Source organism: Zingiber officinale, chromosome 3B (assembly GCF_018446385.1).
Source record: "Zingiber officinale cultivar Zhangliang chromosome 3B, Zo_v1.1, whole genome shotgun sequence".
NCBI lineage: Eukaryota > Viridiplantae > Streptophyta > Magnoliopsida > Zingiberales > Zingiberaceae > Zingiber > Zingiber officinale.
The window spans coordinates 79017105-79089193 of NC_055991.1; the positions used below are offsets into that span (position 1 = coordinate 79017105).

At 38.7% G+C, this 72089-nt stretch overlaps 1 protein-coding gene across 1 annotated transcript; it reads left to right on the forward strand.

Annotated features, from left to right (window-relative positions):
• The first annotated feature begins 6035 nt into the window (after nt 1–6035).
• Nucleotides 6036–32807, forward strand: LOC122054959 (pentatricopeptide repeat-containing protein At3g25210, mitochondrial-like). Its single transcript, XM_042616368.1, has 3 exons — nt 6036–6143; nt 7817–8431; nt 32709–32807. The coding sequence occupies exons 1-3, from the start codon at nt 6036–6038 to the stop codon at nt 32805–32807; spliced, it is 822 nt and encodes a 273-aa protein (XP_042472302.1).
• Nucleotides 32808–72089: the final 39282 nt, after the last annotated feature.

Sequence of the window (72089 nt, forward strand, 5' to 3'; positions counted from 1 at the left end):
AAAAGTTTTAGTTATTATCCTACTTCTTATTTAGTTGTAATGAATTTTTATAATATAATTTAAATTTTAAATGATGGTAGCACTAATGATTTTTTATATTGTAGTATGTTAGCAATGAAAGTAAAATAAGAAAAATATTTTTATTACCATCTTAACATTTATTTAGTTTCATTTACTTAAATTAGATATTTTACATGAAAGGTTAGTTATATATTATGATGATTTAATATCATTTAAAGATTCTTTTTTTTCCCTAATTTGGCTTTTATTTTACAAAATATTAAACATAATTTATATGGTATTTTCAAAATTATATTTTAAAATATAAATTAGAAAGTAATGGGTATGGATAAAACACCGAGTATTAGTCACAAAAGCACAACTTCTATTATGAGAATGGACAAGATGTCCATGAGTTTCTAAATTTTAGATAAAAATTTAATGATTATTTTATAATTTCCTTAGATTTCAGTAAAATAGATAGTGAGTAAGGTTTTGATATTCTATGATAGTGATCATATAAGATCCAAAGTTATCTCATTATCTCTATTATAGCATAGAAGATTTCATCCTGTTTAGTGTCAACCATTTTAAAATAAAAATTTAGTCCTAGGGATAATATCTTAGATGAAGGATAATTTGAAAGAAATTTTTTTCTCCTAACTGCATGAATTCTAGGAGCAAAAGGAATTCATACAGAGAAAACATGGATTTAGTTACATCGAAAACATAGTATAATAACATGAAGCATAAAACTTGATTGAAGAGTTATCATTGTCTTTAGCGTTGTCCCAGCAATCCAAAAATCCTTAAGGAAGAAGAAGTAGTGAAAGCAAAGAGAAAACATCTTCCAAGAGAATTAAGGAGTGACGGTGCCGCAAAACTTTTTGTTGATAGGGAATAAGAAGTTAAGTCAAGATACCACCCTTGGGAACCTATCCTATATATAGTGTGTTGGGCGCTACTTGGAATATCATTCTGTTTCCCCTGAAAAAAATTTATACAAGCACAGAACTTTTCCTACCAACCCATGTACTCTTCAGAAGTTAAACTTGGATTGGAAACAAAACTTAACATTTTTACTCCAAGTTCAACCCTTGTGTTCTTCAGAAGTTAAACCATATTACAGAAGTTGATTAAATATTTATTTCAAAAATTGGCTTCCAGGTCGTTGGTGAGAAACTAGGCCTTCTTGGTTATGAGATCATCCACCACTTTCTAGACAAAGCATTTCAAAGAAATTGAATATTAAACTTCTCACAGTAACCTTAGGTTTAACTACAGAGACCTCAATCAAAGCATAAGATCGAAACTCAAAATCAAAGGACAAAAATGAAAACACGAAATCGCTAGCCTCTTGTGTTGGTATTTCAGGATCCATACAAAGAAAACAAAACTAGTTGTGCTGCGGAATAAATAACTAGTTATACCTTTCTTTGTAGATAAAGACCTCTTGATCTTCTGCCGTATTCCTCTTCTCTTCTATGACGTCGTGTGGGCGACGATCTACCAAGACAAAAACACATGAACCCTTTTTGTTTCCAAGCCGCCTACCACCAAAGGATGCAAAGAAAGGAACGCCTCCTCCTTCTTCTTCTCCTCTAAACTGTCGGCCATCAAGGTGTTTCGTCTCTTCGTTTTCTTTTCCTCCAAGCTCCGGCCACCAAGAAAAGAAGTGGGGTGATGACCCTAGAGGAAATAAAAGAAAGAATGGGCGCCAACCTTAAGGGAAAGGAGAGGGTTTTTGGTTGTAGAGAAAAACTTATCAATTTTTAATTGATTGATTTTTGTGGCATAACCTCCTTTCCTTTTATAACCCTTTGCCCCAGATAAAAAAGGAGAAAAAATAATAGATTTTTGTTTAGAAAAAATCTCTAGAAAAGAATTAACATAATTCTTTTTAGAAAAATTTCTTAAGAAAGAATTAGTATAATTCTTTTTAGAAAATTTCTAAGAAAGAATCAACATAATTCTTTTTAGAAAAATCTCTAGGAAAGAATTAACATAATTCTTTTTAGAAAAATTTCTTAGGAAAGAATTAATATAATTTTTTTTAGAAAATTTATAAGAAAGAATCAACGTAATTCTTTTTAGAAAAATCTCTAATTCTGTTGAGAAAAAAATCTCCTCCTTTTTTTTTCTTTTTCTTTCCTTTTCTTTTGGTTTAGCCGACCCCTTGCTTGGGCACCAAGCAAGGCTTGGCCAGCCCCTTTCTTGGGTAGGAAGCAAGGCTTGGTCGGCCCCTTGCTTGGGCACCAAGCAAGGATGTGGCTGACCCCTTTCTTGGGCAGGAAGCAAAATCAAAACGGATGAATGCGAGGCTTTATAGAGGCTATAACAGGGACTGAGAGAAGAAATTGGTTTTGGTCTCCTGATGGACTTGAGCTTCCTGTGTTCAACCTGAACACCTAACTCAAGTTCATCAATAATAACTCATACTACTAAAGAGTTATTATTGAACTACCACACCAATCTCATATTACAATATGAGCTCCTTCTTATCATGAGTGCGTTAGTCTCCCTGTGTTTAAGATATCGTATGTCCGTTAATTAAATGAGTTACTGACATCTCACTTTAATTAACATCTAGCTCTAAGAGGAGTACCACTCAACGTTATTATCATGTCGGACTAAGTCCACCTGCAAGGTTTACATGATAATCCTTATGAGCTCCTCAAGGGGACATCATCAACCTAGATTACTAGGACACAATTTCCTTTTATAATCAACAACACACCATATAAATAATATTATTTCTCAACTTATTGGAGTCTATTGATTTAACTGAATAAATCTCACCATTTGATAAATTAAAAAATAAATATTAAGTATATGTGTCTGTTATTATATTGGGATTAAGAGTACGCACATCCAAAATAACAGAGGTTTTATTCTTTTATGTAGTTAGTATAAAAAGAAACAACCTCAAATGGTCCTACTCAATACACACATAGTGTACTAGTATAATTTTATAGTCAAGATAAACTATTACCAAATTTCACTACAACCATTCCAATGGTTTATCCCTATCCATCTCGGTCGTGAGCTACTATTTATAACTCATAAGGAACTGATAACATGATCTTCTGTGTAACACCACACACCATGTTATCTACAATATAAATTAAATTGACAACTGTATTTAACTAAATGCAAACATTTGACAATGCGATTCTCATTTCAAAATAAATGTTCATACAAAAAGCTAGATTTTTAGTATACATTCTAATAATCTCCCACTTATACTAAAAAACTATGCTGTCATACATCTAATTCTCATCCCCTCAACATGCCCATCAAAAGCTCTCGCCGGAAGAACCTTAGTGAAAGGATCTGACAGGTTATCTGCTGATGTAATCTTGGCGACAACAACTTCTCCTCACTTTACGATATCTCGTATCTGGTGGTACTTGTGCTCAATGTGTTTACTTGTCTTATGAGCTCGTGGTTCATTCAAGTTTGGTACTGCACCACTATTATCACAATAAATTGTGATAATTTTGAGCAAACTAGAAATCACATCTAAGTCCATCAAGAAGTTTCTGAGTCATACTGCTTCTTTGGCTGCCTCAGAGGCTGTCACATACTCAGCTTTCATGGTGGAGTCTGAAACGCATTTCTGCTTAATACTCCTCCATGCTATGGCTCCACCTCTCAAAGTAAACACATACCCCGAGGTTGATTTACTGTTGTCCCTATTTGATTAGAAGTTCGAATCCGTGTAACCTACAGGGAGCAAATCATATGCTTGGTAAACCATCATATAATCTCTAGTTCTTCTCAAGTACTTTAATATATGCTTTAAGGCAGTCCAATGTTCCTGTCCTGAGTTACTTTGATATATACTAACCATTCCCATGGCAAAATAGATATTTGATCTTGTACATAGCATTACATACATTAAGCTTCCTACAGCCAAAGTATAAGGAGTTGCCTTCATCTCCTCTATCTCCTTTGATATTTTAGGACACATCTCTTTAGATAAAGGTACTCCATGCTGAAAAGGTAAAAAACCTTTCTTGGAGTTTTGCATGCTAAAATGAGCTTGAATAGTATCGATGTATGAAGCTTGGGATAAGTACAACATCGCCTTGATATACGACGAGAAGTAAAAATTAATCAACCCCGTACCATGAAAGCTGCCTTATCCTTTGCATGACTACAAGAAGAGAAGATCAATGAGGAAGGAAGAAGAAATAACAAGGTAATTCATGAAAACCCATCACATTATTCGACACCCCGTAGATTGACAAAAGAAGAGATCAAGGAAAGGATGGCAAAGGGATTATGTTGGCATTGCGATGAAAAGTGACATTGTGGTCATCAATGCTAGCAAAAGAAGATATTGATTATTGAACCAATAGAGAACTTTAAGGAAGAAGATGATTTTGATGAAGGTGAAACACAAGATAATATCAACGAAGTACAAGATGACTCTATGACAATATCAATACATTATACATGCCTTAGAAGGACTATAAACTCTGCAAACAATGAAGGTAAAAGGATTCATTAAAAAGCAACCAGTAATGATACTTATAGATTCAGGAAGCATCAACAATTTTCTAGACTCAACCTTAGCAAGGAGGCTTAAACAAAAAATAGAGCGAGCATCTACATTTAATGTTAAGATAGCGGATGGAAGATCACTTGCAAGTCTAGGAAAATGCGATAGTATTAAAATTTTCTTATCAAATTATGAATTAATCACAGATCTCTTTCTTTTACCCCCTAGATGGATATGATGTTGTACTTAGAGCACAATGGTTGAGAACATTAGGAGACACAATATGGAATTTCTCTAAACTAACAATGTGCTTCCAAGATCAAGGAAAAGAAGTTTGTATCAGAGGTAAGAGACAAAATACTATCACATCAATCAGTAGTCATCAGACAGAGTAATTATTAAAGAAAGATTACTCCATTTTTCTCATGCAACTCTCCACCAAAAAAGATCCTAAAGCAAATGTTAGGACTTATCGCTACCCTTACATACAGGAGGAAATTGAGAAGAGTGTACAAGAGATGCTTCAGACTGGTATCGTTTGCCTAAATGTAATTCCATATTCTTCTTCAATACTATTTGTACGAAAGAAAGATGGAAATTGGCGAATGTGTGTAGATTACCGGACACTCAATAAAATTACAATGAAAGATAAGTACCCCATCCCTATCATTGATGAATTAGGAGGTTCCTCATTCTTCTCAAAGTTAGATCTTCGCTCAGACTTCCATCATATAAGAATCCATCAGCCAGATATTCCAAGAACAACCTTTCAGACTCATGATGGTCCTTATGAATTTTTAATCATGTCTTTCGATTTAACTAATGCACATTCTACATTCCAAAGTTTGATGAATGATATCTTCAGGCCTTACCTCTGTAAGTTTGTTTTGAATTTCTTTGATGACATCCTTGTTTATAGTTCATCGTTCATCGTTCATCGTTCGAAGATCATGTGCATCACCTTTATAAAGTACTTACTCTTTTGCATGAGCATTCTCTTTCTGTGAAAAGAGCTAAGTACAGCTTTGGGGCAACTAAGGTGGAATATCTTGGTCATATTATAAGCCAAAAAGGAGTAGCTACTGATCCCTCAAAAGTTCTAGTTATGATGGAGTGGTCCACCCCAAAGAGTATTGATGTACGTACATATTATGATCGTTAATTTATGCATATTTTAATGCACATTCACTTGCTTTATTTGCATATATTTTTTAATAATCATCTCTCTTATTTTTAATCTGCATTAATTACTCTTTTGTCAGAGATATGCTCTTTGTTTGGTTTTGTGTTGACAGGAATAACTTTTGGAGTGAAAACGAAGATTGTCGATGCACCAGAGTAAAGCAGGGAGCCACTTGACATCGGTCGTGCAACCCTGCACAACCATGTGGCCATTCCCGAGAGAGAGCATCACACGACCGTGCAACCTCGCACGACCGTGCCTCACGACCAGTAGCCAAGAAGCACATGGTCGTGTGAGCCTCACACGACCATGCAATGTAGACCCGAGCTGAAGGAAGACACGGATATGCGGATCTCGCAAGGTCGTGCCACTCAACCCGAAGGGAAGAGGAAGTTGGCCATGCAGATCTCGCATGACCATGCCACTCTACCCGAAGAGAGGGAGGAGCTTCCCGTGCGGATCTCGCACGGCCGTGGCATGGGTCGTGCGCACGCCCGCGCCCTAGCCTATAAAAAGGGCCTTTAACCCTTCTTCAGGGGGGGGTGAGTCATCAGAGAGAGATATACCTTGGTGTCGATCCACGCCGTCCCGGACCTCTGTTCGACGATCCAAGATCACCTCCATCATCACATCAACTCCAGAAGTAAAGGATTGGATCCGAAGATCACTGGACGACATTGAATAAGCATCTCTTTTCCCTCTCTCTTCTTATTTGGGGATTGTATGTTTAATTATACTATGTCTTCGTATTTTTCTCCTATATCTATGGAGTAGATTCCTTGTTCTAGGATCAGGGAGTTGCTGTGGATAGGTATTGATGTAAGACTCATGTTTATGCCTTTTTCTCATTGAATGATTTCGCTTGTCTTGTTTCTATTTGATATGCATGAAACTTGCTTCAGATTACCATGTCGTATTAATTAATTGTGTAGGAATTGTTAATTTTGTAAAGAGAGGATCTTAGATCGTATACCCGAGGGGCCCTAGTGACAGGGGTAACCCGTTCACGGACATCTAAGATACTATCTTGAAAGGAGAGACAATTCTTAATAAGGAAGTAGGAAACTAAACCAAACCCCTATCTCTATCTTTAATGATACCGATCAGATTCGCATTCTTGTGATCTACCGAGGCGCCCTAGTGACAGGGGTTAATCGTAACAGGATTTCACAAGAATCTTCTCCGTTTAGTGCTTAAGGGTAGTAACTTGAACTTCCGATTAGTACATGTTGATTGACAATTAGGAAAGGATAGAACATAATACATCAACTACCACCACAACAAATCGAACTCCTAGATCTCTTCCCAAGCCAAGTAAAACTCTCTCTCTCTCTCACTCTCACTAGTTCTCATATCTACTTCCCAAGTTCTTTTCTTCTTGAGAAATAGTTCACCTACAACCATCAGTAGTTTAGCTAATTCTACGTGAACAATCGCTAGTGCTTATAACCAATCCTCATGAGATCGATAATCTTTTATTACTGACGACGTATCCGTGCACTTGCAGAAGCGTAACAAGTATCAAGGCATTACGTGATTTTCTAAGTCTCACAGATGCATTTAGATGATGCCTTGAAGCAAAAAAGGTATTCCAAAATTTAAAGGAAGTTATGATGACAACACTAGTTCTTGCACTACCTAATAAGCAATTTGTCAATGTATCCGAAGATAGAATCGGAGCAATACTTATGAATTATATGATGTCATTCAAGAAAATGTTCCAGAGTTTATTGCTAAACAACTTGGGGACAAGGTTGTTTCGAAGGGCGGTGGAATGATAGATCCTTTAATGAATCTATTCAAATAAATCCTCTAACTTATTTTCTTTTCTAAGATAAGTTTTAGACCTTTTCCTTTTATAAGACAAGTTTTAGATAAAACATTTTCTCTTGAAAATATATTTTTATTTTATTTTTATTTTTGTTTTAGACCTCTCATTTGAAAAGGTCATTTAGGTGTCTATTTAAAGAGACGTTATGTAATTTTGGAAGACAAGTAATTTTCCTTTTAATTAATCAATTTTATTTGATTATTAGAGGTCGATCCCCTCAAAGTGATCATCCTATCCTCCTTCTCATTTTTCCCTTTTGATTTTTCCACGTGATAGGCCCCGGGGTTCCTATTAGTGTTGCTCCCGCCGCCCCCTTTTCTCCCGCCGCCCCCTTTTCTCCCGCGCCTTCGATCTATACAAGCAGATGCAGCAGCGCCGGGGTAGCAGCAACACCCAGGTGTGTCGGCCATCCATAGAGACCTATTTGATGCTCCTGGCTGTAGTGCTCCGTCGGATCAGCAAGCCACCGGTCTCATACGTGTATCTCCACTCCGTTCGCTTGCTGGTGCGGCAGATGAAGTCTTCGGCCATGATCTCGGACACCTTCGCGCTCAACCTCATCATCAAGGCCTATGCACGGTGCTTGGAGATGGAGGAGGCCATCCAAGTGTTCAGGGAGATGGGGATCTACGGGTGCGAGCCCAACGAGTACTCCTACAGTTACATCGTGCAAGGGCTTTGCCAGAAGGGCTGGTTGGAGAAGGCAATGAACTACTTCAAGGAGATGAGGTCGAAGGCACTAGTGCCCACGACGACTATATACGTGGCGATGATCTACAGCCTGTCATTGGAGCGGCTGTTAGAGGCGACGGTCGAGGTGGTATACGATATGTTGGAGAACTGCAAGGCACCGGACATTTTGACCTACCGGACCTTGCTGGAGGAGATGTACAGGGAGGGGCGATTGGAGGTGGCATATGTAACACCCCACCCTCCTCACTACTGGACTGTGAGGGCGGAGCGCTACTGGACTACTAACTTTACTTAACTATCCTTGTTCACATGTTGAGATTAATACATAAACTCTAAAAAAAACTCAAAACATACAATTAACTAGCAGCGAAAGACTAAATAACTCATCTAATACATTCTACTCAACTCTTTGTTAATAAAGTCTTATGTTAAATCCCCAGGCTTCTATAGTCCAGGCATCACACATCCATCCGCACCTCCTTGTCGCCTTCCTTTGCTATAACTTTTCCTTTCCTTTATCTGTAGTAAGAGGAAATGCAACTATAAGCAAAATTGCTTAGTAAGCGCTATCTAACTCACAAAACTCGAATATGCATATAACTGGAAGAAATCTAAAACTGAATGCTCAGAAAGAAATACTACTCATGCTCATCTAATAACAACAGAAACATACTGAAAAGAAAATCTATACAATCATGCTAGCATAAAGAACTAACTTGCTGAATTTTTAAACTTATGTGAAGCTTATTTCACTTGTTTAAAAACTTATACTTTAATACTTCAAAATCATAATCAACTTTCTTCTTGGGCCCAGGCGTAGTACCATCTTATGCGCGTTCCCTAATAGGTTGGGGTAGTGAGCCACCAATCCTAAAAGAGCAGACCTCGGTCTACCAGGGCCAAGACCTCGGAATTGGACACCTGGATTTGTTTAACGACAACCTCGGAAGTCGGGTACTAGCCTCTTAAATAAAGTAAAATACTTGTTATCTTTTATTACTTCTAATATATAATGCCTCGGCATTTTCTTTAAGCACCTTGTGTACCAAAATCCCTAAAGTCTTGACTTTGGGATCTACTTAAGGCCTTGGCCTTTTTCTTTCTTTTCTTTATCTTGCTTATACTTGTTAATACCTCTATTAAAAAGGTGTCTCATACAAAACTGCACTAAATGCTTATTAACTCTTTACTGAAATGTTTAACAGAATTGCATGAAAATATTTAATAGAACTGTACTGAAATGTTTATTGAAACTGCACTAAAACTAAATCTGCATACAAGCGTAATCAAATCTGCCTACAAACTTAATCAAAATTTTGCACTATAAGCTTAATCAAAATTCTGCACTATAAGCTTAATCAAATCTGCCTACAAACTTAATCAAAATTCTGTACTATAAACTTAATCAAAATTCTGCACTATAAGCTTAATCAAAATTCTGCACTATAAGCTTAATTAAATCTGCACTATAAGCTTAATTAAAATCTGCACTATAGGCTTAATTAAAATCTGCACTATAAATTCCACCAAAAATCTGAAAGTAAAGTTTCCATCCTTAATTTACGTCATCAACATTTGATCATCATCTTTTCTGAATCTAATATTCCCTTAAATTTATGCATTCTCTTCCCATAAATTAGTCAATATGATATCTGTCTCATGCTCACTGCATAACAAAACAATTTATTCCTTTCCAAATCTAAATGAACTAAATTTAGTTTTATGGTAGCAGCACCAATCAAACAATAAGGAATAAACTAAACCACATATTCAAATTAATTAAAACCTCTTCTCATCTTCTTTATGAAACTCACGGCAGGAAATCTTCAAAATCATTAATCTTTGCGGCATGCGTCGGAAATCAAGAACACATGAATCCGAAACTACTCTACTGCAGGTGAGGAAGCACTTACCTTGCTTCTTGGACTCACAACCGAACAAGAAGGGCTTCTAGGACCTTGGCCGGCCGCCGGAGACGATGCCCTAACTCTCTTTTGTTTTCTGCCCGAGCTCCACCGTCGCACGCTGAAGAGAAGGAGAGAATGGTTTAGGTCACGGGAATAAAACCCTCTCCTAACTTATCCCTATTATAACCTAGTATTTCTGTTAACTCCTTAAATAAATTTTTCTTTTTTTTCTAAACAGAACCGCCACTTGGATTCTTGGTCAGCCAAATCTTTGACTGGGTCAGAGGTCGCATGTTCGATCCCTCAGCCGAACCCTTTTTCTCCTATTTATTTCCTATTTATTAACTACTGCTTAAATAAATTTGTTCCTTCTTTTAATCAGCAACGCTTGCTGGAACACTTGGTCAGTCGCGCTTTGCTAAATCTTGAGGTCGCGGGTTTGATTCCTCAACCGTCCCTTTATTCCCATTTATTTTCCGTTTCCTATTAACTAATACTTAAATAAATTTCATTACCCTTTTTAATTAGCAACATTCGCTGGGACACTTGATCAGCCGCGCTTTGCTAAATCTTGAGGTCGCGGGATCGATTCCTCAGTCGTCCCTTTATTCCCGTTTATTTTCCGTTTCCTATTACTTAAATAAATTTCATTACCCTTTTTAATCAGCAACGTTCGCTGGGACACTTGGTCAGCCGCGCTTTGCTAAATCTTGAGGTCGCGGGTTCGATTCCTAAGCCGCCCCTTTTTTTCGTATTTATTTTCTGTTTCCTATTAACTATTAGTTAAATATATTTCAATCCCCTTTTTAACAACGATCGCTGGGACACTTGGTTAGCCACGTTTTGCTTAAGGCTTGGCTCGTGGGTTCAAATCTCGGCTGCAACCCTTTTCTTCCTATTATTTCCTGTTATTAACTTCTACTACTTAAATACATTTCATGCTTCTTTTAATCAGAAACGCCTGCTTGGGCTCTTGGTCAACCGGATTCGCTTAAGAATTGACTCGGCCGGAGGTCTCCGGTTCGAATCTCGGCTTGGACATTATTTTTGTAGAAACTTCTTTCATTTAGTAAAAATACCAAACGACCTCCAAAAATTACATAAAAATACTCTAAAAATTTCTAAAAATCTTTAGAATATTTCTAAATATTTTTAACCACTATTAGGACTCTTAATGAGGAATTTTGAGTTGTTACAGCATATGATCTGCTGGAAGAGCTCTGGCAGAGGAAGGGCGCCATGAAAGGAAGGATGCAATCCGACTTGTTGGCTAGCTTGCACTGGGTCTACCAGCCACGACATTGATTGCTTACTCTTGTTTGAAGTAAAGTTTGGCCCTTTCTGAGCATGAACCGTTCCAAAATCATTGAAAAATGTTTTTTTTTTCATTTTAATTATGCAAATGGGGAGAGATCACACACTGCATTCGATCGGCAATAACAGTTCTTTAGAATGCACACTAAAGATTATGGAAATGATTATCTTATAGCCAGTTTATTACAATCACAATTTTCAATCATTTGGAGAGATATTATTTTGATGCTTTCAAGTTGATCATCATATGGATAGAAAGGTATAAAAATATCTTTCGAGTTGCAAGAGAATATATATATATATATATAAGTTGAAGCTCTCAGGGCCTACAAAAAGTAAAACAATAGTTTTCAGGACTTGTAGCAACAAGGAACTATCAGAAATTCCAAGAATGATAGCTCGGCCTCTAGTGTTGAATAAGGTTCATCGTCGGATCCAACAACAGCTTGTGCAGAAGACTGGGAATCATTATCAAAGAATTGTGCTATAAAGTCCGTTATCTCTTTGTCGAATAGAGCGTCGCAAGACAATGATGTGTTTCCTGAAGCCAACTCCTCAACTTTATTCGTAGATAAACTTTAGTCCCAACACTTTCAGGATAGATGAATTTTCGAAAGGTGATGCAGTTGGAGCTAATATTATTACATAAGCATGGTGAAGGAGTGTCTTGTGAATCAAAATGAGGTGCCCTCCCGAAAGAATCCTGTGTTTCCGTCTTATTGGAGATTGATGATGTTGCAAAAGGGGGACCCTATTCGTAAAAGTTGGAGAAAGTGGTTCTAGAATCATCCTTAATAACATCATTAATATGACTTTTAGAATTACTTCGATCTTCCAAAACTGAGTACTGAGCATTAAAGTAAGGCGATTCTAATATAATATCAGGTTACTCACTAAGTAGCTTCAAATGAGGATCACAGTCGATCAATTGCTTAAAATTCTTGCTCAACAAGGCCTGGGGACATTGAAGTAGATGCCTCCTGCAACATCCATTTGGTGAAAGTTATAATATAGACACAATCGAACACGTAAAATTCTGATTTATCTATGTTTCGTAAAATTTGAGATAGGCAACAAACATATATATCTTCAGGCAAAATTTGTTTTATCACATCAAGCTTAGTTTAAATAGGTTTAATCAAATAATAATATGGCATTTGAAGCACAAACCGAAAGAGTCAAGGAAGGCAACATGCCATAAAGGATATGCTTTACATTGTAGATCATCATATAAAACTTAATATTAATAATATTCATTAAAAAGGTATAGTTTAACTAATTTAATCAAATTTAAACAATTGACAAGGAAGCAACTACAATATTCAAAAGGGAAAGGCTTACAATAGACTCCAAAAAAATATATACTGAAGATAAAACCTGATTATATTTTACTGAAGTACCAATAACAAGAACCACAGATTAAATGATAATATAACTACCAAAGCTTAGATTTTGCGCCAACTTGCAACAAAAAAGGTGAATTTTAGTATATGAGGGAAAAATATAATTTACATCTACCTGTGTATGTATTCTTGGCCATTGGTAAAATCTCGAGTTGCTTGCCACAGTGTATGCTTCCTTGGTTGAGGATTAGTCGCTCGGAAGAAAAGAGGTGGTCTTGCCAACTAATAAATAATTACCAACACGTTACCCGTAAGAAATGACCAATATATACCAACACAAATTGAGAAAAAATAAATCCTATCACAATATCCAAAGTCCCATGGTCACCTTCAAAAAATACTGCCTTAATTGCAGTAAAGTTGGACCAGTTGAACTCAACGTTGCTCTTCAAGCCACCTTCGAGAACCTCCCATACAAGTTTACGTTTGGCGAAGTAACATTTTACCACTAAATCACCTTCATATCTAGACACTCACTATTTGCCAATAAAACATAGTGAACTTCTCCACAAACTTAACCAATCTGGTAAAGGAGATTACTTGACAAAAACATATGAGAATTAGAATGCACTAGATCACCCATAAAGAATTCATGAAATCCACCTTCAAGGAGAAAAGACAGTGACTGGAAATAAACTATGTTCCAATTGTTGGTGCAATATTCCCTAGGTCAAGGTTGACCTGGTTAACCAAGCCTGAGTCTTGATTTGAGTTTCGACGTTTGACAATATATTGGGTTTAGATGATATGGACAATGCAGGTGCAGTTGTTCATTTGGGGAGATTGTTGATACAATTCCCGTTTGGTCAAAGTTGACCAGTTAAGATTGTGAAGGAAAGTCAAGTAGGTCAAGGTTGACTGGATACTTGACTGAAAGTCCTGGTGAGTGAAGCTAGGCAGAAGGAAGTCATGGTGAGTGAAGCTAGGCAGAAGGAAGTCCTAGTGAGTGAAGCTAGGCAGGAGGAAAATCCTGGTGAGTGAAGCCAGGTGAAAGACCTAGTGAGTGAAGCTAGGCAATTGGGAAGTCCTAGTGAGTGAAGCTAGGCAGGAGGAAAATCCTGGTGAGTGAAGCCAGGTGAAAGACCTAGTGAGTGAAGCTAGGCAATTGGGAAAGTCCTGGTGAGTGAAGCCAGGCAGGAGAAATCCAGATGGGTCAAGGTTGACCAGACATCTAGTGAGAGTCCAAGTAGGTCAAAGGGATTGACCGGATACTTGGCACGAGGAAGAAAAGTCCAAGTAGGTCAGAGGGATTGACCGGATACTTGGCAAGAAGAGAAAAATCCAAGTGGGTCAAAGGGATTGACCAGACACTTGGTGAGAGAGTCCTAGCTGGTCAAGGGTGACCGGATGCTAGGTCTTATGTACCAACAAGTCATGGTTGACTAGATGTTGGTTTAGGGGGCTTTGGACTTGGTTTTGGGCAAAAACCAAGATCTGGATTGATCAGCCTATTGATCCAGCAGATCTGGATCGATCAGTGGATCGATCCAGAAGATTTGGATCGATCACCCGATCGATCCGGTGAGTCCCCGCGAACAGAACCCCTCTGGATCGATCGGCCGATCGATCCAGAGATCCCAATCGATCAGTGGATCGATTGGGAGTTGCTGTTTATGCGCGATAAACCCTGGATCGATCCACCGATCGATCCAGGCTATTCCAGAGAGCACAGAGGCGCTCTGGATCGATCGGTTGATCGATCCAAAGCCTCCCCGATCGATTGAGAGCAATCCAATCGATCGGGATCCGACCGTTAGCGTTGATTTAAGCCGCAGGCGTTCGTTTCCTTCGGTATTGCTTGCACTGTTCACTCCCGATACTCTCCAGCACCTCCATAGCTCTCTCCAAGCTCCAAATCGCCAGTTCTTGAAGATTCTTGGAGGCTCTTCCAAGTCAAGAGGCGGATCAAAAACAAGAAGAAGAAGTTAGGGTTAGGGTTTTTATTGTACATCTTGTAAGCTTTTGCTTATCTTGTATTTCCCTTTCTTCTTCTTGTATTGAGAGTGTTGTAGGGCTTCTCTGCCTTTGGTAGTTACCATAAAGGAGTGTTATTCATAGTGGAGGGTGCGTGAGTAGGTGTGGATCCTTGGACTAGTCACCTCTTGTGAGGTGGATACCAAGTAAACCATCCTTGTTAGCGTTGTGTGAGTTTGTTTCTTGTATATTTCCGCTGCACATCTTTGAAGAAACAAGCAACGCCGACCACGAGCACGCGACGAGCTATTCAACCCCCCCCCCTCTAGCTACTTTTCGATCCCAACACCAATGATAGCTCCTTCGTTGATAATTGTAAGTGAAACTCAGCAATAAAGGCAAGTAAAATTGTTCATCATTTTCTTTTTGGTGGACCGTATCACAGAAAGTTACAAACACAAATAGGAGAAAAAGAATGAGCAGAACAATTCTGCGCAAAATAGAAAGATTGAATAGATTGCAAATACAAGAATAGAATACCAGAATAATGCATAGACAAAAACTTCTACAAGAACATACAAATAATAACAGGAAGGAGAGATGTATCATTTACGTAAACCACCAAATTTTTCCTTATAAAATCCTCACCTCCCATGTCCCAATCCTCAATAATGACGCAAGAAAATTTGAAGTTTTGATCTTGCTCAGTGAGCTCGAAGAAGCTGAGAAGTCTGATTATTCACTAATTTCCGAGCGCTTCGAGCTAGTGAAGCATAAAGTTTTACCTGTCTTTGCTTGAGAAAGCATCATCTGAATCATATTAGCTAGAGACGGACTCTTCCTGGGGCTCAATGAGACAAACATAATGAGAAGAGAAAGTGAGGGATCTACCTGCTCACACAAAGTGCTCACGTCCCTGGCCCTCTTGTGGAGACGTACACGCTTCTCGTCCAAGGGTTCCTCCACTTCTAACTTCACCGTCGGAGGAGGCGGAGTCGAGTGCGGGGTGGAATTAGCTCAGCGCTTGCCAGAATCTGAAGACCAAACCATTCCGCCAGAAGATATCCAAAGTAGGAACCCTAGAACGCCCAATTTTGCCCACGTGGCAATCCATTCATCAGAGTATCCCATGGGACATTTGGGAGAGATATATTTCTAAATATTTTCTACTTTTAAATATCCCGGGTGAAATGAGATATTTTTTAAAAATATTTCCTATTATCAAATATTCTTTTTGGAAGATGATACTTTCCTAAATATTTTTCAAATTTAAATATCCCTGTTGAAATGAAAATATTATAGAGGAGATTTGAACGTATCTCTGGTTTTAAAAAATAAAAAATAAAAAACTTTATATTTATATGAAATTTGGGATATTTAATAGGTGGTTATGTCAATATTTAATTTATGGAATATTTAATTATAAAATTTAAGATATTTAAAAAATGAGATATTTAATTAATAATGCAAATGTAGTTACCATAAATAAAATGTTATTATCCTACGACGTGTAAAATTAGTGTTATTATCCTACAATATGTAAAACCTAATATCTAACTTATATAATATATTATCACCTGTGATTTTAACCTAATTAAATAATATTTTAACTGACATGCTATATGACATTTATTATATTTGAAATGAATAAAATCATGCGCGTATAAATTAGTATATAGCTTTTAATTACAATTTGTAGAAAATAGTGGATAGTAGAAGCTAAAGGGTAACTTTTATAATAGAATTAATATGATTTTTTTTCTAAGAAAAACATACGTTCATATGATGTCTCCTAATTTGAAATGCTCTTTTGATTTATATATTAAAAAAAAATACTTTGAGTTCGATCAAATAATAAAAAGAGCACTTAATACTTGTCTATATACTATAATTTTATCCATGACACATAATTCATCCAAAATTGAACTTTGATTTAATATTATTTTTAAAATATCGATACGTGCATTAATTTATGATTAAAAAATAATAATAATCTCAGTTAATGTACTATCTCTGGGATGATCGACTCGATTCTATAGAAGTTTTACATCGACTATCAAGGTAAATTTAAAAACACAAGCAGCGACCAACTCAGAATCCCAATATTCTTTAGTTGTGCCCCCCATTTAGAAAAAATTCCTATTAATACGTCATAGCTAGAAATTGAACCACGAGTACCTAGATAATAATTTGGATGTCCTGCCTAGGGATGGCAACGGGTCAGGGTCAATTAAAATGTAAAATACCAGAAAAGGGCGAATAATAATAAGAGAATTTTTCGAGATTTTTAGAAATTTTTCGGGAATTTTTCGGAGATTGTATGGACGAGTTTATGGGAATAAAACTAGGTCCTAGGAAAGCCTGTTTGGTTACCCCATTTAAGCGAGGAAAAGTTTGATTTCTTTTCCTTTTTGTTTTAGTTTTTTTTCTTTTTCTTTCTTTTATTTTTCCCCGCCGTTTCCTTCTCCCCTCACGCGTGCCCTAACCGGCGGCGGTTACCTTCCACTCCTTCTATTTCACCCTTGTTGGTTGCTACTCGGAAAACCTAGAGGTTCCACTGTATAAAATTTTGTACAAAGGTCTGAACCTTTTCCTAGCTACCATGTGTTCTTTTAAATTAAATTTTGGATCGCCTGCGGAACTTAACATGTTTGATCCAAAACTTAATCTATTTGTTCTTTTAGGTTTTGACTTGGATCTCCTGCGGAACTTAACACGTTCGACCCAAGTCACCTTAAGTTATTAATTTCATTAAATATTAATTTCCATAATTGGTTCCCAGTACTGACGTGGCGAGGCACATGGCCTTCTTGGATATGCGAGCAACCACCGCCGACTAGACAAAACCTTTTATAGAAAGCTAATATTTAATTTCCTAAAATAACTTTAGGTTAACCGAAAGGAACAATCAAATCACAAGGAAAAGAAAAAACAAAAGAACACAACATCGAAAAACATATTCGAAATTCTAGAATCGTAAGCCTCTTGTATTTGGTATTATTTCCATAAATAACTAGTATGATGCGGAAAAGAAAAATTACTAGTTATACCTTCTAGAAAAACCTCTTGATCTTCTACCGTATTCCTCTTCTAACCTCGGACGTTGTGTGGGCAACGATCTTCCAAGATGAGAAACCACCAATCACCTTCTTCTCCTCCTAGCTAGATTCGTCCAAAACAAAAGAACTTCACCAAAGAAGAAGAAAAACACCAACCAAGCTCCAAGGGATGCAAGCTTTCTCTCCTTCTTCTTCTTCTTCTCCAAGTAGTATCCGGTCAACACAAGAACTCCAAGCAAGAGGGAAGTTTCGGCCACCACAAAGAGGAAGAGAGGGAGAGGATGTTGGCCGGCCACACCAAGGAATAGGAGAGGGAGAATAATAGAGGTTGTCTCCCATGAAGGCATCCCTACCCCTTCTTTTATATTCCTTGGCTTTAGCAAATAAGGAAATTTATTTATAATAAAATTTCCTTAACTTTCTTTGACAATAATTAATTAAGAAAATTTTAATAAAATTTCTTAATCAACTAATCATGGCCGGCCACCTCAAATAGAAAAATTAGGAGAGTTTCAATCAACAATTAAAACTTCCTTATTTGTCTTTGGAAATTTTAAAAAATAAAATTTCCTTTTAAAATCCCTTCATGGTTGATAAAAAGAACTTTCTATAATTTTAATTTTCTACATGTGAATAATTTTCAAAGAGAAAAAATAAAATATCTTTCCAATATACAAATAAGGAAAGAAATCTAATATCTTTCTTTTAATCTTTTGTAGATCTTTTTAAAGAAAGATATTTTAATTTTAATTCTCTGTAATAAATTATATCTTCCACATAATAAAAATTAAAATTAAAATTCTTTTTTAATTTAATGTGGCCGGCCCCCTCTATCTTGGGTTCAAGCTAGGGCCGGCCACCCTAAACCAAGCTTAGGCCGGCCCTAGCTTGGTTCCCAAGCTAGCTTGGCCGACCCCTTTAGGTGGGTATAGGTGGGTATAATACTCTATAAATAAGAGACTATGATAGGGACCGAGAGGAGGAATTGGTTTTGGTCTCCCGATAAAATTAAGCATCCCGTGTTCGCCCCGAACACACAACTTAATTTTATCAATAATAATTCATTCCACTAGAGAACTATTATTGAACTACCGCACCAATCCCAAATTACATTTTTGGGCTCCTTCTTATTATGAGTGTGTTAGTCTCCCTGTGTTTAAGATGTCGAATGCCCACTAATTGAGTGAGTTACTGACAACTCATTTAATTAATATCTTAATCCAAGAGTAGTACCACTCAACCTTATCATCATGTCGAACTAAGTCCACCTGCAGGGTTTAATATGACAATCCTTATGAGCTCCTCTTGGGGACATTATCAACCTAGTATCTCTAGGACACAGTTTCCTTCTATAATCAACAACACACACTATAAGTGATATCATTTCCCAATTTATCGGGCTTATTGATTCATCGAACTAAATCTCACCCATTGATAAATTAAAGAAATAAATATCAAATATATGTGCTTGTTATTATATTAGGATTAAGAGCACACACTTCCATAATAACTGAGGTCTTTGTTTCTTTATAAAGTCAGTATAAAAGAAACGACCTCTAATGGTCCTACTCAATACACTCTAAGTGTACTAGTGTAATTATATAGTTAAGATAAATTAATTCCTAATTACACTACGACCTTACAATGGTTTGTTCCTTTCCATTTTGGTCGTGAGCTACTGTTTATAATTTATAAGGTACTGATAACATGATCCTTTGTGTGTGACACCACACACCATGTTATCTACAATATAAATTAATTGAACAACTACATTTATCATAAATGTAGACATTTGACCAATGTACTTCTTTTTTCTAGATAAATGTTTATACCAAAAGCTAGACTTTTAGTATACATCCTAACAACCCTTTCCTCCTGAACCCTCACTTCTTCTAGTCGCCGCCGCCGATGTCCTTCTCCCCTCTGTGCTGCCATCGACCCCCCACAGCCGACGCCTACCCTCTGCCCTAGCGTCGGCCGCCGTCGCCTATACCCTAGCACCGCCGGGTGTCGCACCTCAGACCTAGTTCTCCGGCCGACTCCTCTGTGCGCCGCTCACCACCGCTGTTTCCTCCTCGCCGGCACTTGAGCGCCGACACCTGAGTCCTTCCCTTGTGCCACTGTGCCCTAGTTCTCTTTTCTGACGGCTCTGATCAATCATGTGATGACAAAGTCGTGCCCTAACAGTGGTCCTTAAGGTAGGTGTTTTATCAAGCTGTGGATTTGAGTTCTTGGTCTCTATGTTTATCTGATCAATGATCCTCCTGCTTGCTATCATTTGGTGTCGTTTGGTGAAGGATTTCCAACAGAAAGGTTACACTGCTAGATCCATCTGATTTGGATCACTATTAGCTATTGAAGAAGAGGAGGTAAGAGGAATAGGGAGGACGTGTTGTTGGGTTTTATTGGATCCGGCAGTCAATCTTTCCAGAACCAGCACGACTGTGAGTTGAGGTAAGGGATAGAGGACTTGTTTCAATTGTAGTAGCGTACACAGGAATTTGATATGTTTTGTAGTTGGATGATCATGTGTATGTTGATTAGGTTTATGTGTTTTTGAAATTAGGGTTTTGCCCTAATTTAGGGTTAAAGAATTTATTTAGCTATTTATAGGAATTTAGCTAAATAATCGTATATCTATTGGATACAGGACTTTGACGTGAGACGAGTATCTCAATGTCGGATTTGGACATGCCTATTGGAGGCGGGTACTTCTGACTTTATGTCGTTTGATATACATAGTAGTGAATTTAACAAATTGTAATAATTATGTTTATTATCTGTTTCGGTTAGTCACTACCCGATACTTGTTACATGCTTGGTTGATACTTGTTTTGCATCTCATGTTATTTCTTACCTGCTTATACATGCTTATAGGGGGTAGTGATATACCATGCTTCACCATGTTCAGGACCTAGGTTTTATACCTTATCTTATCTGTGTACCTTTGATTTGATTCATTGACCTAAGGTGCACCTTCTATATATATATATGTTTTAGCTCAGGATATTTACATGGTTAGTGCCATGCACCATTCGCATGATTGCATGTTGTGCGATAGTCCGCTCCATTATTGTTGAGCACATCGCCAGTTACATGGATCTACACACACCACAACTCATGGGTTAGTGGTCAATTCAGGCAGAGTGTGTTGCAGCAGAGACTTTGTTTGGCTTCGTTGGTCCGCTCATGGGTAGTGTGACGCAGCGTGGTAGCCAACAGAGATTCCTCCCCGTCATCGTGTACCGGGAGATGAGAGCATTGCGCTCCCCCATTTATGATTTGGGGTAGGAGGATAGGTGTACTCCGACAGCATCCCGTCCACTCAGTCACTCATCAGGAGCAATGACGACAGAGTGCACGGTTGTCATAACCCTACCCACTCGGTCTCACCATTGTGTGTGAGATGGTTGACTGGCGTCAGGGGTGACCAGAACGCATCATTGACATCATACGCATTGATGCATTTATTTCTTGTGATTGTGTTTGCTACATTTATTTGCTGCATATTGGTTGGATGTCATGCTTGACATATATACAGGATTTCTATACCTCTCGGATTGTTTATCCTTGTACCAGGCCCTGGTTAGTACAATATTCTCCTGTTTACTTCAGTTTGCATTTACCTTTATTATGTCAGGAGATTGTACGCATGATTAGTGCTAGATGTTATTTCCTTACTATGTATATCAGTTGTTACCCGCTGAGGAGTTGACTCACCCCGTGGATATTTACTATTTTTAGGTTGATACTGTTAGGAGAGAGTTCCAGTTGCTAGTCCCCTGCAGTCCACGAGGACGAGCGTTGATCTTGTGGTTTTCTTTATTTGACTGTATTTAGACTTGTTACGTTATGATACTTAGATCATGTGTATGGATTTGTATTTACTTATCGATGGGTTTGGATTTGGATTTATTTTACTACATGCCTGCCTAGACGGCAAAAGAGGTAAGTGGATTTTATCGTCGGATTTGAGCTTTATGAGTGTAGTGGAGTAGGATATCGGTTTTGAGCTTTATGAGTGTAGTTGAGTAGGGTGGATTTTGAGTCTTATTATCATTGCTTATTAAACTGCGTTGATGTCTATATGTTATGGTTCGTTTATTATTGTTATTTATTTCAGCCGCATGTGGTTGAGGTATATGGTGATGTAGTAAAGTTTCAGATTGTCCGCTGTACAGGGGAGATGCTGCCGAAATTTCTTCGGACAAGGACTCCTCTGGGGCATGACATAAAAATTAATTATCAATTTTTATTCAATTAATAATTAATAAAAAAATATTATATGGGGTGGGTCTGGGGTAGGTCTGATTAACCCATGACCCGTCCCAGATCCACCTTGAGACCCGTTTAGACGGGTTTAAACTTGCCCCACCGAGGTAGATTTATTATTGTTGGTGCAATATCCCTAGGTCAAGGTTGACCAGGTTGTGTCTCCCCTTCTTGGGATTAATACCTTGGTTCTCCTTAGGTCTACCATTTCTTGAGTTATCATGAATGAGTTTCCTAGGGTTATGATCCACATTTACCCTACTCCTATCATGATATTTAAAATCAAAGTTATGAATGCGTAAATAATAATAGTTATTTCTAGCATGCATGGAGGAGTTTAAATTTGAATTAAACTTCAAGTTAGGATATACCACCCTTACCCTTAAAGCTCCCCCTTGATTTGAGCTCCTCTTCTTCTTCTCCCACTTCTTTAAACACGCAAGCTTCTTGATCTCCCTCTTCTTGGTGCATTTTGTGTGGTAGTGCCCCTTCTCCCCACATGTGAAGCATACGATGCGCATTCTCCTTCTACGGGTTTCTTCATTCCTACAACCCTTCTTAATGTTTAAATTAACTTGAATGAGTTTAGGATTTACCTCTTTCTTACTCAATGAACATCTACTCTTGTAGTGTCCCTTCTCATTACATCCGAAATATATTATGTGGTCCCGTGACTTCACTTCGGTAGAGATGCTCACAAAGTTGGTTTCCAAGACTTCTTCTTCTTCACTTGTCTTGGATTCTTCTTCAATTCTTGAGGATGTAGATGATGTCTCATCTTCCTTCTCCCCCTCGGATGTTAAGCATGTTGGCGCTACTCAGAATTCTGTTCTGTTTTCCCTGTACAAAAATTTGTACAAGTACAAAATTTTTCCTAGCAACCCATGTGCTTTTCAGAAGTTAAACTTGGATTGCAAACGAAACTTAACATTATTAATCCAGGTTCAACCCATGTGTTCATCAGAAGTTAAACCATATTACAGAAGTTGATTAAATATCTATTTCAAGGATTGACTTCCAGGTCGTTGGCGAGGCACTCGACCTTCTTGGGTATGGGATCTCCACCACTTCCTAGTCAAAGCCTTTCAAAGAAATTAAATATTTAAACTCCTTACAGTAAACCCTAGGTTAAACTACAGATACCTCAATCAAAGCACAAGATTGCTAGCCTCTTGTGTTGATATTTCAGGATTCATACAAAGGAAAAATAAACTAGTACACAGCGGAACAATTAACTAGTTATACCAATCTTTGTAGCTTAAAGACCTCTTGATCTTCTGCTGTATTCCTCTCCTCCTCTTGGACGTTGTGTGAGCGATGATCTACCAAGACGCAAAAACCACCCACGTCTTTCTTTCTTCCAAGACTTTCAGCCGCCAAGGGATCAAAGCTAGGAACACTACCTCTTGTTCTTCTTTCTTTCTTGCAACCCGCAGGTGACAAGATGGTTGAAGCCTCTTGATGCCGCTGGCCTTAGATGAGAAAGCAAGGGGAGAATAAGAATATGAGGGGGCCAACCACAAGGAGAATAGAAGAGGAATAAAAATTATGTAGATGATTATGTCCTCTAAGGCAACATCTATCCTCTTTTATAATCCTTGGTAATGGCTAAAAAGGAAATATTTTAATAACAATTAAATTCTCTCTTTTAAATTTCCTTTTGTAGATGGCTACAAAAGGAAAGATTTTTAAAATTAAAACCTCTCTTTTAAATCATGGTTACAAAAAAGGAAAGTTTTAACAAAAATAAAAATTTTCTTTTAAACCATTGTAGATGGTTACAAAAGGAAAGATTTTTTAAATTTAAAACTCTCTTTTAAAACCATGTAGATGACTTTTAAAAAGGAAAATTTTTAAAATTTAAAATCTCTCTTTTAAAACATTGTAGATGAATAAAAAAGAAAGATTTAAAAAAATTAAAAACCCACTTTTAAACCCTTCTTGGCCGGCCCCTTGCTTGGCACCAAGCAAGGGGTGGGCGACCCCTTGCTTGGGTACCAAGCAAAGATGTGGTCGGCCATAAGGATGACTTGAGTGGATGCGAGACTTTATACATAGAGGCTACAACAGGGACCTAGAGGAGGAATTGGTTTTGGCCTCCTGATGAGCTTGAGCTTCCTGTGTTCGACCTGAACACCCAATTCAAGTTCATCAATAATAACTCATACCACAAAGAGTTATTATTGAACTACCGCACTAATCCCATATTACATTATGGGTTCCTTCTTATCATGAGTGCGTTAATCTCCCTGTGTTTAAGATATCGAATGTCCATTAATTAAATGAGTTACTGATAACTCACTTAATTAACATCTAGCTCCAAGAGTAGTACCACTCAACTTCATTGTCATGTCGGAACTAAGTCCACCTGCAGGGTTTACATGACAATCTTTATGAGCTCCTTAAGGGGACATTATCATCCTAATAAATAGGACATAGTTTTCTTATATAATAAAAAATACACCATATAAATAATATTATTTTTTCAATTTATCGGGCCTATTGATTTAACGAATAAATCTCACCCTTTGATAAATTTAAGAAATAAATACTAAGTGCATGTGCTTGTTATTATATCGGGATTAAGAGTACGTACATCTATAATAACAGAAGTTTTGTTCTTTTATGCAGTCATTATGAAAGGAACAACCTCAAATGGTCATGCTCTATATACACATAGTGTACTAGTGTAATTTTATAGTCAAGATAAATTAATACCAAATTACACTACAATCATTCCAATGGTTTGTCCCAATCCATCTTGGTTGTGAGCTTCTATTTATAATTTATAAGGAACTGATAACATGATCTTCTGTGTGACACCACACACCATGTTATCTACAATATAAATTAAATGGACAACTGCATTTAACTAAATGTAGACATTTAACCAATGTGATTCTGATTTCAAAATAAATGTTTATACAAAAAGCTTGGTTTTAGTATACATTCTAACAATCTTCCACTTATACTAAAAGATTATGTTGTCATATTTCTTGTCATACATCTGATCCCCATCCCCTCAACATGCCCATAAAAAGCTCTCGTCGGAAGTGTTGGTGCAACCTTAGGTCAAGGTTGACCTGGTTGACCCGACTCGAGGTGATTTGACTCGAGTTGTATTTTGATGTTTGACTTGGGAAGATTGTCGGTGCAACCTTAGGTCAAGGTTGACCTAGTTGATTTGCATGTTGATGTTTGACACTCGTGAGAGAGTTCTATTCTTGATGTGAGACAAGAATAGATGGTTGGGAGTTTATTGGTCCAACCCTAGGTCAAGGATTGACCTGGTTGACCTGAAAAGTCCAAGTATGGAGACTTGACACTGGGAAAGTCCAAGCAGGGAGCTTGGCACGCAAAAAGTCCAAGTATGGAGACTTGGCACTGGAAAAGTCCAAGCAGGGAGCTTAGCACGGGAAAAGTCCAAGCAGGGAGCTTGGCAAGTGGAAAAGTCCTAACTGGGATGTTAGGCAGTGTGGAAAGTCCTGGTGAGTGAAGCCAGGCAGTGGGAAAGTCCTGGTGAGTGAAGCCAGGCAGTTAGAAAGTCCTGATGAGTGAAGCCAGGCAGTTGGAAAGTCCTGGTGAGTGTAGCCGGGCAGATTAGAAATCCTGGTGAGTGAAGCCAGGTAAAAATCCTAGTGAGTGAAGCTAGGTGAAAGTCCTGGTGAGTGAAGCCGGGCAAGGAAAAATCCAGATGAATCAAGGGTGATCGGACATCTAGTGTTGAGAAGGTCAAGTAGGTCAAGGGAGTGACCGGATACTTGACACGAAGAGAAAAGTCCAAGTGGGTCAAAGGGATTGACCGGATATTGATTTGGAAGACTTGGAACTTGGTTTGGGCAAAACCCAAGCTCTGGATCGATCAGTAGATCGATCCAGCGATACGCTGGGTATCTGATCGGTCTGGTGACCGATCAGATAACGATCAGTGGCTTACTGAGGTTCTTCTGATCGGTCTGCAGACCGATCAGAAAGCGAATAGAAGGCAAAGAGAAAAGGAGGGGATCGGTCTGTGGACCGATCCACATGCACCCTGATCGGTCCACAGACCGATCAGGAGACGATCAGAGAACTTGGCCGAGTTCTCTGTGAAGAGTGCTGATCGGTCTGGGGACCGATCAGAGAGGATCTGGACCGATCAGGCTTCAGCCTGATCGGTCCACGCACTAGCCGTTGCGTAGCAACGGCTAGTTCTCTGCTCTTCTTCTTCGCAGGTTTAAAAGAGGGCTACAGGACTTCGGTGATCTTCTCTGCTTTAGCTACTTCTTCTTCCTTCTGGAAGTCCTCTCCTGCCTGAAGTTTCTGCTTCTTCTTCTTGCTGAGCTTTGTTGAGCTCGTTGGGTACTGAAGCTTCGCGTGAGCTTCTCCCTGTTGCTGGTTTTCTAGCTAGGCTTGGATCCGAGAAGCTGCTGCTTCACCAGGGTTCCTGCTGACTTCATGAAGGCAAGCAAGTGTTGTTTACATTTCTGTTCTTGTTTTCTTGTTCCTATTTGTACTCCTATTGCTGTTGCAAAGATTGTGGTGAGGTTTCTCCACCCACAAGGAGTATCTATTAGCCGGGTTTCCGGGGACTCATCCACCGACGGATTGGTAGGCTTCGTCCACCTTACGGACACGCCGAGGAGTAGGAGTTCATCTCCGAACCTCGTTATATGGTTTGTCTTTCTTCTCCTGTTTTCTTTCTACGTTGTATTTCCGCTGCACTAACCTAATCGTAGGAAGAAACGCGAAAGATTGGGGTCGGCTATTCACACCCCCCCTCTCTAGCCGTACGAAGGATCCTAACAAGTGGTATCAGAGCCAGGTCGCTCTTCATCGGATCAACACCCGTGGGAGCAAAGCTAGAGATGGATCAACTCGGAGAAGACATCACCATTCCACCCTTCTACGATCGCGACGATTTCGCGTATTGGAAGGTAAGGATGAAGTATTTCCTTATGACTAACATTGAAAATTGGACTTGTGTACAATTAGGTTTCACTCTTCCGATGGATAAAGAAGGAAAACCTCTTGAGAAGAAGAAGTGGACGAAGGAGCAAATCCACCAATCCACAATCAACGACGAGGTAATGAAAATATTTGAATTCTCATTACCTAACGATATATTGTGTAGGATAGATGGATACAACAATGCCAAGGAGTTGTGGAACAACTTGGCTAAGTTCCATGAGGGGAACTCCACTTCAAGCCATGAAGAGGAGTCAAGTGAGCCAAGTAGCTCACATCATGGAGAAGAGGAATTAGAAGTTGAGGGCTACTCAACATCTAAGGAAGAAGAGGAGGAGAGTTCTTCTTCAAGAATGGAGCAAGAGGAAGAAGCTTCTATCTCCGGAAGGGATGAAGAAGAAAGCATACATCCCACCTCAACCTTAGGTAACTCAAGCATTTCAATTTCAAATAAATTACACATAATGTGCTTTGAGTGTAGGGAGTATGGACATTACAAGAGTAAATGTCCAAAGAGGGTTAGAAAGACTCCACCGGCACCAAAGGTCAAGGAAGCCGGAGTCCCAACACGCAAGGGCAAGGAGCACGTGGTGTGCTAGCGAAGGGGACATTATCGGAGCCAATGTCCGAGAGGGAGGCAATCTCACAAGGACAAGAGATCGAGCACATGTATAGGGGGAGCTAGGGCAAACCCTAAGGTAATCTCTAAGGCACATTCTTGCAATTCTAGTAGGATGCATGCTAGTAGCCTTATTGCTATTGTCAAGAATGATAAGCATGTTAATTATAGAAATCAATACACATGCTTAGGTGCCAAACATGTGAGCCTAGATAAGGATAACACTAGGAAAGCCAACCCTAGAATTAACTCATCTAAGGCTAAGGAAAATCTAGGTAGAAATCCCAAATCATCTAGACATATGCCTAGGAATACCTCAAAGAAAAATGACAAATTAACACTTGAGGTATTAGAGAGGGAAAATCAAGTCTTGAGGTCAAGACTTGATAATTTAGAAAAGGCTCTTAAAAACATGGAGAAGTCATCTCTAGGGTTTAAGAGTCAAAAACCCAAGTCCAAGGACAAGAAAGGTTTGGGTCACAAACCTAAGTCCCAAGTGGTCAAGCCCACTTATCATAGTGTTCCATTCGATTATGGAACAAAACCTAGGGCTAGGAAGACCACCACCAAGGTCACAAGGGGAGTCACCCCTAGAGTTGATCTTGATGAGTCCCAAATGACCAAGGCTTCAAAGCCTAGGAGGGTCATTAGGAGGGTTGCTAGGGAAGTCATCCCTAGTGAATATTTAGTGAACCCAATGAGCTCACATAGATATTGGGTTCCTAGGAGTATCTTCTCTATCCCATAAATGGGTTAGAGAGTGTCAACTCCAATTAGAAGGGTAGTTAACCCAACTTTGAGGAAATTGACACTCAAGGAGCATTTTCAAGGTTTTGATAACCTTTGAAAATGAAAAAGAATTATTATTTACTCCTTGAAGAGTAAATTGTGCCATATTTGAAAAATATCGATTTTAATCTTATTTGGCACAATTTAAGAAAACCTAGAGAAATATCATAATTGGGATTTTGGTTTTTCTCTTAGGGATATATGGGCAATCTAGGGTTAGATTTTAAGTTAGCTAAGGCTAAGGATACTTAGATAGGGAATTTAGGTATTTTATTTGTGCTAACTTGCCATGATTGGTTGCCATATGCCATGCCATGACATCATATTCATTTTATTATCATTTGAAATGTCATGATAATGCTTAGGCTAGTTTATATGTCATGCTTTATTTAAGTTTTCAAACTTTATGCCATGACATCATGACATTGGCACATATTTTTACTTATGATATCATTATATGTCATGTCATCATCTCTTGCATTATAATCAATGAAATTGATTTAAGGACAAACATATAATTTGATATTGAGATCAAATTGGTGTTTAGAAAATGCATGAGAACTTAGCCTAAGTTGACATTAACCCATATCTCACATCAAATTGACTTGAATGTGGTTTGATACACCTTAGATGTGTGTGAGATATTAGGATCATGAGTTAGGATCAAGGTGCATTGTCCTTGTACCTAGATGACCCTAATTCAAGAAATTAAGGATCATAGGGAAAGCTTGTGTACAAGTCATGTACATCTAGCCCTAAGATTATGGTCCTAAATTCAAATGGTTTTAAAAGCATTTTAAAATTGATTTGAAAAACCTTGATGAAGCTTTCCTAGTGATAGCATTCATCATTGAACATTGTGATACAAAGTTGAGTTAAACTTGAACTATTTCAAAGTTTTTGAACTTTGTATCAAGATTGAAAAATGGAAGTTATTTTCATAGAAAACTATTTTTCCATGATAGTGTATGATATGAGGAATGTATCCTCAAAGTTTCGTAATTTTTGGAATTTTCTTGAATTTATTAGGAGTTTCTGATTTTCCGGAAGGGGAAATCAGAAGTTCTGATTTCAGTGGCTGGATCGGTCCGGGGACCGATCCAGGGAAGATCTGATCGGTCTGCGGACCGATCCAGAGTATTGTGGATCGGTCTGCAGACCGATCCAGTGAGTTCCAGTAGCACGAGTGCGATCTGGTGAAGGGCTGATCGGTCTAGGGAGTGCCGAATTTCTGATTTTTCAGCTGTTTTCTGAAATTTCAGTTATGGAAGTGGTGTTTTTGGATTTCTAAAGGTTTGGAACTCTCAAAGACATTGTTGGTGCAATGGTCAAAGGGGGAGTTGACCTTTAGGGGGAGTTTTACCTAATTGTCAAGGGGGAGTTGACTTTTAGGGGGAGTTTTTACTCCTTAAGACTTTTGAGGATTAGTGATATGGGATTATCACTAAGTTGATTGTTGAGTTTAGTATCAAGGGGGAAATTAAGAGTTTCAATGAAAGGTATGAGACTTTCATTAGGAAGAAACTTTTGACCTTGATACCCTCCTTTTTCTTTTTGATGTGTGTCAAAAAGGGGAGAGTGTTCGTTGGAGAGTTATTGGAGAACCCAAGTTAGGTTATCGGGTTAACCTAATCTAGGGGAAGAATGTCAAGGAATGTTCGAGGAAGAACATTGGAATTCTTTTTGATGTGTGTCAAAAAGGGGGAGAATTATTGGAGAACCTAAGTTAGGTTATCGGGTTAACCTAAGGGGAGAATGTCCAGAGAATGTTCAAGGAAAGAACATTGGACATTGGAAGATGAGTGGAAAACCTAAGTTAGGTTATCGGGTTAACCTAACTTGATTATGGGTTTTGTCAAACATCAAGGGGGAGATTGTTGGACAACCTTAGGTCAAGGTTGACCTGGTTGACCCGACTCGAGGTGACTTGACTCGAGTTGTATTTTGATGTTTGACTTGGGAAGATTGTCGGTGCAACCTTAGGTCAAGGTTGACCTAGTTGAGTTGCATGTTGATGTTTGACACTCGTGAGAGAGTTCTATTCTTGATGTGAGACAAGAATAGATGGTTGGGAGTTTATTGGTCCAACCCTAGGTCAAGGATTGACCTGGTTGACCTGAAAAGTCCAAGTATGGAGACTTGGCACTGGGAAAGTCCAAGCAGGGAGCTTGGCACGCAAAAAGTCCAAGTATGGAGACTTGGCACTGGAAAAGTCCAAGCAGGGAGCTTGGCACGGGAAAAGTCCAAGCAGGGAGCTTGGCAAGTGGGAAAGTCCTAACTGGGATGTTAGGCAGTGTGGAAAGTCCTGGTGAGTGAAGCCAGGCAGTGGGAAAGTCCTGGTGAGTGAAGCCAGGCAGTTGGAAAGTCCTGATGAGTGAAGCCAGGCAGTTGGAAAGTCCTGGTGAGTGAAGCCGAGCAGCTGGTGAGTGAAGCCGGTAAAATCCTAGTGAGTGAAGCTAGGTGAAAGTCCCGGTGAGTGAAGTCGGGCAAGGAAAATCCAGATGGATCAAGGGTGATCGGACATCTGGTGTTGAGAAGGTCAAGTAGGTCAAGGGAGTGACCGGATACTTGACACGAAGAGAAAAGTCCAAGTGGGTCAAAGGATTGACGGATATTGGTTTGGAAGACTTGGAACTTGGTTTGGGCAAACCCAAGCTCGGATCGATCGAGATCGATCCGCGATCTGTTGGTATCGATCGGTCGGTGACCGATCGATAACGATCGATGGCTTATCGAGGTTCTTCGATCGGTGCGGACCGATCGAGCAACGAAGGCAAAAGAAAGGAGGATCGGTCCATGGACCGATCACACCTCTGATCGGTCCACAGGACCGATCAGAGACTTCTGGACCGATCAGGAGATGTTCTGATCGGTCCAGCCCGAGCCGTTGACTCACAACGGCTAGTCTTCTGACTTCTGATCTTCGCAGATGAGTGCAGGTTATAGGAGTTCAAGGGCTACAGTGGCAGTTCTCTCTTCTTCTTCTTGGTATACTCTGTGACTTCGGTGAGACTCTCTCTGAAGCTACTTCTTCTTCCTTCTGGAAGTTCTCTCCTGCCTGAAGCTTCTGCTTCTTCTCCCTGCTGAGCTTTGTTGAGCTCGTTGGGTGCTAAAGCTTCGCGTGAGCTTCTTCCTGTTGCTGGTTTTCTAGCTAGGCTTGGATCCGAGAAGCTGCTGCTTCACCAGGGTTCCCGCTGACTTCAAGAAGGCAAGCAAGTGTTGTTTACATTTCTGTTCTTGTTTTCTTGTTCCTATTTGTACTCCTATTGCTGTTGCAAAGATTGTGGTGAGGTTTCTCCACCCACAAGGAGTATCTATTAGCCGGGTTTCTGGGGACTCATCCACCGACGGATTGGTAGGCTTCGTCCACCTTACGGACACGCCGAGTAGTAGGAGTTCATCTCCGAACCTCGTTATATGGTTTGTCTTTCTTCTCCTGTTTTCTTTCTACGTTGTATTTCCGCTGCACTAACCTAATCGTAGGAAGAAACGCGAAAGATTGGGGTCGGCTATTCACACCCCCCCCTCTCTAGCCGTACGAAGGATCCTAACAGGAAGGGCCTTAGTGAAAGGATCTGTCAGGTTATCTTCTGATGCAATCTTGGCGACAATAACTTCTCCTCGCTTTACGATGTCTCATATCAGGTGGTACTTGTACTCCATGTGTTTACTTGCCTTATGGGCTCGTGGTTCCTTCGAGTTTGCTACTGCACCACTATTATCACAATAAATTGTGATAATTTTGGGCAACCATGAATCACATCTAAGTCCATCAAGAAGTTTCTGAGTCATACAGCTTCTTTGGCTGCCTCAGAGACTACCACATACTCAGCTTCGATGGTGGTGTTTGAAACGTATTTATGCTTAACACTCCTCCATGCTATGGCTTCACCTCCCAAAGTAAACACATACCCTGAGGTCGACATACTATTGTCCCTATCTGATTGGAAGTCTGAATTCGCGTAACCCACAGGAAGCAAATCATCTGCCTGATAAATTAGCAAATAATCTTTAGTCATTTTCAGATACTTCAATATATACTTTACGGCAGTCCAATGTCCTTGTCCTGGGTTACTTTGATATATGCTAACCATGGCCACAGCAAAACATATATCCGATCTCGTACATAGTATCGCATATATTAGACTTCCTACAGCCGAAGCATAAGGAATTGCCTTTATGCCCTCTATTTCCTTTGATGTTTTAGGAGACATCTCTTTTGATAAAGGTACTCGCGTTGGAGGAGATGTGAGGGGAGGGGCGATCGGAGGAGGCATATGATCTGCTGGAGGAGCTCCGAAGGAGGAAGGGCGCCATGAAAGGAAGGATGCACTCCGACTTGTTGGCCAGCCTGCACTGGGTCTGCTAGCCATGGCATTGATTGCTTCTTCTTGTTTGAAGTAAAGTTTGGCCCTTTCTGAGCATGAACCGTTCCAAAATCATTGAAAAATATTTTTTTTCTTTTTAATTATGCAAATGGGGAGAGATCACGTGCCGTATTCGATAGGTAATAACAATTCTTTAGAATGCACACTAAAGATTATGGAAATGATTATCTTATAGCCAATTTATTATAATCACAATTTTCAATCATATGGAGAGATGTTATTTTGATGCTTTCAAGTTGATCATCATATGGATAGAAATGTATAAAAATATCTTTCGAGATGAGAATCTCATAGAATTTTATATATATATATATATATATATATATAACTTGAAGCTCTCAAGGCCTACGGAAAGTAAAACAATAGTTTTCAGGACTTGTCGCAACAAGGAACTATCAGAAATTCCAAGAATGATACCTCGGCCTCTAGTGTTGAATAAGGTTCATCGTCGGATCCAACACCAGCTTGTGCAGAAGACTGGGAATCATTGTCAAAGAATTGTGCTATATAGTCCGTTATCTCTTTGTCGAATAGAGCGTCGCAAGGCAATGAAGTGTTTCCTGAAGCCAGCTCCTCAACTTTATTCGTAGATAAACTTTAGTCCCAACACTTTCAGGATAGATGAATTATCGAAAGGTGATGTAGTTGGAGCTAATATTATTACATGAGTATGGTGAAAGAGTGTCGTGTGAATCAAAATGAGGTGCCCTCCCGAAAGAATCCTGTGTTTCCTTCTTATTGGAGATTGAGGGGGACCCTATTCGTAAAAGTTGGAGAAAGTGGTTCTAGAATCATCCTTAATAACATCATTAATATGGCTTTTAGAATCACTTCGATCTTCCAAAACTGAGTACTGAGCATTAAAGTAAGGCGATTCTAATATAATATCAGGTTACTCACTAAGTAGCTTCAAATGAGAATCACAGTCGATCAATTTCTCAAAATTCTTGCTCAACAAGGTCTGGGGACATTGAAGTAGATGCCTCCTGCAACATCCATTTGGTGAAAGTTATAATATAGACACAACCGAACACGTAAAATTCTGATTTATCTATGTTTCGAAAAATTTGAGATAGGCAACAAACATATATATCTTCAGGCAAAATATGTTATATCACATCAAGCTTAATTTAAATAGGTTTGATCAAATAATAATATGACATTTGAAACACAAACCGAAAGAGTCAAGGAAGGCAACATGCCACAAAGGATATGCTTTACATTGTAGATCATCATATAAAACTTAATATTAATAATATTCATAAAAAAGGTATAGTTTAACTAATTTAATCAAATTTAAACAATTGACAAGGAAGCAACTACAATATTCAAAAGGGAAAGGCTTACAATAGACTCCAAAAAATATATACTGAAGATAAAACCTGATTATTTTTTACTGAAGTACCAATAACAATAACCACAGATTAAATGATAATATCACTACCAAAGCTTAGATTTTGCGCCAACATGCAACAAAAAAGGTGAATTTTAGTATATGAGGGAAAAATATAATTTACATCTACCTGTGTATGTATTCTTGGCCATTGGTAAAATCTCGAGTTGCTTGCCACAGTGTATGCTTCCTTGGTTGAGGATCAGTCGCTCGGAAGAAAAGAGGTGGTCTTGCCAACTAATAAATAATTACAAACACATTACCCGTAAGAAATGACCAATATATACCAACACAAATTGAGAAAAAATAAATCCTACCACAATATCCAAAGTCCCATGGCCACCTTCAAAAAATATTGCCTTAATTGCAGTAAAGTTGGACCAGTTGAACTCAACCTTGCTCTTCAAGCCACCTTCGAGAACTTCCCATACAAGTTTACGTTTGGCGAAGTAACATTTTGCCACTAAATCACCTTCGTATCTAGACACTCACTATTTGCCAATAAAATATAGTGAACTTCTCTACAAACTTAACCAATCTGGTAAAGGAGATTACTTGACAAAAACATATGAGAATTAGAATGCACTAGATCACCCATAAAGAAATCATGAAATCCACCTTCAAGGAGAAAAGACAGTGACTGGAAATAAATTATGTTCCAATGGCAGATCCTTCATTGTTAATTGTAAGTGAAACTTAGCAATAAAGGCAAGTAAAACTGCTCATCATTTTCTTTTTGGTGGACCGTATCACAGAAAGTTATAAACACAAATAGGAGGACAAGAATGAGCAGAAAAATTATGCGCAAAATAGAAAGATTGAATAAATTACAAATACAAGAATAGAATACCAGAATAATGCATAGACAAAAACTTCCACAAGAACATACAAATAATAACAGGAAAGAGAGATGTATCATTTACGTAAACCACCAAATGTTTCCTTATAAAATCCTCACCTCCCATGTCCCAATCCTCAATAATGACGCAAGAAAATTCGAAGTTTTGATCTTGCTCAATGAGCTCGAAGAAGCTGAGAAGTCTGATTGTTCACCAACTTCCGAGCCCTTCGAGCTAGTGAAGCATAAAGTTTTACCTGCCTTTGCTTGAGAAAGCATCATCTGAATCATATCAGCTAGAGACAGACTCTTCATGGAAGGCAAATAAAAATATGCTTCACTAGCTTAGTTTAAATAGGTTTGATCAAATAATAATATGACATTTGAAGCACAAACCGAAAGAGTCAAGGAAGGCAACATGCCACAAAGGATATGCTTTACATTGTAGATCATCATATAAAACTTAATATTAATAATATTCATTAAAAAAGGTATAGTTTAACTAATTTAATCAAATTTAAACAATTGATAAGGAAGCAACTACAATATTCAAAAGGGAAAGGCTTACAATAGACTCCAAAAAATATATACTGAAGATAAAACCTGATTATTTTTTACTGAAGTACCAATAACAAGAACCACAGATTAAATGATAATATCACTACCAAAGCTTAGATTTTGCGCCAACATGCAACAAAAAAGGTGAATTTTAGTATATGAGGGAAAAATATAATTTACATCTACCTGTGTATGTATTCTTGGCCATTGGTAAAATCTCGAGTTGCTTGCCACAGTGTATGCTTCCTTGGTTGAGGATCAGTCGCTCGGAAGAAAAGAGGTGGTCTTGCCAACTAATAAATAATTACAAACACATTACCCGTAAGAAATGACCAATATATACCAACACAAATTGAGAAAAAATAAATCCTACCACAATATCCAAAGTCCCATGGCCACCTTCAAAAAATATTGCCTTAATTGCAGTAAAGTTGGACCAGTTGAACTCAACCTTGCTCTTCAAGCCACCTTCGAGAACTTCCCATACAAGTTTACGTTTGGCGAAGTAACATTTTGCCACTAAATCACCTTCATATCTAGACACTCACTATTTGCCAATAAAACATAGTGAACTTCTCTACAAACTTAACCAATCTGGTAAAGGAGATTACTTGACAAAAACATATGAGAATTAGAATGCACTAGATCACCCATAAAGAAATCATGAAATCCACCTTCAAGGAGAAAAGATAGTGACTGGAAATAAATTATGTTCCAATGGCAGATCCTTCGTTGATAATTGTAAGTGAAACTTAGCAATAAAGGCAAGTAAAACTGCTCATCATTTTCTTTTTGGTGGACCGTATCACAGAAAGTTATAAACACAAATAGGAGGACAAGAATGAGCAGAAAAATTATGCGCAAAATAGAAAGATTGAATAAATTACAAATACAAGAATAGAATACCAGAATAATGCATAGACAAAAACTTCCACAAGAACATACAAATAATAACAGGAAAGAGAGATGTATCATTTACGTAAACCACCAAATGTTTCCTTATAAAATCCTCACCTCCCATGTCCCAATCCTCAATAATGACGCAAGAAAATTCGAAGTTTTGATCTTGCTCAATGAGCTTGAAGAAGCTGAGAAGTCTGATTGTTCACCAACTTCCGAACCCTTCGAGCTAATGAAGCATAAAGTTTTACCCGCCTTTGCTTGAGAAAGCATCATCTGAATCATATCAGCTAGAGACAGACTCTTCATGGAAGGCAAATAATAATATGCTTCACTAGCTTAGTTTAAATAGGTTTGATCAAAAAATAATATGATATTTGAAGCACAAACCGAAAGAGTCAAGGAAGGCAACATGCCACAAAGGATATGCTTTACATTGTAGATCATCATATAAAACTTAATATTAATAATATTCATAAAAAAGGTATAGTTTAACTAATTTAATCAAATTTAAACAATTGACAAGGAAGCAACTACAATATTCAAAAGGGAAAGGCTTACAATAGACTCCAAAAAATATATACTGAAGATAAAACCTGATTATTTTTTACTGAAGTACCAATAACAAGAACCACAGATTAAATGATAATATCACTACCAAAGCTTAGATTTTACGCCAACTTGCAACAAAAAAGGTGAATTTTAGTATATGAGGGAAAAATATAATTTACATCTACCTGTGTATGTATTCTTGGCCATTGGTAAAATCTCGAGTTGCTTGCCACAGTGTATGCTTCCTTGGTTGAGGATCAGTCGCTCGGAAGAAAAGAGGTGGTCTTGCCAACTAATAAATAATTACCAACACGTTACCCATAAGAAATGACCAATATATACCAACACAAATTGAGAAAAAATAAATCCTACCACAATATCCAAAGTCCCATGGCCACCTTCAAAAAATACTGCCTTAATTGCAGTAAAGTTGGACCAGTTGAACTCAACCTTGCTCTTCAAGCCACCTTCGAGAACTTCCCATACAAGTTTACGTTTGGCGAAGTAACATTTTGCCACTAAATCACCTTCGTATCTAGACACTCACTATTTGCCAATAAAATATAGTGAACTTCTCTACAAACTTAACCAATCTGGTAAAGGAGATTACTTGACAAAAACATATGAGAATTAGAATGCACTAGATCACCCATAAAGAAATCATGAAATCCACCTTCAAGGAGAAAAGACAGTGACTGGAAATAAATTATGTTCCAATGGCAGATCCTTCATTGTTAATTGTAAGTGAAACTTAGCAATAAAGGCAAGTAAAACTGCTCATCATTTTCTTTTTGGTGGATCATATCACAGAAAGTTACAAACACAAATAGGAGGAAAAGAATGAGCAGAAAAATTATGCGCAAAACAGAAAGATTTAATAAATTGCAAATACAAGAATAGAATACCAGAATAATGCATAGACAAAAACTTCCACAAGAACATACAAATAATAACAGGAAGGAGAGATGTATCATTTACGTAAACCACCAAATGTTTCCTTATAAAATCCTCACCTCCCATGTCCCAATCCTCAATAATGACGCAAGAAAATTCGAAGTTTTGATCTTGCTCAATGAGCTCGAAGAAGCTGAGAAGTCTGATTGTTCACCAACTTCCGAGCCCTTCGAGCTAGTGAAGCATAAAGTTTTACCTGCCTTTGCTTAAGAATGCATCATCTGAATCATATCAGCTAGAGACAGACTCTTCATGGGGCTCAACGAGACAAACATAATGAGAAGAGAAAGTGAGGGATCTACCTGCTCACACGAAGTGCTCGCGTCCTTGGCCCTCTTGTGGAGACGTACGCACTTCTCGTCCAAGGGTTCCTCCACTTCCAACTTCACTGCCGGAGGAGGCGGAGCCGAGTGCGGGTGGAATTAGCTCGGCGCTTGCCGAAATCCGAAGACCAAACCATTCCGCCAGAAGATATCCAAAGTAGGAACCCTAGAACGCCTAGTTAGATCCGGTGCTTCTCCGCAGCTTTTACACTTCGATCGTGTAGAGGTATTTCGCAAAAATATAGGTGGAGGTATCTGTTCGAGAGGAAGCAATACCAATTTCGCAGAGGATGACGAAGGGATTCTTTAATAGGGCATAATTTTGACCTAATTTAGCATGTGGCAATCCATTCATCAGAGTATCCCATGAGATATTTGGGAGAGATATATTTCTAAATATTTTCTAATTTTAAATATCCTAGGTGACAAGGGATATTTTTAAAATATTTCCTAATATTAAATATTCTTTTTGGAAGGTGATACTTTCCTAAATATTTTTCAAATTTAAATATCCCTATTGAAATGAAAATATTATAGAGGAGATTTGAATATATCTTTGTTTTTAAAAAATAAAAAATAAAAAACTTTATATTTATATGAAATTTGGGGTATTTAATAGGTGGTTATGTCAATATTTAATTTATGGGATATTTAATTATAAAATTTAAGATATTTAAAAAATGAGATGTTTAATTAATAAAGCAAATGTAGTTACCATAAATAAAATGTTATTATCCTACTAAGTGTAAAATTAGTGTTATTATCCTAAAATTTGTAAAACCTAATATCTAACTTATATAATATATTTTAACTAGCCGATTATATGACATTTATTATATTTGAAATGAATAAACATGCGCATATAAATTAGTATATAGCTTTTAATTACAATTTGTAAAAAATAGTTGATAGTAGAAGCTTAAGTGTAACTTTTATAATAGAATTAAATGTAGAGGTATTTTAGGATAAAGGAGTTCATATGATTTTCTTTTCCTAAGAAAAACATAGGTCCATATGATTTTCTTTTCCTAAGAAAAACATACGTTCATATGATGTCTTCTAATTTGAAATGCTCTTTTGATTTTTATATAAAAAAAGTACTTTGCGTTCGATCAAATAATAATAGAGCACTTAATACTGGTCTATATACTATAATTTTATCCATGACACATAATTTATCCAAAATTGAACTTTGATTCAATATTATTTTAAATATATCGATACATGCATTAATTTATGATTAAAAATATCCCAGATCGACTCGACTCTATAGAAGTTTTATATCGGCTATCAAGGTAAATTTAAAAACACAGGCAGCGATCAGCTTAGAAGCCCAGTATCTTTTAGTTGTGCCACCCCCCCCCCCCCCATTTAGAAAAAAATTCCTATAAATACGGTATAGCTGGAGATCGAACCACGAGTACCTAGGTAACAATTTGGATGTCCTGCCTAGAGATGGTAACGAGTTCGGGTCAATTAAAAATTAATTAACAATTTTTATTCAAATAATAATTAATTAAAAAATATTATATGGGACGGGTCCGGTTAAACTCGTGACCCGTCCCGGATCCACCTTGAGACTTGTTTAGACGGGTTTAAACTTGCCCCACCTAGGAAGATTTATTACTGTTGGTGCAATATCCCTAGGTCAAGGTTGACCAGATTAACTAAGCTTGAGTCTTGATGTTTGAGTTTCAATGTTTGACAATATATAGAGATTGTAAGTATAATCGTCCGATTGGAGAGATTGTTGGAGCAATTCCCCTCTAGTCAAAGTTTGACCAGGTTAATGTGAAGAAGAGTAAAGTAGGTCGAAAGTTTGACCGGATACTTGACTAGAAAGTCCTGATGAGTGAAGCCATGCATATTGGAATACCTAGTGAGTGAAGCCAGGTAATTGAAAGTCCTGGTGAGTGAAGCCGGACAGATTGAAAGTCCTGTTGAGTGAAGCCAGGCAGTTGGAAGTCCTGGTGAGTGAAATTAGGCAGTTGAAACACCTAGTGAGTGAAGCTAGGCGGTTGGAAATTCTGGTAAGTGAAGCCATGTGAAATACCTAGTGAGTGAAGCTAGGCAGTTGGGAAATCCTGGTGAGTGAAACCAGGTGAAAGACCTAGTGAGTGAAGCTTGGCAGGTGAAAGTTCCAGTGAGTGAAACCGGACAGTGTAAAAATCCTAGTAAGTGAAACTAGGTGAAAATCCTGGTGAGTGAAGGCAGGAAGATGGAAATACCTGGTGAGTGAAGCTAGACACATGGACATCTAGATGGGTCAAGGGTGACCTGACATCTGGTGGAAGTAAGTCCAAGTGGGTAATGGAGGACTGGACACTTGGCATAAGATGATAAGTCCAAGTGGGTCAAGGTTAATCAAACACTTGGCACGAGGAGAAAAATCCAAGTGGGTCAAAGGATTGACCGAACACTTGGTAGAGAAGTCTCGGCAGGTCAAGGTTGATCGGATGCTAGGCATGAGGAGTTCCAATATGTCACGATTGACCGGATATTGGAATTGGGGGCCCTTGAGCTTGAGTTAAGCAAGTCATGGGTGGTCAATCGATCAGCCGATCGATTAAATTGAAGCCCAATCGATTGGGAGAGTGGTTCAATAAACAGTAGCTCAATTGATCGGTCGATTGATTGGGAGCTTATATTGCATGCACAGAAGCCTCCCCAATCGATCAGTCGATCGATTAGGCATCGCCAATCGATCGATTGGGAACTGGTTTTCTCGCGTGATCGCGAGAAAACCTGAATCGATCGATCGATGCAGGTAGTTTCCAGTATAGCACAGAGGTGCTCTGAATCGATCAGTCAATCAATTCAAGCCTCCCTAATTGATTGGTTGATCGATTGGGATTTGACCGTTGCGCAGGATACAGGCGATGGACGACTGCGATGGCTGGGATGTGACATGACAATCGATTGGGACGACACCCAATTGATTGGGAGCCGCAGGAGACATATATATACATAAAGTTATTTGATGCCAAATATAAGACGCCTAATCTAGAAGGCTTGGCTAAGGAAGAATTGGAGAAATAACCTTATGAGATTTTTTTGGATTTAAATGGAGTCCGTATGATACGTTTAAAGGGGATGAATCGATTGAGCTTAGAGAAAGTCTATTTATGGTTTATTTCATTAACCTAGGTATATAAATTAAACCCTAAGGGCGTGTTTGGTTCAGGGTTATCATGGATAACCTTGGTTATCTGTGTACAGTTATCCATGATAACCGTATTTGGTTCAAGATTTTTTTGGATTCCAAAGTTTTTCTCAATTCCTACACGTCATCAAACGTCATCAATTTGGGCATCTTACCAGGAATCAGAAAACCTCCATCTACCTTGGTTTTTCTCGATTCCTGAGGTTAAGCAAAAAACTATTCCACAATTACCCTCTAAACAGAGCATGATCGGAGCGAGCCGAGGAGCGGTCGTCAAGTTGGGTGGTGTCGGATCAACAGCGAAGCAGTGTCGAGGAGCAGGAGGGGGAGCAGGCGGTGGGAGCAGGAGCAGGCGGCGGGAGCGGGCGATGGGAGCGGGAAAGGGAGCAGGCGGTGGGAGTGAGAGCAGCTGGCGAAGCAGGCATGACGATCGGAGGTGGCAGCAGGGGGCGAGAGTGGGGGGTGGCGGCAGGCGGCTAGAGCTGTAGCGTGCGGTGGGAGTGAGAGCAGGCGCCGTGAGTTGGAGTAGGCGGCGCGAGCAAATCTGGAGGAAGAGGGAGAGGCGGTGTGAGCAAATTTGGAGGAAGAGGGAGATGCGGAGATTTTTTTTTTTCCAACTTTATTATTTTAATTAAAATCTTATTAAATTAAGATAAATTAAATAGATTTAATTAAAATCTAATCAAATTATATAAAATTTTCTAAAATAATAATAATAAATTAAAATTTTATCCAATTTTATTTATTTATATATCAGTATCAATAATAATATTAAAAAAAATAAAATAATAATAATAATATTATTATTATTATTATCATAGTTATTATTATTATTATATTTATTATTATTATTATTTATAGTTAATTTTGTAACTAAAATTAATATAATAAAATATTAAACTAAGTTATTCATGAAAATCTTTTAACAAAATTTATTTATTATTTTACCTATATTGAATCAACAATTTAATTATATTTTATTACCAAACGCACCCTAAGTTTATAATATCATTTTCCCTAATCCCTCTCCTCCGCCTCCACCTATCGCCGACTCTCTGCCTCTTCACCTCTTCGCAGCACCACTCGACGCAGCAGATCGGCGCTAGTCGGCTGCCGGCCGTAAGCCGCTCGAGTCATCCCCATGTCTCCTAGTTCTTCCCTTCTGCTCCCGACTTACGTCGCCACCCGATTCGCTGAAGTCGTTGTCTCAAGATCGTCGTCGGCCCTTGCTTCTCTCGATCGATCGACACTACCACGTCGATCCCCCTACGCTGTCGGACCGACATGGATGTCGCCCCCTCCTTGCAAGCAACTAGAGCCAGCGTCGTCTCCCTTTCTTTCCACGCACGCTGGATCCGTGCCCTAGCGTCGACCCGTCACCATCGCGCTGCCACACCACCCACCCTTGGAGTCCCTATTCCGGACTGAGGGGCCATCACCCTAACGCCTCCGCCCCGTGGCCAGTATAGCCGATCGTTGCCGCTCTACCTTCGCTCCGGCCACCACCATTCGAAGCTATAAGGGGAGAAGAAGAAAAGAGGTATAGTAGCAAGGAGTCGAATGCATGTTCCTTACTTTCTTGATGCTTTAATTCTTCCTATGACATGTAGAACTATGGGTTAAGTATAGGTAACATCCTAGGCGATCTACTCAGTAATTTAAAGGACACCCAAATGGGATTGAATGAAATAAGTTTTATTTAAGTTTTCATGTAGAACAAATTTAGGTTTCTATATTTCATGTGCATGTTCTCTACTTGTGAATTTGCTTTAGTTAGTTCTATGGTTTGGTGTAGATTTCAGATACTATGGGGTTAAATTCCAGATTTTTCTTGTGAGCACTCGTTTTAGTTTTAATGCAGTTTTCATGTGCAGTCATCTATGTTTTAATGTAGATTTGTAAGCAATCGTTTTAGTTTTTAATGCAAGTTTTGTGAGCAATTATCTTGGTTTTTAATGCAGTTTTTATGTGCAGTTATCTTAGTTAATGCAGATGTGTAAGCACTCGTTTTGTTTTAATGCAGATTTTGTGAGCAATCGTTTTGGTTTTAATGCAGATTTTTCTTATGAGCACTCTTTAGTTTTAATGTAGATTTTGTAAGTAATCGTTTTAGTTTTAAATGCAGATTTTATTGGCGATCATCTTGGTTTTTTTATGCAGTTTTCATGTGCAATCATCTTAGTTTAATGCAGATTTTGGGAGCACTCATTTTAGTTTTAATGAAGATTTGCGAGCAATCGTTTTAGTGTTTGTAAGAGAGAATTTTCGAGACTCAAACTCATGACATCCAGATCACATGGCTAAGACTCCCCTTCATTAAAGAAATTATAAGAAATTACAAAAAATAAGAACAATGACTAACAAAAAAAAAACCAATGGCTGAGAAATATAAATGCACTATGATATCCAACATTGTTTAATATCTTTCTATATATCTACTCATATAACCAAGGAAGTACATGGATGAAGCAAACTACCTTTGTTATTATCCCATTCATTAGTGTATGATGCAAGCTAGCAATAGTGAGACAATGGTATAGGTGGAGTCAATGAAACTTTATAAATAGAGAAATGATTATGGTATCTAGTGACGGAAATATACATTCAAATCTTTATAGATAGAGAAATTATAACCGACAGAAAATCTATGAGACAATTTACGAGAATAGTTTCATAGTTGTGCAAAGGGGGATCTAGAAGATCCTCCATAATAGGAGCAAGTACTCTGATGAAGATATATATTGTCATCTATGCAAAACCGTTGACATGATGATTGCGATGATCTCCACGTGTTATGCATGCATGCCTTGTCAATAACTGCCCATCCTTAGCCTACAAGAATGCAATAATACTGAGTTCACTATTCCAAAAAGACAAGAATACATAAGAGCAAGGACTTTTCTTTTTCCCTTCTAGTATGAGAAGATATAGAGGCTCAATTGTAGTAGTTGACTCCAATTTCCATGCCTGATTGTGACTTGATCATTTGTCATATTCCAAGCTTCCTACATTATGAAAAGGAAAGGATGACAAATGACAAACCATTTATATAGTAGGATATCATTCACATTAAGGAAATATCTATCTATAGTGCTGACCACTTACCAAAATTTCTTAAAGCGTCTATTATATTAATGATGAGTATTAGAAGTACACTATCTTCAAACCATTCTTTTAGTAAATATCTGTCAAAATTATAGCAAAAAATTAGGTCAACATAGATACGTGTAGCTACGTATGGGCATACTTTCATGCTGAGACTCAGGCTTACTATAGTGAAAGAGTACTAGAAAGAAAAAAACTCATTTCCTATAACAAATTAACCTTGTAGTTAGTTATGAGTCTAAAGTTTGTCAATCTAAATACTAATTTTTCTAATTTAATCTCAACCTAACTGAAAGTTTCATTGGGGAATTCAAAAGAACAAAGAAAAACAAAAGACGCACACAAAGAACATGAAGATGAAGATGAAATTGTTTCTCAGGATAAAACAACTAAAGTGAAGATGACAACAACTTGTTTAAGAGTCAAGTTCACCTAGGTAAAGAAGGATAATGCAAATAAATATAGACCAATTGAAGTACACAGGTTCCATAAAATAAATTTTAAATTGTTAATTTTATTTTATTGTTTCCAGATAATTTAGTTTATGTTGCGCTATGTCTCAGAATATGGGATTATTAGATCCCTTATATGAGGAACCTGTCCTTTATTTTGGATAATTTATTTAATTAGAAATCAAAATTTACTCCTCCATAATTCTTCTTTCCTAGCAAGGCATTTATTGAAGCACCAAATTGTTACACAGAATACCAATTCTACCTAGTCAATCATGATTTGGAGCTTCTGATGGAATACGATCCAAAATACAAAAGAAAATCCAGATATGTATCCTTAAAACCATTTAAGTGAAGCCCAAAGAGGAGTACCATCACATATATCGATTAAATTGTTACCTAAAGCAATTCTAAAAATCTTAGATTTCAAAAAAAGCAAGCTCCCAAATCACAAAAGGTCAGACATGAAATTACACCTAAAAGCTCCAATAGCTCCATGTATGCATCCACTAGAATCAATACCATAATTTCCAGCCTTAAAAATATCTCTATAGTTAATCAATGTTGAAAACTTATGTAATTGTTATGCTGAGCAGAGTAAAAACCATCAAGGATCTTCAATCAACCACCGCAAAGGGGGCCAAATGATGATTTATTTTGTTGAATAAAATTGATAATTTTGTGATGGGGCATGGTATTTAGAAATGTTATAAACATCATTTTCAACTATTAAAAGATTTCTAAATGAACTATGAGAAACTTGCTAAAACATATTGGAAGAATCATCACTTGTGTCAACTCATCTAGTCCTTAAAGAAAAGCCACACAGGGCAACTCCAGAAACATTGCTAAAACCAACTCAAGCATTACATCTATTACAACACCAAGAAAGCCACAACACAAGAATCCTCATCACTCCACTTCGCAGTAGAGATTTTGTAGTCAAGGGCTATAACTTTAATTCTGGTCTCGAATCCTACCAAACTACTTGACTACCCACATTGGATGTTGTAGTGAAAGGTTGCCTACGGTTAGCAGAAAATTAGCTCCAATATTTTCTTTTTAGTTGATCTTTTAGTATGAAGGGGCAATAGTAAAGTTGTCCGACAATTCCCCTGGGCCCGCATTAATGGGAGCTTCATGTACTGCCTCACAAATCATTCCACCAATAGTAGACATCTATGACATTAGAAGAGAGAACTAACAACCCAAGTTTAAAATTTAAAGTCGTACCGTTATTTTGGTCCCGAACTTGAACAATATGGCTTCAATATCGTATTATGTTGTGTCAATACTATTTTGATACTTTTTTCTTTTTAAATATAAGTATATATTAATTTAAAAAATATTTTGGTTAATATTTGAAAAGGGAGTCCTGGCATAATGGTAAAGTTGTTGTGTGACCTAAAGGTCGTGGGTTTGAGCCCAGAAATAGCCTCTTGCAAAGTTGGATAAGGCTGTGTATAATAGATTCCCTTCCTTGAGGCCCGCATAGACGGGTGCAATTAAATTTTTTCGAATGAATATATAACTAGAAGAATCCTAGATTATAACAGCATAATCATTTGTCTAACATAATCCTTTGAAATATGATAAAGGGTAGCCAAGTGCACGAAGTTCCTGCCATGCGGAGTCTCGGGGAAGGATCCATTGTACATAGCCTTACCCTGCTTTTTATAAGAGGCCGTTTCCAGAATTCGAACCCGTGACCTTTAGGTCACAAAACAATAATTTTATCGTTGCGCCAAGACTCCCCTTCAATTCTTTGAAATAGGATCCTAGAAAAATAAAGAGAGAGTTCTAAAATCTTGAAGTAACAAGACGACAATTGAATCCATGGATTGTGACACATTCAACCTTATACCTGTAATGAAATAACTGGTTAGAGGAGCTTGACAATTATGTCTAACATATAGATTATCATTCAAATTTCAAAGATGAAATAACTGGTTAGAGGAGCTTGACAATTATGTCTAACATATAAAGATTATCTTTCAGATTTCAAAGATGAAATAAGAAAATGAAACACCTGCAAAGTTCCAAAGAAAATAACTTGCACAAACAAAGCAGATTAGCAGCAGTTCAAAAATAAAATAAATTTACATACTGTCTCCATTTGTCTGACATCTTCCTTAGCTTCCTTACTAATTGAGGCATTCTCACAAGTTTCTTCTCCATTGATCTCAATGCTTTCCAAATGATTTATGTTTAGGATATTCACAGCCAACTCCAAAACCGCTTCAGTTAGCCAACCTTTACCCAAGCTTCTTTTTGTGGTAATTCAATCACCCCTACATAGCCAACCTTATTAAAGAAAGGATCCATTAAGGTTGCATTAAGCCTTAAATATGAACACAGGACTGAAAGTGTTGCACCTACGACTTTCCTCATTGGCCTCGGTCATATCATTTATAAGATTATTCTTAGCAACTTTACTATCTAAAAGAAAATTAACTGTCTTTAGGAGACATTTAAAGATGAAATATTAAGTTAGATTAATTATGTCAAAACAATAGATAATCTTACAACAGATAACATCTCAAAAAGAACCATCATTATATCATTCTAGCGTAATTAAGAATCTTTGTATCAGTAAAATTAACTTGTATCAAGCTAGAAAATACTGACAAACAACTAACAGTAAAACATGCCCCATGCCTTAAGTAGCATTATTAATTTTTGACTGGAACTACTAGATGTGGATGCTCCAACTTCTGAAAGATGGCATAGGCATGGGAGTAAAAGATGTATGGCATATGAATAGATCTTAAAGTATATTTTTTGGAACAACTATTTAGGTTTAGTCTAATTTGCCCTTGTATAAAGAATAACATAGGTGTATAAAGAATAGCCTGGTCAACACATATAGTGTCAACTTTATACTGAGCTGGACAACACAGATGCTAGTCTTATGATAATTGGAAATGTTGTCGCCAAGATCCTTGAAAAACAATAGGAAAGCAGATATCTATATTAATAGATTTGAAAAAAAGGATTGTTTTTATATAAACACATCTGTTTCTCCATTGATAAACATCATCAAGCCACATTTGTGGTCAGCTCTACAGATCTTATTTCTCCATTGAACTCCATGAATTGACATAGTATTAGTCATATTCAGAAATAGTGCGACTAGAAGGATACAATAAAAGTTGATGCTTTGCTAGGAAAAAAATAAAGATAACCAGGTGACAGTTTATTAACAACACAACTATTGCTAAAAAGCACATAAAAAACAAATTAATGGAGCAAAACCTACTATAACATACTTGGGCAGATGGATGGCTCATATGATCCAATAATTATTCCAAAAGTTAGCAATGGAAGTGAAATTCACCAATGGGCATTGTGGGTGGAGATATTTCAGCAACTGCAAAGCATACCTTTTTGAAACTACACTAGTAGATGTCGTTTGGGGTAAAGCTGCTATTAGGCAGTCTAATATTTGCTTTCTCAATAGGGGAATTCTTTTGCCATGTCCCCTTTTCCACATAGCATATTTAAGCTTCCCAATCGGGTATTGTCTCTATAGGAGGCCACCATAATCTTGTGAAGTTGATCCATCAGCCACTCATTCCATTCCTCGGAAAGGCCATTAACTTCAGAATGAAGAATACCAGCCATCACTTCAGCAGCAACACACTACTTTGGTCTCTCTTTTGCATTAGAAAATTCATCTAAAGTTTGTTAGAAGGCCCTCATCCCACACTCCTGTATCAGTCGTTTAAAAATTATTGCAAAGTATGAGTAAAAACTATCTCCTCCATAAGATGTATCCAATTTGTTGTTCGTTGCCATGATGCTAAGAAATCAAAATAGAAAACAGTGATATCTTTATCAACAATGCTTTGAAAGGATGACTCTCCTGGGCTCTCTGTGTTCATCATCTCATCAAAATCCATCCTCCATTAGTATTTCAGTCAATACTCCTCCAGTAGTTCATAGCAGCTCATGAATTGGGATTTTTTGAGGTGAGCCTTGCAATAAAGTGTTTTAAGGCAGATACTCCAAGTATTCTTAACTGAGGAAGTTTTGACTTTTCAAATTTCTGAGAAAATAACATGTAGTGACGATATTTTACATATAGACAGATTTCAAGTGCAAAATATATTAGGCACAGATGTTCAAATTATACCAAGTAAATAATATTCATCAGGATACCATATCAATTTTAGCAAACAAAGTTTCCAATTACTGACCTGCAATTTCCCCTAAGATTTTTAAAAGTAGATGTAAATCACTTCTAGAAGACAAAGCAGGCATAAGGAATACTCTGTATACTTGAAACATTTAGCATACATACAGCAATGAAAAGGAAATGAGAATATGATTAAGATTTTCTAAGAAATAAATGGCAACATGAAAACACAATTTTTGAGGTGACAAAATCATAATTTTTGAGACAATCATAATTCATAGCACAAAAAATGCTCATCAAATAAATTTGTAAAGAGAAACATAGCCATTACCTCCAATGCAAGCCTGTGTTCTCAAAGCCCAAGGAATGGATTTGGGATATTAACTTAATAATTTCTAACTCGCATGATTCAGCACCAGAAGCCTTGACAAAACTTCTCGATATTCCAGAGAATGATTGTTGTATTTAGCAAACAACTGAAAGAATGCAAAACTTGAATTTGGGGGAAAATATAAATGCATTAATTTATGAGATGCCCAATCGGCCTATACCTCAATAATAGCTTTTTGAGCTTTCAATGACTCGTGGTGGGAGCTGCATAGATATGCAGTGTAGGTGAGATTCAAATACTGCAGCAGTTAAAGTCATAACTTGGGGAAGATATAATATTAAAAACTAACCTAGTTAGTAGACCAATGATAAATGTTGTGAACGAAACTGAATATACAGACATAAGTGAAGTAATGAATGTGCATGGTTAAAGCAATGTATTTAAGACAAACAACATAAACAAGATAATAGAAGAATACACAATCACTGCCAAATGCCTGGAAACAGTTTCAGTTGAAAGAACTGAGCAACAACCTAGTACTAAATGTTTTGGATCTTTTGAATCCTGCAATTTTGCAGTCGGAGTGAGGACAAGCTTGGAAACTAATGATGGCCATCGCTTCAACATTTTTGAAAGAGGTCTTCTAGTAAGCCTAAAGATTAGAAAACAATGAAAAAATTAGATCATCAGTCAAATGAGAAAATCACATTCTCCTCTAAATTTTAGAAGTGCCAAGACACAATAAATAAAATAGTCTGAACAGAAATTAATGAACTAATAAACATAAGCACTTCAACTAATAAGGGTTTACTTTACATTGTACTCTTCATCTACCCACTATCATACTCGTGTTCAATGCCAACACTCAAACAGAGACTCCAAGTGGATACTTGATATCACTATTGATCATGTTTAAGAATTTTAAGAAATAATTGTGTAGAACAATTGGATCCACGTTTGTATTAAACATAGTACCTGAGTCCATGTAACATAGCCACCAGGCGGTAAGCTCAATGATAATAATTTCACACTCCTTGATTATTAATAAAAAATAAATGGTTATCATGTTAACGGTCAGTCTCAAACCATCAATATCATTGCCATGATTATTCCATGTTTGTATCAAACATAGTGCCTGAGTCCATGTAACATAGCCATTGGGTGGTAAGCTCAATGATAATAATTTCACACTCCTTGACAATTAATAAAAAATAAATGGTTCTTACTTTGTTAACCGCCAGTCTCAAACCATCAATATCATTGCCATGATTATTCTGACATACGAGTAAAGGGGGTGTTAAAGTAATTCTCTCACCTTATTATCATTTTTTTTAATTTCTCAAAAACTATAAATACACAGTAGTAAGTTTAGGTGAAGATAAAAAATATAAAAAAAATTTATTAATTAATAGCAAGTATTCTAATTGAGATATATTGTCATCCTTGCAAAACCGCGATATGATGATTGCAATAATCTCCACGTATTTTGCATGTATGCCTTGTCAATAAGTGCCCATCTTGGCCTCTGAGAATGCTATAGTATAAGTCTCAATAATATTGAGTTTTGTATTCCAAAAAGACAAGAATACATATGAGCAAGTACCTTTTTTTCCTTCTAGCATGAGAAGATATAATGAAGTTACATGGAGGCTAAATTGTAGCAGTTGACTCCAATTTCTATGCCTAATTGTAACTTGACCATTTGTCATATTCCAAGCTTCCTACTATTATGAAAAGGAAACGACAACAAATGGTAAACTATTTATATCAATAGGATATCATTCTCATTAAGGAATTGTTAGATATCTATCCATAGTGTTGACCATTTACCAAAATTTCCTAAATAGTCTATTATATTAATGATAAGTATTAGAAGTACACTATCTTCATACCGTTCTTTCATAAAATAATTGTCAAAATTACAGCAGAAAATTAGATCAAGATAGATACACATATCTGCTACAGCCTTCTCCCTCACTTCAACACTACCAATATTTTGTCCGACAACCCAGTAATACAAAACTATCACAATCAACTACTTTGGCTTCTCTATTTTCGCAAGAAGGGTGCATATCAGGCAAGCATGACATCATTACACCTTGCAAAGGAGTAAATACATAATAATGTCACATTCAAATGTTGCTTCTCATCCCCTTGCAACATATACTAGCCATATTATTATAATGTACAGAGAATAGAGTCAAGAAACAACTTCCGGACTAAAGAGTAAGGTACATTAGATATATATATATGGCTTGTAGGGATCAGGATACGGAATAACGGAATTCAAATTTAAGGCGAAATTTAAGTCATCAACCTTAAAAAAACTTGCGTGAATATGGTCAAAATGCAACATATAAAGCAAATTCCAATGACCAAAATGCCAACAATCGAACTTTATATACACGAGAAACAGACCGCAGCCACCAGAACCAAATCCAGAGAAACACCATACCAAAATCTTGCTCTAAACAACACATCATACCAATTTCATAGAGAGCCCACCAGTTTCCATTAACCAAACAGTAATTCATCCATTACGGAAGTAAAAAATTAAAATAAAAAGTCTTTCAGATACAGAACTCAAACTTCGACACCATAACAATTGAGCATAGTAGAATGAGTTAAATGCCAGTTAACCAAAATTTCAAAAAACGTTTCCTCCAGAAAAATTCCAAGCAAGTAGACTGAGTTCAATTCCAAGCAAAAGAAATCTAGTGCATATCCAGAAAAATCATATCACAAATATCAATCAAATTGTTACCTCCAACAGTTACAAAAAACTAAGATACCAAAAGAAAATTTCCAAAAATAAAAGGCCTAGCCATAAGGCCTGCAAGCAATGACGGAGTTAAAAATTCTCATCACAGCATAAAAACAACTCCATGCATGCATCCACTAGATGATCACATTCCAAGAGTACCACAATTAGATACACTACATCAATATTCAGCACAGAGTTTTCACTCTTACAATTCAACAGCCAAGGAAAACTCAAAAACTTTGCAAAAAACCAACTTAAGCACACTACAACACCCAAGAAAGCTATCAGAAGATATAGAAATCAACATGAAAAACTAGCTTTGTGTGACATATTAATTCAGTGCTGAGCTTGCAATTCCGGAATATGAGCATTACAAAAGATATAAAGGAGTGAATATCACAATACCATTGAATTTGCTAATCCATCATTTCTCAAATTCTATAAAAAAATAGTGAAAGTGGCTGGTTCTAGAACACAAAATGCACAATAGCAGGTTGAAACAATACCGATTCTACCTAGTCAATCAAGATTTGGAGCTTCCTATGGAATACGATCCAAAATACAAAAGAAAATCCAATGTATCCTTAAAACCATTTAAGCGAAGCCCAAAGAGGAGTACCATCACATATATCAATTAAATTGTGACCTAAAGTAATACTAAAAATCTTAGATTTAAAAAAAAAACAAGCTCCCAAATCAAGAAAGGTCAGGCAGGAAATTACACCTAAAAGCTCCAATAGCATCATGAAGACAGCTCCATGTATGCATCCACTAGAATCAATACCAATATCTCTATAGTTAAACCAATGTTGAAAACTAATGTAATTGTTCTGCTAAGTAGAGTAAAAACCATCAAGGATCTTCAATCAACCACCACAAAGGGGGTCAAATGATGATTTATTTTGTTGAATAAAATGGATAATTTTGTGATGGCGCATGGTATGTAGAAATGTTATAAACATCATTTTAGACTATTAAAAGATTTCTAAATGAACAATGAGAAACTAGCTAAAACATAAAGGAAGAATCATCACTTGTGTCAACTCATCTAGTCCTTAAAGAGAAGTTACACAGGGAAACTCAAAAAACATTGCTAAAAGCAACTCAAGCATTACATCTATTACAACACCAAGAAAGCCACAACACTAGAATCTTCATCACTCCACTTAGCAGTAGAGATTTTGTAGTCAAGATAATTGAGTAACTTCTTTCTCTTTTGGTTATAACCCTTGATGAGTTGTTAGATTGGTGTTATACTTTGATTCGAATTGATGGGTTTTTGGGTTTGTTTAGTTCAAGTAATTGACTTTGGAACTAGATATTGTTCTTCAAGTTACATTTTGAGCTAGTTCAATTAGGTACTTTTTATGAATGATTTGTGCCTTATACATTTGAATTTTGGTTGTAGGTGAAGATTTGGGGCTCATAGGCCACATTGGATGCACTCAAGTAGTGCGCTTGAACAAGGAGTTGAACCGCACCAATTTACTGTTGAACTTGGTGGACTGAATCAACTGCTGTTGAGCCTGAACCAGGCCATGAAATGAACCCGGTCTGAGCTGAGATAAAAAACGAAGGAATGGCATGGTGAACAGTGGCTTGCGCTACTGTTCATCGTGCCGCTTCCTCCTCCGCACGCGCGATGCAGGCCCCGTTCACCACCTCCTGATCTCGGTCTCAATTCCAACTTCAACGACGAATTCAGGAATCAACGGCAATCAGCAAGTGAAGAGCAGCATCGCGATCCAAGGGCGTTCTCTAGATCTGCGACACTTTCTACTTCCGCAGTTCCGCTTCCTCCTTAGATCCAAGGGCGTTCTCTAGATCTGAGGCTTCCAGACATTTGCAGAGGTTAACCGGAGTTCTCCTGAAGCTTCCGCAATCATTCTGTTTCCACATCAATTCGGAGCTGTTGAAAATCGGACCGATCAACCGATTGAAGCTTCGATTGCTACTTTCTTCCTCTGTTCTTCACGCAACAGGATTCCAAGCTAGAAGGGCGTTCTCTTCAGCTTTAAGATCCTTATTCACTGGCTAAAGATTCCAGATGCTGTTGTTGAGAGTTCCAAGGGCGTTCTCTGAGGCTCCTTCGCAGATCGGCGACGAGAAGGGATTTGGATCTGTGATTTGGAGTTTGTGAATGTTTCTTACCCTAGATTTTAGATTCTGTTTGCAGATCAATTGTTTGTTGTGTTTTTCTCTCATACGAACTCATCCCATTCTGATTTTATAGTTTAGATTAGAAGTTCTTTGAATTCTGTTTAGTTCTCTGTTAGAGTTTCGGATGCAGTGTCAGTTTCTGTGATTAGATCTGAGATTTGAATTTGAGAATGTTTTCCTTTACTTAGATCAGAGTTTTGTTTGAAATCTAAATTTACTTGCAATTTTTCACAGCAAACCACATTCAGATTTGAATTTTTCTTCATAGAATAACTGAGATCGAGAATTCTATATTTGATTCCGATTCTGCATTAGAATTTCAAGTTTGTTTAGTTTCATTAATAATTCAGGAGCTCCAGTAGATAGTTATATCTTCATTGCATACTAATTAGTTGTTACAAGTACATTTCTTAATCATTTACAGCAAAGTCATTTGTTCATTTGAATTCTGAATTTCATTTGACAAGTTCTGTTTCAAACAGTTTACTGATCTGATGAGAAGTAGTTTAGGGTAAGTTAGGTTAGTTAAGTAATTCTAGGTGAAGTTCAATTTGAATCAAAACTAGAGTTGAGGATTGATTTAATAAGATTTAATTTCTAAACTCTTAATCTGATTTCTGATCTTGGAATGCTGCAGCAGTAGAAGTGAGTGCTATTTGACCAAATTGAGACTAAATGTTGTTGACTTTTCCACTCCCTTATTTGATGCTGTAAAGTTTAAAATTCTTAGAGGAAAGTTGTGAAGTGAGATTGGGCTCGGTTAAAGTTAGGCTTTAGTTTTCTTCTCCATGGTTAGGAGTTTAATTCCTAAATTCGTTCAGATATTCTTTAGTATTGTTGAAGGGATTTTCTTGAGTTAAATCTATTTTACATGGTCATTTGATTGAACGCACACATTTATTAGTTATCCCTTGAAAAAATACGATTTGGGACTCCATACTACATCTCTTATCTTTAGTTTTCAAGCGTTTCAATCTTAATTAATTTGATGCACCACGTGACATGCAATATGTTCAACACCAACCTTCTACAAGTCAAGGGTTGCAACTTTAATTCTTATCTCGAATTCTACCAAAGTTTTTGACTACCCACATTAGGATGTCGTAGTGAAGGTTGCCTACAGTTAGCAGAAAATTAGCTCCAATATTTGCTTTTTAGGTGATTTAGTATGAAGGGGCAATGTGTGAGATTCGTGCACTACTTCACATGTCATTCTACTTCACATGTCATTCCACCAATAGTAGACATCAATAACTTTAGAAGAGTGAACTAACATCCCAAGTTTAAAATTTAAAACAATGTCGTTATTTTTGTTCCCAAACACAATATGACTTTAATATCGTATTATGTTGTGTCGATACTATTTTGATACTTTATTCTTTTTAAATATAAGTATATATTAATTTAAAAATTATTTTGGTTAATATTTGAAAGGGAGCCATGACACAATGGTAAAGTTGTTATGCGTTGCCTAGAGGTCGCGGGTTTGAGTCCTAGAAAAATCCTCTTGCAAAGCTGGGTAAGGTGAGTACATTCAATTCTTCCCCGAGACCCATTGGCCGAATTAATTAAAATTTTTCAAATGAATATAACTAGAAGCATCCTAGATGATAACAGGATAATAATTTGTCTAACATAATCCTATTCAATAGGACCTTGAAATTCTAAAGAGAGAGTTCTGAAATCTTAAAGCAATGAGATGACAATTGAATCCATGGATGTGACACATTTAATCTCATACCTGTAATGAAATAACTGTGTAGAGGAGCTTGAGAATTATGTTTAACATATAAGATGATCTTTCATATTTCAAAGATGACATAAGAAAATGGAACACCTACAAAGTTCCAAAGAAAATAACTTGCATAAACAAAGCAGCTTAACAACAATTCTAAAAATAAAATAAATTTACATACCGTCTCCATTGATCTCAAAAGTTCTAATTGAGGCATTCTCAAAAGTTTCTTCTCCATTGATCTCAATGCTTTCCAAATGATTAATGCTTAGGATATTCACAGCCAACTCAGAAACCCCTTCAATTAGAACATTTATCCAAGCTTCTTTTTGTGGTAATTCAATCGCCCCTACATAGCCAACCTTATTAAAGAAAGGATCCATTGAGGTTACATTTAGCCTTAAATATGAACACAAGACTGAAAGTGTTACACCTACAGCTTTCCTCATCGACCTCAGTCATATAATTTATAAGATTATTCTCAGCAACTATACTATCTAAAAGAAAATTAACCGTCTTTAGGAGATATTCAAAGATGAAATATTAATTTAGATTAGTTATGTCAAAACAAAAGATAATCTTACAACAGATAACATCTCAAAAAGAAACATCATTATATATCATTCTAGCTTAATTAAGAATCTTTGTATCAGTAAAATTAACTTGTATCAAGCTAGAAAATACTAACAAACAACTAACAGTAAAACATGCCCCATGCTAAGTAGCATTATTAATTTTTGACTAGAATTCTGGTAACTCCATCTACTCAATACTAGATGTGGATGCTCCAACTTCTGAAAGATGGCATGATGGCATGGCAGAAAAAGAGGTATGACATAGATCTTAAAGCATATTTTTTGGAACAACTATTTAGGTTTAGTTTAATTTGTCCTTGTATAAAGAATAACATAGGTGTATATAGAATAGCCTATTACCAACACATGCGGTGTCAACTTTGTACTGACCTGGACAACACAGATGCTAGTCTTATGATAATTGGAAAGATGCATGCAAAAATATCGCCAAGATCCTTGAAAAACATTAGGAAAGAAGATATCTATATTAATAGATTTGAAAAAAGCGTGTTTGTTTTTATATAAACACATCTGTTTCTCCATTGATAAACATCATCAAGCTGCATTTGTGGTCAACTCTACAGATCTTATTTTTCCATTGAATCCATGCAATGACATATTATTAGTAATATTCAGAAATAGTGCGACTAGAAAAATACAATAAAAATTGATGTTTTGCTAGAAAAACAAATAAAGATAACTAGGTAACATTTATTAAAAACACAACTATTGATAAAAGCACATAAAAACAAATTAATGGAGCAAAACCCTGTATTACTGTTAACTATAACATACTTGGGTTGTCACACCCCGGAGGAGTCCATGTCCGAAGAAATTTCGGCAGCATCTCCCCTGTACGGCGGACAATCTGAAACTTTCTACATGTCCACATACCTCAGCCACAGGCGGCTGGAATAATAGCAGAAATAAAATACAATACACACACATTCCACGCAGTTTATATAACAAGTAAACGGAATGAATAATACTCTGACTCGAAATCAACCCTACTCCACTACACTCGTAAAGCTCAAATCTGATTTACTCACCTCTTCTGCCATCCAGGCAGGCATGTAGTAAAACATATCGAAATAAAATCCATCAACACATAAAATTCACACCAGATCCATAGTATCAAAAATCCATAGTATCAAAAATAGAATAAGTCTGAACATAGACTAAATAAGAAGAAAACCAAAAGATTACTAAGCCCTCGTGGTCAGCAGGGGACTAGCGACTGGAACTCTATCCTGACAGCATCAACCTGAAAAAATAACAACAATGGAGGCGGGGTGAGTCCAACACTCAGCAGGTACAACTGATATACAAAGTAAGGAAATAACACCTAGCACTAATCATGCGCACAGTCTCCTGATATAAGAAAGATAAAAATGCATCTGAAGTAAATAGGAGTGATAGTGTACTAACCAGGACCTGGGTATAAAGGACAAAACAGTCCGAGTGATATGGAAATCCTGTATGCATGTCAAACATAGGTATCCAAACAATATGCAGCATATAAATGCAGCAAACACAAACACAAGCAATAAATGCATCATGCATATGATGCCAATGATGTGTCCTGGTCACCCCTAACGCCAGTCGATCATCTCACACAATAGTGAGGCCGAGTGGGTAGAGCTGTGACAACCGTGCACTCTGTCGTCACTACTCCTGATGAGTGACCGAGTGGATGGGATGCTATCGGAGTACACCTATCCTCCTACCCCAAATCATAAATGGGGGAGCGCAATGCTCTCATCTCCCGGTACACGATGACGGGGAGGAATCCCTGCCGGATAACACGTTGTGTCACACTACCCATGAGCGGACCAACGGTGCCTAACAGAGTCCCTGCTGCAACACACTCTGCCTGAATCGACCACTAACCCATGAGTGGTGGTGTGTGCAGATCTATGTAACTGGCATGTGCTCAACAATAATGGAGCAAACTATCGCACAGCATGCAATCATGCAAATGATGCATGCCACTAACCACAAAATATCCTGACCTAATCCACATATATATAAATGTGCATCATAGGTCAACGAATCAAATCAAATCAAAGGTACACAGAAGGTATAAAACCTAGGTCCTGAACATGGTGAAGCATGGTATATCACTACCCCTATAAGCATGTATCAACAGGTAAGAAATACATGAGATGCAAAACAAACAATCAATCAATCATGTAACAATTATCGGGTAGTGATTAACTGGAACAAATAATAACATAATTAATGCAACTTGTTATATTCACTACTATGCATATCAAATGACATAAGTCAAAAGTACCCGCCTCCAATAGGAATGTCCAATCCGACATCGAGATGCTCGTCTCGCGTCAAAGTCCTGTATCCAATAGATATACGATTATTTAGATAAATTTCTATAAATAACTAAATAAATTCCTTAACCCTAAATTAGGGCAAAAACCCTAATTTCAAAACACATAAACCTAATTCATCAACATGCATAACCATCTAGAAATCAAATCAAACCATGACCTACGACTAAAAATCAATTTCCCTAATCGAAGTATGATCACTAACTAACCAAGTACACAGATTCCAACCTTTAAAGAAACCTGTTACACATCCATATTAACTCAACATCTAGATTAAACTAACCTTAACAGCTTCCTCCTTTAACCCCTCAACTGAACCAAGATTAGCCGCAGCAGATTGAAAACCCTATTCTGCCATATAAACCAAATCCAAACACTTATCAATTCCTCCACAACAAAAATCTGAGAACAGAACCACAACCTAATTCCAATTAAAGCTAGGGTACAGAGCCTACAATCTGCGATGGATCGAACCTGTGGCCGGCGACAGTGCAAGGGCACGACTTCGGCAGGGCTCGACTAGGGTACAACGTCAGTAGGGCTCGGCTAGGGCACGGCGTCGGTAGGGCTCGGCTAGGGCACGACGTCGGCACAAGAAAGACGGCCAGCTGTCGGTTGTGGTAGCGGTGGCGCGTCGCTCAGTGAGGAGGAAGAGCACCCGGCGATGCTGCTAGGTGGAGAAGGCCGGCGTCGCGAGAGATGAGGGAAGAAGGGTTCGACTCGGGCAGAGGAGAAGAAGAAGAAGTGGAAGGGAGGAAGAAAAACCGCCGTGGCCGCGTGCGGTTAGGGCAATAAGAGAGGCGTCGGGCGCGCAGGCGGGGGTGTCGGCACGCAGGTTCGACAGAGAAAGGGAAAAGAAGAGTAAATAAAGAAAATAAAAGAAAAGGAAATGTAAATATAAACATTTCCTCGCTTAAACGGGGTAGCCTAAACAGGCTTTCCCGGGCCCCGTTTTTATCGCCATTAACTCGTCCGTACGAGCTCCGAAAAATTCCGGAAAATTTCCTTATTAATATTCGCCTATTTTTCGATATTTTACATTCTCCCCCACTAATAAAAATTTGGTCCCCAAATTTCATTATCTACCATCAGCAAGTATCAACAACAGATATAAAGTATAAATGCTGAACGGTAAACAAATCACATACCTCAAGTAAAAAGATGGGGATATCGAGCTCGGATAGTATCCTCGAGCTCCCAAGTAGCCTCCTCATCCGAATGATGCTGCCATCCGACTTTAACCAGCCGGATAGTCTTGTTCCGCAACTGACGCTCCTTCCGATCGAGAATCCGTACCGGAATCTCATCATAAGAAATGTCAGGCTGAACTGGAACTGGGATATCTGCCAGTACATGTGTCGGGTCAGGTACGTATCTCCTCAGCATAGATACGTGGAATACATCGTGCACGCCTGACAAGGACGGTGGTAGTGCCAGTCGGTAAGCTACCGCTCCGATCCTCTCCAAGATCTCGAAAGGGCCAATGTACCGCGGAGCTAACTTACGTCTAAGGCCAAATCTCTTCACCCCTTTCGTGGGTGAAACTCGCAGAAATACATGGTCGCCAACAGAGAACTCTAGTGGTCTGCGTCTCCGATCAGCATAACTCTTCTGGCGGTCCTGCGCCTCTGACATCCTCTGTCTGATAGTACGGACCAACTCTGCATCCTGCTGAACTCTATGAGGTCCCAACAACTGGGCCTCTCCAACCTCATACCAGAGGACAGGTGTCCGACAAGGTCTACCATACAACGCCTCAAACGGCGCCATCTGGATAGCCGAATGAAAGCTGTTGTTATAGGCAAACTCTACCAACGACAGATGGTCCTCCCAACTGCCTCCGAAATCCATAACACATGACCTCAGCAGGTCCTCTAAAGTCTGAATGGTCCGCTCTGACTGTCCATCTATCTGTGGATGGAAAGCTGTACTGAAACGGAGCTGTGTGCCCAAGGCCTGCTACAGACTCTGCCAGAAACGAGACGTGAATCGTGGATCTCTATCCGAGATGATACTCAATGGAACACCATGTAGTCTGATGATCTCCCGACAATACAGGAAATCAGTCCTCAGGATCGCTAAAAAGTGCACGGATTTGGTTAATCGATCAACGATTACCCAAATCGCCTCATGACCTCGTCGTGTCCTCTGCAACCCTACCATAAAGTCCATGGTAATGTGATCCCACTTCCACTCGTGAATAGGAATCAGTGACGTCAGGTCTCTGGTGCTCAGCCTTCACCTGCTGACAAACAAGACATCTAGCTACGAAATCTGCGATGTCTTTCTTCATGCCGTTCCACCAATAGGAACGCCTCAAGTCTCGATACATACGGGTCCCGTCTGGATGGATCGCAAATCGAGAACGGTGTGCCTCCTGAAGTAGCTCCTGTAAGACCGGATGAGACTGAGATACGCATAATCTACCTCGGAAGTATAAAACACTCTCCTCGTCTCGTGTAAACTCGGTCTGCTGCCCGGAAGCTATCTGACTGCTAATGAACTGCAAATGCTGATCACCAGCCTGGGCCTCTCAGATCCTAGTCCTGATCGACGACTGAGCAACCATGGTAACCAGAATACCCTGCTTTGTCGGTCCCTGCTCCTCAAGATCTAATTCAGAGAAACCCTGAATCAAGTCCGTGACTGAAGTCTGGTGGCAAGCCAAAGTCCCTCTGGACTTCCTGCTGAGTGCATCGGCAACCACATTAGCTTTCCCCGGGTGGTAGCTAATGGTACAATGGTAGTCCTTTAGGAACTCCATCCATCTCCTCTGTCGGAGATTAAGCTCCTTCTGAGTGAAAATATATTTGAGACTCTTATGATCAGTGAGAATCTCAAATGTGATACCATATAAATGATGACGCCAAAGCTTCAGAGTAAAGATGATGGCAGCTAACTTCAGGTCATGAACTGGGTAGTTCTTCTCATGCTCCTTCAGCTGACGGGAAGCATAAGAGACTACTCTGCCGTGCTGCATCAGAACAGCACCCAAACCCTGTAGAGAAGCGTCGGTGTAGAGTACAAATCCGTCCTCTCCAGAAGGTAAAACCAAAACTGGAGCCGACACTAATCTCCGGTTCAGCTCCTGAAAGCTGGTCTTGCAATCCTCGGACCACATGAACTTCATGCCTTTCTTGGTAAGGCGTGTCAGCGGCATAGCAATACGTGAGAAACCCTCGACAAAACGTCGGTAATATCCGGCTAATCCCAGAAAACTGCGGATCTCCTGAACTGACTTCGGCTGCTCTCAACCGGTGACAGCCTCGATCTTCTAAGGATCAACTGAAATACCTCTGCTAGAAACCACGTGTCCCAGAAAACTGACTGAGGATAACCAGAATACACACTTGCTGAACTTCGCGTACAGCTGATGCCGTCTAAGAGTCTCCAAGACTATACGAAGATGCTGTGCATGCTCCTCCTCGAAATGCGAGTAGACCAATATGTCATTAATGAAAATGATAACAAATTGATACAGAAACTCCAGAAAGATGTGGTTCATCAAGTCCATAAACACCGCTGGAGCATTGGTAAGCCCAAATGGCATTACCAAAAACTCATAATGACCGTATCTCGTATGGAAAGCTGTCTTTCGAATATCTGAGTCTCTGACTCTCAGCTGATGATATCCGGATCGCAGATCAATCTTAGAATACACTGATGTACCTCTGAGCTAATCAAACAAATCCTCGATCCGTGGTAAAGGATATTTATTTCTGACGGTAACTGCATTCAGCTGTCTATAGTCAATACATAACCTCATAGTCCCGTCCTTTTTCTTGACAAATAATACCGGTGAACCCCATGGAGAAATAATAGGGCGAATGAATCCCCTGTCTAACAGCTCCTAGAGTTGAACCTTCAGCTCGTTCAACTCTTTTGGTGCCATACGATACGGAGCTTTCGATGTCGGCGCGGTCCCCGGAATCAGCTCAATAGCGAACTCCACTTGCCTTCTGGGAGGCAAACCTGGCAGCTCCTCTGGAAATACATCTGGGTACTCCCGGACTACAGGAACGTCGGAGAGCTACGAACTACTGTTGTCCTCAGTACTAATCAGAGATAATAGAAAACCATGACAACCGTGAGACAGCAGCTTCTGCGCCTGAATCACCGAAATAATCGAGATGCCGTCGTCTCTGATGCCAGTGAAACTCCACGAGGGTTGGTTCGAAGGCCAGAAGGTGACCACCCTCGTCTGGCAATCAACGGTAGCATGATATACTGACAGCCAATCCATGCCAAGAATGATATCAAACTCGACCATCTCCAATACTAGAAGATCTACCGTAAGTATCATGTTGCCAAAGTCTAACGGGCAACCTCTGACCTCCTGAGTGACATCTAAAGTATCACCGGACGGTAGGGAGACGATCAATCACTGCAGTCTAACAGTAGGAAATCTACCAATCTCCCGCATAAAGGTACGGGATATAAAAGAGTGCGAGCTACCAGTATCAATCAATATATCAGCGGAAAATGCATAAATGGAAATCATATCGCGAAAAACGGATCCGTCGGCTTGCTGCGCATCCTCTCTGGTAATCGCATGAACACGTCCAGTCTCTGGCGGAGGAGGAGGTGGTAACGCTGCCAGCGGCTGCTGCGGCTGGGCAGAAGCCTGCCACTGAGGCGGTGCTGGATAATGTGCCAGAGAAGACTGAGAGGACGGTGACTGATACTGTGCCGATGACTGGGACTGAGTCTGGTACTGGCCTAGAGGCTGAGGCTGCATCTGATACTGCCCCTGCGTCGGATAATAAGGTCCTGGAACATAACTCTGGGGGTGCTATGGAAGCACTGGAGTACTCCTGTCCAAGCATGCCAAATGTTGCTGCTGCAGGTGAAACTATGCCCTGCTGACGATGTGAAGACTGGGCTTTCTGCCCTCCTCAATATGCCCCTGACTGACTAGACTGTCCCCTCTGACCTGAACCTCCGGAAACCGTGTGCTGAGCCTTCAGCTGACAATCTCGATTCTGGTGCCCAGACAGTTTACAATAATAGCAAACTGGTTGTCCCATAGAGCAAGCTGGGGTAAGGTGATCTCTGGATGCACATCGGAAACAGTGAGTATCGCTGGAAGGTGGTTGCCGGTTCTGCTGAGAAAACCGAGAACGTCCTGAAGAAGACTGCCCTGACTTCTGAGGTCTACGAGATATCCCAAAAGCACCCTGACCTGATCGACTGCGACTACTCTGCTGCTATCCTGTCGCCGGTGTCTGCTGGATCTGTCCGGATGCCTGACCCGTATGCTTCCTCTTCCTATCCGGAAATGCTCTCTGCTGAGCTAACTCTATCATCAAAGCTCCATCCAGTGCATCTGAGTAAGATACGATCCCTAAACCGACAAGCCTTACTTGCAGATAACCATCCAGTCCCTGTATAAACTGCATCATGCGAGATCTGTCCTCCGCAACTAACTCTGGACAAAACTTAGCCAACCGGTTGAATTCAGTATTATACTCTGTCACCGTGCAATTATTCTGACGCAGACTCATGAAATCCTGTCGGCGAGCCATTTGATATGATAGTGGAAAGAAACGGCTCTCAAAAGCCTCTCTGAACCTGGCCCAAGTAACGTTCCGCTCGCCGATTATAGAACGCTGTGTAATCCACCAGGCGTTAGCCTCATCCCGTAAATGAAAAGTGGCCAGCTCTGCTTTCTCCCAATCGGAGCAAGCCATATAGAAGAAGGTCTGCTCTATAGTCTCTATCCATGACAGAGTCATACCCGGATCAAGGTCTCTTCGGAAGAGTGTGAATCGAGTCTTCATCGACTCTGCTAATACTGGAATCCTAGCTCGTACTGCGACAATATCAGTGAGCTGTGTCGGGATGGCTGCAGGAACTGGCGGAACCACCGGAACTGGTGCTACAAGTGGTACCGCGGAATAAACCGGAGGAGGTGCTCCCGGTGCTGCTGAATAACCTGGAGCATAAGCCGTCGGTGGTACTGCCGGGTGAACAAAAGTGGCCGCAGCTGGAGGTACAGTAAGTAATGGTGCCGGATGTGGAGCAGCTGCTACTACTGTAGGCACTGGGGGTACAGATATCACTGGTGTCGGGTACACTGTAGGTCCAGGTGGCGGTGGTGCCGAATACGCCGTAGGCTGCGCTGAAGCAGACATCGGAAACGTCAATGGTACCCCTGATGGCATAACCGAGGTAGGTACCTCTATAGGAGTCGTCGAGGTTTGAGATCCCGACGCGCCCGCCATATGCTGAGTCTGTCCCTGACCGACAGGCTCATCAACAGTAGGCATCTCTGGCATGTCCAGAGATCCCGTGGTCCTCGCACGTGGTCGTCCAACACCACGTCTCGCCGCAATACGCGTAGACCTCCTCATATCTATTAAGTTATATTACAGATATTACTACCAGTATAACAAACATAAAATAACATCATACCTATTTGCCGTCTGGAGATGTTCCGTCCCCAATTTGATCTCAAAATTCCGAACGAGAAAAATCGCCGGAAATCCATATAGATCCGAAACGGAAATCCAAAACATAACCATAATGAAAATCCGAAAATGCCCAGTTTGACTCGCAAACTTGGCTCTGATACCAAATAAATTGTCACGCCCCGGAGGAGTCCCTGTCCAAAGAAATTTCGGCAGCATCTCCCCTGTACGGCGGACAATCTGAAACTTTCTACATGTCCACATACCTCAGCCACAGGCGGCTGGAATAATAGCAGAAATAAAATACAATACACAGACATTCCACGCAGTTTATATAACAAGTAAACGGAATGAATAATACTCTGACTCGAAATCAACCCTACTCCACTACACTCGTAAAGCTCAAATCCGATTTACTCACCTCTTCTGCCGTCCAAGCAGACATGTAGTAAAACATATCGAAAAAAATCCATCAACACATAAAATTCACACCAGATCCATAGTATCAAAAATCCATAGTATCAAAAACAAAATAAGTCTGAACATAGACTAAATAAGAAATGAAACAATAGTTAAGATAGGAGAGGACGAGTTGCCTGTAACCGAGCGATTTAAATATTTAGGATCATTTTTACAAAATGATGGAGGGATTGAGAGAGATGTCTTACATAGAATACAAGCAGGATGGGTGAAATGGAGGGGAGCGTCGAGTGTTTTATGTGACCGTAAAGTACCTCTTAAACTTAAAGGTAAGTTCTATAAAACCGCAGTTAGACCTGCTATGTTATATGGAGCTGAATATTGGGCTATGACTCGAGCACACGAGCAGAAGATGAGAGTTGCAGAGATGAGGATGTTAAGGTGGATGTGTGGACATACGAAGATGGACAAAATAAGAAATGAGAGCATTAGAGAGAAAGTCGGAGTTGCATCTATTGAGGGAAAACTCCGAGAGACACGTTTAAGATGGTACGAACATATACTTAGACGACCAATAAATGCTCCAGTTAGACGATGTGAAACTATGATAAATATGCATATCAAACGAGGAAGAGGAAGATAAAAAAAGATTTGGTTAGCAACAATAAAACAAGATAAAATTTATTTATATATAGATGATGATATAATAGGAGATAGAGCTCAATGGCGTAAAATGATTCATACAGCCGACCCCACCTAGTGGGAAAAGACTTGGTTGTTGTTGTTGTATAGACTAAATAAGAAGAAAACCAAAAGATTACAAAGCCCTCGTGGTCAGCAGGGGACTAGCGACTGGAACTCTATCCTGACAGCATCAACCTGAAAAAATAACAACAATGGAGGCGGGGTGAGTCCAACACTCAGCAGGTACAACTGATATATAGGAAATAACACCTAGCACTAATCATGCGTACAGTCTCCTGATATCAGAAAGATAAAAATACATCTGAAGTAAACAGGAGTGATACTGTACTAACCAAGACATGGGTATAAGGACAAAACAGTCCGAGTGATATGGAAATCCTGTATGCATGTCAAACATAGGTATCCAAACAATATGCAGCATATAAATGCAGCAAACACAAACACAAGCAATAAATGCATCATGCATATGATGCCAATGATGCGTCCTGGTCACCCCTGACGCCAGTCGATCATCTCACACAATAGTGAGGCCGAGTGGGTAGGGCTGTGACAACCGTGCACTCTGTCGTCACTACTCCTGATGAGTGACCGAGTGGACGGGATGCTGTCGGAGTACACCTATCCTCATACCCCAAATCATAAATGGGGGAGCGCAATGCTCTCATCTCCCGGTACACGATGACGGGAGGAATCACTGACTACACGTTGTGTCACACTACCCATGAGCGGACCAACGATGCCTAACAGAGTCCCTGCTGCAACACACTCTGCCTGAATTGACCACTAACCCATGAGTGGTGGTGTGTGCAGATCCATGTAACTGGCGATGTGCTCAACAATAATGGAGCAAACTATCGCACAGCATGCAATCATGCAAATGGTGCATGACACTAACCACAAAATATCCTGACCTAATCCACATATATATAAACGTGCATCATAGGTCAACGAATCAAATCAAATCAAAGGTACACAGAAGGTATAAAACCTAGGTCCTGAACATGGTGAAGCATGGTATATCACTACCCCTATAAGCATGTATCAACAGGTAAGAAATACATGAGATGCAAAACAAACAATCAATCAATCATGTAACAATTATCGGGTAGTGATTAACCGGAACAAATAAGAACATAATTAATGCAACTTGTTATATTCACTACTATGTATGACATAAGTCAAAAGTACCCGCCTCCAATAGGAATGTCCAAATCCGACATCGAGATGCTCGTCTCGCGTCAAAGTCCTGTATCCAATAGATATACAATTATTTAGCTAAATTCCTATAAATAACTAAATAAATTCCTTAACCCTAAATTAGGGCAAAAACCCTAATTTCGTAACACATAAACCTAATTCATCAACATGCATAACCATCTAGAAATCAAATCAAACCATGACCTACGACTAAAAATCAATTTCCCTAATCGAAGTATGATCACTAACTAACCAAGTACACAGATTCCAACCTTTAAAGAAACCTGTTACACATCCATATTAACTCAACATCTAGATTAAACTAACCTTAACAGCTTCCTCCTTTAACCCCTCAACTGAACCAAGATTAGCCGCAGCAGATTGAAAACCCTATTCTGCCATATAAACCAAATCCAAACACTTATCAATTCCTCCACAACAAAATCTGAGAACAGAACCACAACCTAATTCCAATCAAAGCTAGGGTACAGAGCCTACAATTTGCGATGGATCGAACCTGTGGCCGGCGACAGTGCAAGGGCACGACTTCGGCAGGGCTCGACTAGGGTACAACGTCAGTAGGGCTCGGCTAGGGCACGGCGTCGGTAGGGCTCGGCTAGGGCACGACGTCGGCAAGACGGCCAGCTGTCGGTTGTGGTAGCGGCGGCGCGTCGCTCAGTGAGGAGGAAGAGCACCCGACGATGCTGCCGGGTGGAGAAGGCCGGCGTCGCGAGAGATGAGGGAAGAAGGGTTCGACTCGGGCAGAGGAGAAGAAGAAGAAGTGGAAGGGAGGAAGAAAAACCGCCGTGGCCGCGTGCGGTTAGGGCAATAAGAGAGGCGTCGGGCGCGCAGGCGGGGGTGTCGGCACGCAGGTTCGGCAGAGAAAGGGAAAAGAAGAGTAAATAAAGAAAATAAAAGAAAAGGAAATGTAAATATAAACATTTTCTCGCTTAAACGGGGTAGCCTAAACAGGCTTTCCCGGGCCCCGTTTTTATCTCCGTTAACTCATCCGTACGAGCTCCGAAAAATTTCCAAAAATTCCCAAAAATTCCGGAAAATTCCCTTATTAATATTCGCCTATTTTTCGATATTTTACATTCTCCCCCACTAATAAAAATTTGGTCCCCAAATTTCATTATCTACCATCAGCAAGTACCAACAACAGATATAAAGTATAAATGCTGAACGGTAAACAAATCACATACCTCAAGTAAAAAGATGGGGATATCGAACTCGGATAGTATCCTCGAGCTCCCAAGTAGCCTCCTCATCCGAATGATGCTGCCATCCGACTTTAACCAGCCAGATAGTCTTGTTCCGCAACTGACGCTCCTTCCGGTCGAGAATCCGTACCGGAATCTCCTCATAAGAAATGTCAGGCTGAACTGGAACTGGGATATCTGCCAGCACATGTGTCGGGTCAGGTACGTATCTCCTCAGCATAGATGCGTGGAATACATCGTGCACGCCTGACAAGGACGGTGGTAGTGCCAGTCGGTAAGCTACCGCTCCGATCCTCTCCAAGATCTCGAAAGGGCCAATGTACCGCGGAGCTAACTTACCTCTGAGGACAAATCTCTTCACCCCTTTCGTGGGTGAAACTCGCAGAAATACATGGTCGCCAACAAAGAACTCTAGTGGTCTGCGTCTCCGATCAGCATAACTCTTCTGGCGGTCCTGCGCCTCTGACATCCTCTGTCTGATAGTACGGACCAACTCTGCATCCTGCTGAACTCTATGAGGTCCCAACAACTGGGCCTCTCCAACCTCATCCCAGAGGACAGGTGTTCGACAAGGTCTACCATACAACGCCTCAAACGGTGCCATCTGGATAGCCGAATGAAAGCTGTTGTTATAGGCAAACTCTACCAACGGCAGATGGTCCTCCCAACTGCCTCCGAAATCCATAACACATGACCTCAGCAGGTCCTCTAAAGTCTGAATGGTCCGCTCTGACTGTCCATCTGTCTGTGGATGGAAAGCTGTACTGAAACGGAGCTGTGTGCCCAAGGCCTGCTGCAGACTCTGCCAGAAACGAGACGTGAATCGTGGATCTCTATCCGAGATGACACTCAACGGAACACCATGTAGTCTGATGATCTCCCGACAATACATATCTGCCCCATTTTTATCCCCGTTAACTCTTCCGTACGAGCTCCGAAAAATTCCCGAAAAATTCCCAAAAATTCCGGAAAATTCCCTTATTAGTATTCGCCTATTTTTCGATATTTTACATGGGCAGATGGATGGCTCATATTCTCCAATAATTATTCCAAAAGTTGTCAATGGAAGTGAAATTCACCAATAGGCATTGTGGGTGGAGATATTTCAGCAACTGCAAAGCATACCTTTTTGAAACTACACTAGTAGATGTCGTTTGGGATAAAGGTGCTATTAGACAGTCTGATATTTGCTTTCTCAATAGGGGAATTCTCTTGCCATGCCCTCTTTTCCACATAGCATATATAAGCTTCCCAATCAGGTATTGTCTCTACCGAGGGGGCCACTATAATGTTGTGAAGTTGATCCATCAGCCACTCATTCCATGCCTCTGAAAGGTATTAACATCAGAATGAAGAATACCAGCCATCACTTCAGCAGCGACACACTGCTTTGGTCTCTCTTTTGCACTAGAAAATTCATCTAAAGTTTGTTAGAAGGCCTTCAGAGCTAGCATCCCACACTCCTGTATCGTTGAATAGAAACTATCTCCTCAATCAAATGATATCCAATTTGGGGTTCATGGGGAAATTGTGCTATGAAATCAAAATAGAAAACATTGATATCTTTATCAACAATGCTTTGAAAGGATGACTATCCTTTGCTCCCTCTGTTCATCATCTCATCAGAAGTTATATGGGCATGAGAAAGGTTGCTAATTATGTCATGGAAAAATCCATCCTCCATTAGTATTTTAGTCAATACTCTCCCCTAGAAGTTCGTAGCAGCTCTTAAAACTTGGGATTTTCTGAGGTGGGACTTGCAATATAGTGTTTAAGGCAGATACTCCAAGTATTCTTGACTGAGGAAGTTTACTTTTCAAATTTCTGAGAAAATGACCTGTAGTGACAATATTTTACATATACACAGATTTCAAGTGCAAAATATATAAGGCACAGGTGTTCAAATTATACTAAGTAAATAATATTCATGAGGGTACCATATCAATTTTAGCAAACTAAGTTTCCAATTACTAACCTGCAATTTCCCCTAAAATTTTTAAAAGTAGATGTCAATCACTTCTAGAAGATAAAGCAAGCATAAGCAATACTCTGTATACTTGAAACATTTAGCATACATATAACAATGAAAAGGAAATGAGAATATGATCAAGATTTTCTAAGAAATAAATGACAACATGAGTAATCAAATCAAAACACAATTTTTGAGGCAACAAAACCATCGCAATCATAATTCATAGCACAAAATTGCTCATCAAATAAATTTGTAAAGAAACATAGCCATTACCTCCAATGCAAGCCTGTGTTCTCAAAGCCCAAGGAATGGATTGGGATATTAACTTAATAATTTCTAACTCACCTGATTCAACACCTGAAGCCATGAAAAAACTTCTCAATATTCCATAGAAATGATTGTTGTATTTAACAACTGATAGAATGCAAAACTTGAATTTGAGAAAATATAAATGCATTAACTTATGAGATGCCAATCATTGTAGGTGTGATTCAAATACTGAAGAAGTTAAAGTCATAACATGGGGAAGATATAATATTAAAAACTAATTTAGTTAGAAGACCAATGATAAATGCTGTGAACGAAACTGCACCCTAAGCAATGTATTTAAGAAAAACAACAAAAACAAGATAATAGAAGAATGCCTGGAAACAGTGTTAATTGAAAGAACTGAATGCTTTGGATCTTTTGAATCCTGCAATTTTGCACTCGGAGTGAGGACAGACTTGGAAACAAGTGACAACCATCGCTTCTACATTTTTTAAAGAGATCTTTATGCAAGACTAAAGATTAGAAAACAATGAAAAAATTAGTTGAATTGTTTGTTTTATCTTAACATCAACAAGATTGTCAGACAAATAAGAAATCACATTCTCCTGCTAAATTTTTGAAGTGCCAAAACACAACAAATAAAATAGTCTGAACAGAAATTAATGAACTAATAAACTTAAGCACTTCAACTAGTAAGGGTTTACTTTACATTGTCCTCTTCTTCATCTACCCACTATCATACTCGTGTTCAATGCCAACACTCAAACAAAGACTCCA

Excerpts from the sequence above, each read along its gene's own strand:
- LOC122054959 (XM_042616368.1), top strand. The coding sequence starts at position 6,036 with ATGCGGATCTCGCAAGGTCGTGCCACTCAACCCGAAGGGAAGAGGAAG. Across the intron at positions 6,144-7,816 it reads AAGAGAGGGAGGAGCTTCCC|TGTTGCTCCCGCCGCCCCCT; the intron begins GTGCGGATCTCG and ends GGTTCCTATTAG. Across the intron at positions 8,432-32,708 it reads ACAGGGAGGGGCGATTGGAG|GAGGCATATGATCTGCTGGA; the intron begins GTGGCATATGTA and ends GGGCGATCGGAG.